Below are 71,092 nucleotides of genomic sequence, written 5' to 3'. Positions count from 1 at the left end.
CCATTCTCATCCCTGTGTGTAGCTGGAGCTGGGAGGCGAGTAGCTTAATTTAGCATAGCATAAAGATTCTTAACTTAAGTTCAACAATACACACCCCTGAATCCTGTGATTAATAAATTAATTAATAAAAAATTGTGATTTGAAGCTTGAAAAACAGACAGTATCTTCTATTTGTACTTCTTCTATTTGAACTTCAGGCATAAAATCAAGCTGCAGAATAATTAAAAGGAATAAAATGCCCCCTTTTTTTATTGCAACTGTCAATACTGCTAAAAATGAACTGTGTTGACAGAGCAAGTCTAAACCTCTGCCTCCCTCTAGTGGTCTACTGGTCACTTGACTGCAGAGAGAGATTACAAACACCACTGGACAATTTACTGTTGTGAATTTATTGTTTTGATAATGAAGCTGTTGTGAAGCTCTTTGAGACTGTAGCAGAAGCTGAGAGGTTCGCATTGTGAATCAACTTACTGATGGTGTAAAAGAAAGTTAATTGTGACCGACAGGCAACTTCATAACATCCGATTTAAAAGGACGCACCACTACAAGTGGAAATGATCAGTAATTTACGATCTTTTACAGAGTTTTCAAACCTGTGTTTATTGATCCACGGATGTGTCTGCTCATGGTTTCAAAAAGCAACTCCAATACAACACAGCCAGCATTTTAATACAGAATAAAAATCTGTAAAAACACACAAAATATGCAAAAAACACACACACACACACACACACAAAACTTCGTCAACAAGCACACACACACACCTTAAATAGCAGCTTTTGTACAGCAGAGACAAAACAATAAATGATAAATTAATTACAGAAACACAAAACACTGACATTTGAAAAAGGTACCTCATGTTGTATTTATACTCATTAAAGGGGGGTTTCGCTGAAGCTGAGACTTTAGGGAAATGCAATAATCTGGTCTGCATCACATCAGATGGTTAAAAGGTCAGCTTCCTCTACTGATGGAATGGACATTTGACAACATAAAAAACATTAAAAAGGAAAAGCAATTCTCTATCAGGATCGATGTATGTTTGATGTACAGGTAGAGAGTTGACTGGTGCGTTAACCTTCTCAGGCAACACAATCAGAGCATTTCAAAACAAAGTAACTCAACACTAATTACATAAAAAGGACCAGTTTTCAGATGGAATGAATATTTCAGTGAATACAAGACGTTTAACAACAGCAGAAATGTGAACAAACGTACAAATTCACATTAGGAGGAGACACAGTGTGAAAGCTCCACCGCAATTCTACATTCAACTGAGAGAAAGAAAACTAAATCCACTTGGAGGTCTGGAGCTCCGAGGGTCAAGATCTCCAAAATACTCACACAGGTTCCAACCGCTGCAACTACTGAGGCAATTCACGGTTCTCCAATTCATTGATAAGTGATTTAGTTGATAAATAGCGGAAAGTTCCCAGAGCTCAAGGTGACGTCCTCAGAAGGTTTCCATTTACAATTACATAAACCGCAGAAATACAAAAAAATCATCACATCTGAGGAGATGGCAACAGATAATAACAACATTGTGAACAATTAATCTACTATCCACGCTGCTGATTCATTTTATTGATCAAATGATTGACAGATGGTTTCAGCAATATGTTTGTTTGTTTATTTTTGAGTTGATTAACAGCCAGATTTGAACCAAAAGTCTGTTTACAACCCGTCTGACTGCTTGTGTTTCTTTCCCTGTGGACAGCAGCGACCACCTGCAACATGTTTCAGACAGAAACTGAAATAAAGACTTTAAAAACGGTGTGTGATAGTACAAGATCTGATTTAGAAAATGCAAGGATTTGAACCTCCACTTTGACAACAGTTGAAGACGTTTAAAGAAGCTGCAGACTGCTTTTACTAAGAGTTTACTTTTGTCTCGGAGAGCCGATCCAGGTCCAGACCGGAACCAGGGCTCACAGCTCCGTCTTCTGCCCAGACAGAGGCATCTGTGGCTGGATCTCCTCGTCCGACGACATCCCTCCATCCGTCTTCTCCACTGGAGCTTTGCTCTTTTTCTTCTTCTTCACCTTCTTCTCCTTCTTCTTCTTGGTCGCCTTCTCTCCGTCCGAGCTGCCGTCCCCTCGCTTTTCTCCTTCCTCATTCTTTCCCTTTCCCTTCTTCTTTTTCTTCTTCTTCTTGTCCTCCGCAATGGCTGCCTGGTCTCCCTTCTTCTTCTTTGTCCAATCCTCCTTCAGGCAGTCTGGGCGGAAAGAGAAAGGGAAAAACAAATAGTGCAATAGGTGATAGAATAGAAAGGAGGAAGGAAGGATGAAGGGTAGAAAGACGGCAAGGGATAAAGACAGGAGGAGTAAGGAGGGAATGATGGGGAGAGAAAGCAGATAGGAAAAAAATATATATATATATTGTGTGTGTGTGTGTGTGTGTGTGTGTGTGTGTGTGTGTGTGTTACCTTTGTCTTGTCCTTTGAGAACGTGTTTCTCACACAAATAAGTGGTCAGGTCCTCCTCCTGGCTTCCTTTGTACCAGTCCTCAATCACGTCCTCATACTTCTCTACCAACACATCACACTGAGAGACACACACACACACACACACACACACACACACACATATAAACTTAACATAAATGCACAAAATGAAGATGTGAAATAGATGTTTACATGTAGAAATAAAAGCTTAGATTTGAGTTTTTAGGTTCTTCTGTTGAAATCTTCTATATTTGTTTTGCCCAGTTTTTCTTTGTAATCGTGTGTTTTTAATTTCAAGGGATGCGAAACGGCACAAAATCTGATTTCATTTAAGTCTAAAGATTTTACCAGACGTGGATGTGTTATTTCGGTGAATTCAGTGAATGTGAAAGCACCTGTTTTTTAAGTTCGGCCACTTCCGCTGAAGTCTCGTTCCACAGCTCAAAGGGAATATCCATCACCACGTTCACTCCTTTATTCACCAAACCATGAAGGGTGGAGAAGGTCTCCGACATGCCCTGCAGACGGACAGAGGGACGTAACAGTGCTGTCAAATACAGAACTAACTAAAAGTGAATCATTTCCAAACTGATGTTCACGCGGTGTAACATTCATGCTTCAGTTAGCCACCTAACTAACCTGCATGCATCACGAATGGCCAAAATGTGGCAAAAATGTGAATTCAAATTGTTTAAACTGACAAAAAAAAAAGAAGAAGTGCTACAAAAGCTGAGTGCAGGTGTACTGTACATCCATGACATGGTGGTTTGCAGGTGTCATGTGTTTAGAGACTTTACATGATCACTTCCTGAATCTAAATGTGGATATTAACAACTTCTGTCAGTCGGAAACATTACAGGGGAGGAACACGCTTAAATACAACCAGGACCAGAAATACATCACATTAATCTCAAGTGATCAGCGTCTAGTTATTAAAATAACTTTGTCCAACACTTAACATCAAACTGCAGCAACACAACATGAAAGTAAAATAAGAGCAGCAAATCTCTGTAGACGACACACACACACACACACACACACACACACACACACACACACACACACACACACACACACACACACACACACACACACACACACACACACACACACACACACACACACACACACACACACACACACACTGACCTTGGCAAAGCGGTTACTGCCACTTCTTTCTTTGTGCAGATTGTACTCCAACAACCTCTGACACACATTTTCTACAACCTCGATGAATCTGAGGTCTCTGTGGGGGGAGAGACAGAGAGACAGAGAGAGAGAGAGACAGAGAGAGAGACAGAGACACAGAGACACAGAGAGAGACAGAGAGAGACAGAGAGAGAGACAGAGACACAGAGAGACAGAGAGAGACAGAGAGAGAGAGAGAGAGACAGAGACAGAGACACAGAGAGAGACAGAGAGAGAGAGACAGAGACACAGAGAGAGACAGAGAGAGAGACAGAGACACAGAGACACAGAGAGAGACAGAGAGAGAGAGAGAGACAGAGAGAGAGACAGAGACACAGAGAGACAGAGAGAGACAGAGACACAGAGAGACAGAGAGAGAGACAGAGAGAGAGAGAGAGAGACAGAGACAGAGACACAGAGAGAGACAGAGAGAGAGAGACAGAGAGAGAGAGACAGAGACACAGAGAGAGACAGAGAGAGAGACAGAGACACAGAGACACAGAGAGAGACAGAGAGAGAGAGAGAGACAGAGAGAGAGAGAGACAGAGACACAGAGAGACACAGAGAGACAGAGAGAGACAGAGAGAGAGACAGAGACACAGAGACACAGAGAGAGACAGAGAGAGAGAGAGAGACAGAGACAGAGAGAGACAGAGACACAGAGAGACAGAGAGAGAGGTAGAATTAGTTTTATTTCAGAGCTGCTTCTGGTCACTTTGAGGATAGTATGTTATTTTCTTCCAGCCGTCTGCTCCTCAGTGCTTCATCTGTCCAACAGTTTGGGTCTGTGATGACCTTGTGGACTTCTCAGTCTCTGTCTGCGTCTCATCAGGCTGAATCAGGTGCGTCCACACCTCTAAAACACTGAATGTCTCACCGTTTCATCAGTTTTGGGAGGCGAGTAATTCTACAGAAAAAGCTGAAGGTTGACTGTTTGTATCATTCACTTCTTAATGAAAGGACTTTATGACCAATTTAAACACTGAGACAAAATGACAGACAAAGTCACATCATTACTACCTGGACATGACTGTTAAACTCATGAAGGACACCAGCAGTTTAGTAAAGCATGTTAGACCGCCGCAGGGTGAAAATAAATACTAGTAACTAAATTTGATCTAATTTAATCAATTTAAAAGTCCTGAATTTGGAAGAATTTAAGACGTTTTCAGACAACTTCCAACGGGTCCAGGCTGAGCTCTGTTATCACACATCCACCACCAACACCAGTTCAGCGCAGTCCCTGTTCTATAATAAGTTCCTCCACAGGAACTGAGACCTGACCAAGTTCCTGTCCCCTGCTGCCTCTGTGTGTGTGTGTGTGTGTGTGTGTGTGTGTGTGTGTGTGTGTGTGTGTGTGAGACAGCGAAAGATCCAGAATCATCTCAACTCTGTCCTTCCGCAGACAGCAGGGCGGGAGGTTTAGTTTCTACTGTGAAACTAAGCCAAACTATTTTCTGTCTTGTTATACTGTGACATTTCATGTAAAATCACCACAAACTGAAAAGACTTAACATAAAACACGACACACACACACACACACACACACACACACTTACGACTTGACGTATTTGATTGGCGGTGCCCCCTTGCTGTCGATGAAGCGGTAGTTCCTGTCGATGACCTCCTTGGTCTTCCCGGTCTCCTCGAACGCCGACTTCATTTCGATACTGACAAACTTACACACTGGAGAGGGAGGCGGGGAGAGCGTGTTTACTCAAGAAACTTCTGACCTGAACATAAATGTTCCCTCCCCGACTCTTTCTCAAGTTGTCTTGAACATTCAGAGACACTGCTGGTTCCTATTAGTTACACATATATACTATATATATTCTATAATCTGATTTTTTTGGCCCATGTTATTACTGCTAGTGTTTATACTGTAAGTTACTATCATCGTGTTTGTTACAATTTGCATTCATCACATACACATCATAATTTTAACATTTTAATCATCAAATTAATCACTTAATCAAATAATAAGGCCAAACCTTCACAAACTGAGTTACTGGCCTTTTTGTGTTGTATATAACTTAATAAAGAGCAAACCTAGCAGGCTGATCGAAGACATAATCAAAATGAATGATTCATCCCTGCTCAAAACAAAGAAATACGACATTAATAACATTAAGAGGCTGTTGTTAACGTGTGTGATTAGCCTAAGCCGATTGTAAACAGTGCTTTTAGTTGTTAACAGCCATCTTGCGACAAACCTCAGGCTTTTTCTGGTGAGCCACCAGATAGTGACATTACAGGGATATTTCTCATTGTGCTGTGGTCCCCTGGAGGCCCTCGGACCCTGTTCAGGGAGCCACACGCTGCTAACAGCCACACTTACCTTCACATTTGTTAGGAAGATGAACCCACTCATCGTCCCCTCCATTCTTAGCTGCTCCCACCGACGAAATTACCAAGAAAAACGACAAATATGGCGCTAAAATCATATCGTCGGCTCTGTCTGACTGTTTATCTACCTATAAAAGTCGTTTTGTACTCAAAAAGCCGACAAAGGACCGTTATATTTCGGTTTCCACATCCTTCTCTGGTTCTTCACAGCTGCAAAATCTGAGAGGAATTACTTCCTCTTTGGACGCGACGCACGCTGAGCTCCGGGCCAATCAGATGGGAAGAAGTGGCAGAGGCTTGACCAATGAGAGGCAGAGGAGGGCCAGAAGGTTGGACAAATATAAGAGGTATCACTCCGCGGCTATTTTATGATACTGCCAAACAGGAAGTGAACCTCTCATTCATTTTACAACGTCCTTATCATATAAAATGTTTTACACCAGCTAAATCATTTGATTATAACAATATAAATAATAATACTAATAACAACGAATTGTCTTATTAGTCAGTAATGATGTTACTATAGTACTAAAATTATTACCGTGTTTGTGGGGGATGGAAAAGTGAGGGTTACGTATTCTTTTTTAAAATTTTTGCCAGGGGGAGGGTAGCATATTTTTGGTCAAATTAGGGTCTTTCAACTTCTTCTCATCCCAGATATTTATATATTACTTCAGCCTTCCCTTGAGCAATGCATTAATAATATTGTTTGGACATTGGGACAGGACAACAAACGTGTATGTGGGCTTAAACACCTTAATGTGAAAGGTTAAAGATGAATTAACTGTAACAACTCAATACTGTTATATTATTGTGAAACAAGTGAAACATATGGATCAGTCCACCTCCCCACCCCAGTTATTTCCCTTGAGGTATTTGTAGTTTTTTTGTACTGTAAACAAAAGAGCAGAAACTCTTGGTGTAGAGCATTTATTCATTCCTCAGGGCCAGCACACATTAATTGATGTCAATACCAGATTTAGCCAAAAGCAGACCAGAAGGAGCCAAGTCCTTTAACTAAAGAGTGGCTCCTCTTGGCAGTAGACTATCTTTGGCTTCAGTTGTTTTGTATTTTCAATTTCATCCGACAGAGGGGGCCATGCACACACCTGAGGAACAGTAGGTTATCACTGGTTATGCAACACTGAACTGAAATCAAACCGTGTGTGTGTGTGTGTGTGTGTGTGTGTGTGTGTGTGTGTGTGTGTGCTGCTGCTGTGTCAGCATGACCATCCCTTCAGTAGAAGCACATACGGTTATCAGAGCTCTGAGATGTTGTTGCCAACGGTGACGTGTCTGCTGACATTTGATGGGTTTGGGGTCACTGGACATGATTATTTAGCCAATAGCCTTCAACCAGCTGCACGCCAGATTCAATCAGGTGTGTGTGTGTGTGCAAGTGTTTATATGTGTGGACAAAAGCCTACCACATAGATTGTATAAAATACAAGAGAGTTGATACGTTCAACGATGACTAATACTTAATAAATTAGTCATGTAGAGTTCACACTGCACACAGCGATGAAACCCTCCAGTGATTCTTTCCCTAAAAGAACATCAAAATAAACAGTAATGAAATTAGAAAGTGTCCAGTCAGATGTTTAATCTTCTTTAAGTGGTACTCACGGCAGTCTCGCCTATGTTAGACTGCCAGTAACCATAGCAACAATGCTAATTCAGTCATCTTGATACCTAAAATAAGTTTTTTTTTTAACTGTTGTTTTTGTTTTGATCATGTTCTAAACACATAAATGAATGTTACTGTCTTTTATGTCGAACCTGATCCTGAATGACCTCTTAGAAGCAGACCTAAATGACTCTCGGATATTATCCAGTGAGTTCTCTGGGATCTGTTGTCCGATTTCCCTGTAGACCAATGATCATCCCTCGATGATGGAATCTGTTTTGTCTCTCTGCTGTCGTTGCAGCCTTTACCGCTTTGTTCACCACCCCTCCCCCGCCAGTGTCAAGACCCAATATCTGATCTCTGATTGGCTGCCACTTAATGATTTCTACTCCATAAAGCATTCTTTTTAAGTTGGTGGTATCTTTCCTAGTCTGACTCACCAGATGTAGGCTGCTGGGATAAATCTCTGTTCCCCTTATCTCCACCGCTATCTGTGTGTTACCGTTTTGCATCCTGGGCTTAGCGCCGCCCAAGACATACAAAAGAGCCAGAGCTTTTTTCCCCCCAATCCCAGAGTGATCCAGCACAACGTTAAAACAAAGTGTGGCGATAGATCTGGAACTGCGAGACTATATCTTTCCTGATTGGACGCAGTTCAGATGTGTTAACACAAATCTCTGCTTTAATAATCCAACTCATGACTACAAAGTGTTCTGCAAAAGTCAAAAGCATCAGAGGATTATTTACAGTTGTTTGAAAACCTCAGAGGACCTCAGTTTGTTCCCTGAGGAACTCCTTCACTCACAGCTCACGAAGTCTTCTGAACTCCTCAACTCTTTCACAGATTATTCTCTGTATGTGTGAACATACATCCTAGAATATATTGTGATTCTCTGTGACTGTGTTTGACTGCATTCATGTGTGTGTGTGTGAGAGAGAGAGAGAGAGAGAGAGAGAGAGAGAGAGAGAGAGAGGGGGAAAGCAATGTGTTTCACTCAGTAAGATGAGAGTGTTTCTCAGTAGTTCAATAATAGTCCAGTTTCTCTGAGAGGTGCTTCAGTATACTGCTGCCTGCCAAAAGGACAGCCAGCTTCTCATTCCACAGCACACACACACACACACACACACACAGATCAGTGTGTGTCTCATAGCAGAACTTGACACTGAGTTGGTGGAGGGGAGGTTGATGTAGAGAGAGAGAAAGAGAGAGAGAGAGAGAGATGAAAGCCGGTTTTTATTCAGCAGTGCAGCCCACACAACGGGCGAGCGAGGGCTTTGTTAAAAAACCCTCATCTCTCCATCGCTCTGCCTTGCTCTCCTTTTTAGCTGTTCCTTGAATAAAATAATAATACATTCAGATTATATAGCAGGTTGTTGAAAAGCTCTCTCGCTCTCAACACATACAGTACACAAAGAGGCAACCTTTGACGGTTTAAGCCCATATGCACTCAAACACAGGTACACAAACACCGAGCGGAGACAGTGACACCAACCTGATCGCTAAAAGCGTCCCGGGCATGAGAGGTGATGCGGGGAACAGGGATTAGAGGCTTTGTGTTTAAACAAAACATGTTTTCATTAAAAAACCTGCATTGAAAATAGGTGTGATCCTCTTCTTCACAGTTGTGCTCCCAAAAAAGTCTGGTCGTCAATAATTTACTGCACATTTTCTTATATTTATATAAAATAAAAGGTGGTTTGGTTTTGGGAAAATGTAAGTAGAAAATGGCCGTTCGATAAGCCCCACCCCCCTTAGCTACCGTCGCTACGCCTGTCAAGCTTTCCATGTAGTTTCCAAATGTAGTGCGAATTTTAACAGAATATTCAGAACATTGGCAAAAGAAAATGTGAATTAGTTCGCGTGTCCATCCACTAACTGTTCGAATATTAGGTGCATCAAGATGAACAGTTGGTGGCGCTAATCCCCCAGTCAGGTGCCTTTATAACCACTGCAGAAGACGAAGAAGAAGAATCAAATGATAGAAAACCATGTGGGGAAACGTGATGGAAACATGTTTTAGTTTGAGGAACATTAGTCGCTCCACACAGATCGGATGTTTTCACCTGCATGTTGAAAGTGGAAACTTTTTGAGTGTTTCCTCAAATTCCTCAAGTTTCTTTATGCACAAATTGTAAAAGCACATAAAAACAGTTGGACTGAAACGCATTTCAAAATCAGGCTTCTTATTTATAGCTGGTCGCTGTCGATTTTGTTGTCTTAAATGACGACTGTCTCTATATTTTATCAGTTGCAGCTAACTAGCTAGCTAACTTGGTTGGACTTGGTTGAAATGGCGTCTCCTGCTGACTTTAAATGTGTCCAGCTCATTCTGAAACAAGATTCTTATGAAAGGGGTCTTAAATACAATATAATATATATAATACCAGGCTAACACTATTGTCTAAAATACCACTGTGTGCTGTAACATTGAGATTTACATTAATTGGAACTAAGGGGGGTCCAGCCTGAACGACAGACAGCAGCCCCGGCCTTAGACGTGGTTGTCTGCGTGGTGTAACGTAATAAACATACCAAGTCACATAAATAAGAATCAGTTTCACATGTAAACCTCCACTGCTTACATAAGGAGATTCACTGCATCTGACCTGGTTTACATGGATCTGGTCTATATCTGGCGTCAGAAACCACATCCTCACAGTTTTATGGTGAGCTGGTTTCTTACAAGTTGCTGCACTCGCTCCGTCAGACAGAGCAGCAGAGTCCTCGTCTCGAAACGTGTCTAAAAATAACCGGCGCTGCAGAGCTGCAGCAGACAAACCGAGCGTTCCCGTTAAAAGTGACTTTTTGTCACCGGCAAATTTAAATTTATAGCAGGTGGGGTGCTGGGAGGATTCCTGTAAACGATGGGGGGCACTGCGGGTAACAGTTCACCTCTGAATCTAAAGATATAACGACAAAGCAACTGTTCCATCTCTGATTAGCTCGATTTCTCCTCTCTAATGTGAAAATGTCCAAATAAAATATCCAAATCTACTTAGTTTTTGAGAGTTTTTCTCATTTTTGTTTTCTTACTGTCTCTTTCCAAATACATCCGAAGACGAGACAGTAACAGAGTAACTGGGAGACTGTGGAGCAGTAACTGTAAAACACCACGTCGTAGATCTAAATTAGGACAATCAGCTTTCTCCATAAAGGGCCGTCAACTGTGGAACGCACGAACTGAAATCAAATTAATTCCAGAAATAAAATGTTTTACAACAAATGTTAAGTGCTGGCTAAAAGCAAACCAGAGCTCTACCCTTTTTTAGCTAATTGTACTCTTGTGGTATTTTATTGTATTTATATATGATACTGAAAGCCGTATATGTTAATGACACTGAGTTTCATGCTTTGTATCGGATCTACGTTGAATGGCATCGTCCCTATCAAATCAATTAAAGTCAATTTAAAGACAGAAAAGGACGGAAGTCAAATAAACAGGTCCGACCACAGCCCAGTTTTCTAAGGATGCCTTTATTAAAGAGTCAACAACGTGCGCTAGCCGTCCGCTTCTAGAAAAATAACACAGTCATACATTCATCCATGTGGAAATCCCAAAAAAAACAAAGAAAAACAAGGACAGGTTTTATTCTTAAAGCTCAAAATCCCTTTAGGAGGTGAGAGGGGAACCTGAATGATGCCATATATATGTAGTCTACTGTGTGTGTGTGTGTGTGTGTGTGATGAGTAGCTGAGCCAAATTATTTTCCCCGTAGCAACAAAATGACACTCGATATATCAATGACTCCAGCAGCTGTCCTGACTTTAAAGCTCTTGATTTGGGATTTCTGCCTTTTTAACTTCAGTACGTTGTTTAAAACGAATGATTCAGTAGCTTCAGATCAGAGTGAACTGTCGTGCAGCAGCGTGTGTGTTGTGATCCACACATTTTAATATGATTCATTGACTGGACAGAATCTGTGGCGTCTGATCCGGACGAACGTCACGTCTCAACCTCCTGAAAAATGACATTTAATGTCCTTTACTTTGGTTACAGGTGAACGTTCAACAGGAGCTCTTCAGCGTTGTTCATGTGTTATAACTGCATTTCAAACAAACCTTTGAGTGCTAATAATGTACAGAACATGTGTGTGTGTGTTGCAGTCTGTTCCAGTGTATTCAGCGTCATGTGATCACACACACACACTTCTAAGATCTATAACAGTGGACATGCCTGCTGTCCTTGGTTGCCTGGGAGGCAGAGTGAAGCTACACAGGACTATTAGCTGTGTGTGTGTGTGTGTGTGTGTGTGTGTGTGTGTGTGTGTGTGGTCCCATGTGTCCCGTTAAAGTCGTCTTCAATGATGCTCAATTTGTTTCTCTATTGCATAGTTCCTCTTTGTAACACACACACACACACACACACACTCCTTCATTTTTATTTCCAAAACACTCAAATCATCTCTTCAGATGGAACGTTAATTAATCTTCTAACACACACACACACACACACACACACACACACACACACACACACACACACACACACACACATTGTTGTGTACAAGTCTTATCTTTATAAATACATATCAATAAAAGGCTCAACCCCGTTTAATCATGGATTCTGGCTGGATCAATAATCACACACACATACACACACACACACAGGACACACGAGACAATCAATCAAACTATCGTTACAATTGATCAATTGATCAACACTCTTCTGTCTGCATCCCCGTCTCCACTTCCTGTATTTCAAAATAAAACTCTCCTCGTGTTAATTCGGTGTCATGACAATTGATGGAAGTGCGATTGATGATCAAACCCATCTGGTTCGCTGCATGTGTGGCACTGCGTGGCCCTGATTAAGGGGCGGTGACACGCAGGCCGGTTGCCGTGGTAACCAATAAAAATCCAGGTTCTTCTCTCCTTCGTCCTTTCCCCCCCCCCCCCCCCTCCGGTTTGTCTGCAGTCTTATTGAGCTGAAGTGGATCTGCCGGGGAACCGTAGCTTTGTTTCCAAATGTGAGACGTTTTTGCTGCCTGAACATTAGCTGTTTAATCCTCATCTAAAATCTAAAGCTCGCTGTTTAATTCCTCTTCACTTACAATTAGTCGAGGACGCCGATTACATGTGATTTCTCTTCAACAACCAGTTTCCAGAAATCAATAAACTCCCAAAACATCAGCTGCCGAGACTGAGCGAGCAGATCAAACCTCATGATTTATGAAATGTGTGGAGCCTCGCAGAGAATCACAAGCTAATATCAAGATAACGTCTAATATCCCAAAGAATTCAAACTAGATTGATTCATATATTGTTGTGGAAAAGTCCAGAAGACTCTTTTGAATAGATTTTGTCCAATATTCTCTTCTGCTCTGGTCTTCAGAGAGAAGCCTGTTCCTTTAGCTGCTAGCTTTTTGTTCACCAGCTAACCGCTAACTGTCTGCTGTTTGGTGCTGGGCAGGCAGCATTCACTGACTTTATTAGAGCTTCTTTTTTGATGAAGACAAACAAGGTTGAGCTGGCCTGTCCCTCTGCATACAGTTATTTGATCCATTGTTAAAGCATCTTTCTGTGCGACATGAAATATTCATGACTAAATGGGCAACAATGAAAGTTACAAAAACTGCACTGGTTCTAACTTTGGTCTAAAATCTAAAATACCCACCATGTGTTGTCGACAATAATGCTGTTAATTATGTGACAACAGTGTTAAATGGACTCTCAAATGTTTGGTTTCGGGCCGGCTAGTCTTTACATTTAGGAAAGTAAAACAGCTTGAACAACAGGTGATCTGCCACCTGTAGTTCGGCTCAAAAACTGCTTGGTTAGAAAAAGACGGTGGTCTCGAAACTGTCGGCAAGAAATGGAAATTGAAGTTGACGCACTTTGCGGCGTGACCTGCTCCCTGAGAGGTTTAACAGATCTGTAACACAGAAGTCAGAATCAACACAAGCTGCTCGTCAGGTAACGTGTCGGGTCATTTTATGCTTCTGTTGCCGTTCTTTCTTCTCAAGTTAAAGTCAGATGTTACACACTTCTCAAGTCTGTGTTGTTGGTGGGATGTAAAATGACATAAAATTGATGGTTTTTTAAATACAAAAGAGACGGGTGTCATCACTACCCACTTAGCTGCACCCCCGCTGCCAGCGCCAGGATGCCCGGCAGCGTCGGAGCTTTCTGGCTCTGGACGTGACATTATGATTACAGGATGTTGAGCGGGTAATCGGGTCTCCATGGTTACACCGTGACATTTTGGGACGTTGATTCATCGGCGGGTTGAGGCTTTTTTTTTGCCGCCGTCGCTGCCAAGGCAGCTGGTGGGGAGGTCACAGCGTCTGCCAGAGGGAAGAGTGTGTGTGTTTCTGTAAGTGTGTCTGGTGGAGGTTAGGAGAAGACAGAAAGGTAAAACAATCAAGAGAAAGAAAGGATGTAAACGGCTGATATCCTGCTGAAGAGAGGATGAAACATTTGGCCAGGAGCTACTCGTCACACAAGCTGAGTGTGTGTGTGTGTGTGTGTGTGTGTGTGTGTGTGTTGCAGGTAAAGGTGTGTGTTTTTTTTTTTTATCAAACATGCATAATTTCTCTACTTCATCGCTGACTGTCGTATATTAACCAGAGTAAAATTCAGCAGCCTCTGCTCATGCCAACCTTTTGAAGTCGCCGCACTGAGCGACTTCAGGAAAGAAACAATAAAAATCATGATGAAATTCTGGTGAAATTTCCCTTTAAAATTAATTTCCCAGATAGAAAGGCAACCTCGTCTCTACTTTCTCCATCTGTCCATCAATCTTTCCCTCATTCCCCTTCTTTCCTTCCCCCCATTATTCCTTCCCTTTTCATCCACAAGACATTCTCCGTTCATTTCCACGTGTCCTTCCCTGCCTCCTTTCCACCCATTCATCCGTCCATCATCCCTCCTCCTCACAATAAATATCACCACATAGTTTTATTCATCAGGTTAAAGTGTACTTATTAAGGAAGAGCTGAATGAGAAGCCAGGATATCATAGGCAACTCAAAGAGAAGCAAAGACAGTCTTTAGAAACCAGAATAGTCCTCATTACTATTATTAGAAGTCTCTTATTATTATTCTTATTATTATAATTGTTATTACTAGTATAACTGTTATTAGGATAAAATAAAGTTCCTTGGCCCTTGTTGATGCAGAGAGAGAGGGGGCGGGCTATCGACAGCAGAGCAATGGTTCCATGCCGTTCCCTTTCATCCCAGTGATTCGGTCGGAGTTAAAATTCCAGAGTTAAAGGGGAAGTTATTCCATTGTTCCCGTTAAACTTTTGCAATTTTCAGTCACATTTCATTTGGAGGTGGGACTCCATTTCATATTTGAAGGTAAAATGAAAATGAGTTTCAGGGTAGTTCCATTCCAATTCCAGTGGTTTTAAGAGGATTTGATTCCATTTTTAATCCGTTTTTAAGGTCGGTTAAAGGGAAAGAAAACCAAACGGGGACTTTTAATGATATTTCCCTTCTGAAAAGTCACTTTGGCTGCTTGTAATTCCATAATAGTCATGCGTGTTTGAATCTCCCCGAGGAAAGAAGAAAACGGTGTACTCCTTTCTTCTCTTGTGGCATGCGTGGAAAATGGCAGACGTTTATAAAGACAGTTTGGTGGAATTTCGTGAAAAGATGCGCGTTGGCCTCGACCTGACGATGAAGACGACGTGCTGAGAGAGCTGCATGGAAACAGCATGTTGAGTCAAACTTGCTGCCGACTGCAAAACAAATCCTCAGCAGCTCCGGATCGCTTTCCCCACAGACCACGATTAAAAAGGAGACCCACAAAACTGCTGACGAGTCCATTATTACTCTTTGTGATGAACTTTTAAACTGTGAGAGTTTAATGAGTGTAAAATATTCCCAGAGACTAGAAAAGCTATTTCTATGCATGTGATGCTATCGCCATGTAAAGTCTAAAGCGAGAAAGGCTCAAGGAAAGCGACTGTCAGGAGAATGTGCAGTGGGCCACACAACAGTCCTAAATCCTAAAATACATCCATGCAATTTAGGGATGTCATGAAGACAGACAGTCTCGCACTGAAATCCACTCGCTCTCTAGCTAGTTAGCCAACTGGTACCTCGCTCGCTAGGTATTTAGCTCGCTGGCTAACGTGTGTAGGACCTGGCATTCTTTGTGAGTGGACAAGAGTGGACAAGGATGTGTCTGCGCCATATTCCCAGACGACCAGAGGACGCCAAACTGTCTTTATGAACTATCTGCCATTTTAAAACCATCACTGAACTGCTCCGTTCTTGGAAACGTTGCATTCTAGAATTCCACCGTCGGATTCCGGAACTCTGCAGGGTTCCGGAATCCGCAGATTCCGTTGGGTTCTCGCCCCCCCGCCTCTCTCTCCGTCTCTCTCCCTCTGAATGCGTCCAGCCATTTGCAAACAAAGGAAAACAGTTTGGTTGTCCCTCTCTCTCTCCTATAGCTGTGTGGTGACAGAGTCCTCTATGACCTCACAGCTGTCCTCTATGACATCGTCGCATGGTCCCACCCACCCGCCCATCACCATCACCCTTCCTCTTCCCCCTCCTCCATCCACGCCGCCCTCGCCCGCTCCTCCCACGCCTCCTCCCTGGAAAACGTCCTCGCTGGAGTCCAGGAGGCGCGAGCTGGACTCGGACATGTTGGAAGCACAGTGCAGGGATTGGCAGGGGCACGGGGGCGGGAGGGGCAGCGTCAGGAGCGAGTCCCGCCCGTTCGTTCTCCGCGGGGAGAACGAGGGGTTATTGATGTCGACTGAGCGGCCCACCTCGTTCAGGTGAGTCTCGCTTCTGGTCACGTCACTGAGAACGAAGTCGGAGTGGCTGTGGCCCCCCAGGGGGCGGAGCAACCCGTCGGAGATAGTATAGGAGGGCGGGGACTGGAGGGGGAGGGGCATGGGTGGGGCTCTGCGTTTGGAGCGTGAGAACAGGTAGGAGAGGCGCTTGAAAGAGTCCGTCTTTGCGCTCGGAGCTGAGAGGCGCTGCAGGCAGCTCCTCGTACGAGCGAATGATGAAGAAAACGATAAGGAGAACGATGAAGACGGGGAGGGGAGGACGGTGGTGGAGGACGGAGGGATGACGGTTGTCTTCAGCCCGTTGCTCTTTGGTTTCCCCTCCTCTTCCTCCTCCTCTTCCCCCCATCCAATGCCCTCCTCCAGCCCCCCCCCCTCACCCTCTCCCCCCTTTTCTATCTGGGTCATTCCAGAAATGGAGCGCACCAAGGCGGACACGCCGAGCGCCGGCGCCGGCCCCACGTCGTCCTCCAGCGGGGTCATGAAGGTCACGCCCTTTGACTTCTGGCCGCCGCCTCCACAGCCATCACCTGATTCGCTGTCGTCCTCCGAGGCGATGGCGCCATCATCTCTCGCCGTCTCGCTGGAGGAGGAGTAATGTCGCCGGGGAGGACGCCGGTTGCCGAGGAGATCCAGGACCTCGTAGCGGAAACTGGAGATGTCTTGCTTCAACTCCTGGAGAGAGACAGAGACAGAACTGTCGTGAATGTAAAGTAGTTATTGGTAATATTCAAAATATTCACGTGAGCGAGAAGAGAAATCTGTCATTTAAAAGTATTTTTAACTTCAAGAATAAAAGAGGAGAAATCAAGAGAGGCCAAGAAGAAGAAAATAAAATATAAAAAGGAAAAAATATCTGATATTTAGGGAAAAACATGAGAGAGAAAAAAACAGAGAAGAAGAAGAAGAGGGGAAGAGATGAGACTGGTGACTGAATGAAAGAGGGAGGTGAAACATCAATTTGTACAGGCAGAGGGTGAAGAGGAGGGTGAAGAGGAGGGTAGGGACTCAGGGGGACGGTGGAGACGAGAGGGAGATCGAGGTCAAGAGAGGAAGAGAAAGTGACAGAAATGAGTTGATTTGCGGTGATTTGTGAAGTCACATGACTCCTGGATGAACTACATGCATATAAAGAAAGTTTCCATCCTGATGAAGGTGAGATCCCTGAAACAGTCAGCCTGTTCATCGATTCGTCTTTATTCTAATTGATCAACTAGAAATTGACAAACGTTCTCTGATGTGAGGATTTACGGAGGATTTTCTGTTGTGAATTGAATACATTTGGATTTTGGACAAAAAAAGCTGTAACAAGAAACAGAACTACAGAAACGTAAAAGATACTGAGGTAGTTTGAGGCTACATTAGCCGCTGCTAGCATAACACACCTGAATCTTTGACTGAACTGTTGGAGGTCGAGTTGCATTGTGGGTAACGTAGGCGCCTTTTTTATTCTTTTATTTGAGAATAAAAAAGACAATATCTCTGGTTCTTTTTTTATTCATTGTCCGTGAAAGCTTCTTTGTTCTTTCTTCTTTTGGTGGCAAATATCTTACCACCGATATTATGCGGGCATTTTTCCCTATTCTCTGACATTTTCTAAGCTAAAACAATCACTTAATAAATCTAAAAGAGGAGGAACTCATGTATTAGAAGATCATTTTTAATGCAGTGTGTTCAGTTTGTTGCTCGGTGCTTTTGATTTTGATTCAGTTCAGTTCACAACTTGAATTCATCCTGTCGCTTTAACGGAAAGTTAACAGAAACGCCTCATAAACATTCACTCTGCTGACTTCTACAGTAACTCTGAGCTTCTTCCTCTTCCTCACAGAGACCCACGAGCTGCGAGCCAAATACAAAAACGCAGTAGGCTTGAATCCTTTAAAGTATGATCACAGATACTCCATCTTTCTTTCTGTTTCACTCGCCATATGGGATCCAAATGCTGCACACGTGGCTTCACTCCTCAGAGGATAAAACACTGATTTACTTCAACGTGCACCTGATGTTAGGTACACATTTAAACACACACACACAAACACACACACAGGGTGTGAAAGTGCTTCAGCTCGCTGTGCACCTGATGTTGTTTTTGCATTGAAAAGCCCAAAGGAACTTTCCACTTCAAAGCCCAGGCTGGGCTCCAGGGGCATCATGGGAAACAGGCGCGGGAGCTAAAACAGCCCAGAATAAATTACGGCTCAGAAGATTTGGAGAAAGCAAAGAAAACTCTCCTCAAGGATTATCGACAGTGAACTGTTGGTGTCGATGAGAGCTGAAGATGTTGAGCAGCAGGAGAAGAAGAAGTGATCGATGGTCGGCAGGCGACAGTTATTAAAACTTAGTTTTAATCTTTTAATGAATATTTGTAGTGATGACGCGCAGCTCCGACTGAGCTCTGCAGGGCATCCAGCTACACACTGATATTCATGTTATATCCCGGCCCCCACCTTAAAGTTCTCCTCCGTCAGTCCCTCGTCCGTCTTGGCGCTGCGTATCATGGCCGCCACGTACCTCTTCACCAGGCTCCGGATCACTTCCTGTTGGAGACAAGTCACCGTGGTTACTGAACACGCTCAGCTGCCCTTTTTATTTTATTGTTTTATTCAAAGTATTTCACTGTTTGAAGACCTCTGATCTGCAGGGATACTTTGTGTTGTGTGTTCACTCCATTACAAGGAGCCAAAACGACGGACTATTCTGGATATTCTGGTGTCCAGACTGCACTATTTCACTCGTATTCACTCAGTGAGTTATGAATTTTGTTGTGCACACGAAGGTCTGAAAATCTAATTGTGAAAATTATTCAAATAGGTTTTATTTATTTACTTTTTTGGGACTTTTGATGGTTTGAAACTGTATTTGCAGCTGGCTTTTATGAATCTGTGGTGTCTTGTAAGCCCGTGCAGGGTGGACACAGTTGTATGAATACAATTCCCATTCATCGTTCATCGGTGTTATTTAATAGTAATGAATAAAACCATTTTAAACGCGTTCACTTGCAGATTAATTCATCCTGACTGATGAATTTAAATGTTATTGTCTCATTAAGTAATCAGCCAATGAGGCGGGCGACCTTTATTGATTTAAAGACCAAAGACAAATTTCACCAGCATTTGGTGCTCAGTGGGTGGCAATTCAAACCCTCACACACACACACACACACACACACACACATTAACGCACTGCATCCTCCCACAGTCAACACCTGTGACTGCCAAACGGGACGGTCTGGCATGCTGTCACTCTCCGCCTCTGCCAGAACACACCACACACTCGGTTACAGTGAAGGGCAGATTCCTACAACAATCCTTAAAAACATGGACGCTGATCAAAGAAACAATCAGCGCTGCCAAATACAAAGTACTGGCGTTCCTGCGTTCGCAGTCGCTGCCAGAGCTGAGGTGTCGAAACACAAGAGCTCCGTCTCGGTTGATTTGCCGTACAAATACTTATCCCCAAAAAACTGGACATCAGCGTTACTGTCGTGGCTGCCAAGAACAGTCTACTGTGTTTCTGAAGAGTTTAAAAAAAGGCGCTCAGGCTGACTTCAACTTGCATTAGAGACACAACTAAAAATACAAATACATGTCGCTCTCAACGCTTCACCTTCATCGCTCAAGTGCGAGACTCAGGTTTTATGTTGGGTAATAAAAGTGTGTGTTTGCTGCTGTCAGCGGGTCCCCGCTTTGTTTGTATCGTGTACGAGGACGCACATCCACACGCAAGTGATGCAACGCGTGAAAAAGTGTAGTAATGCGTTGTTACAAACAAGACAAACAACACACAATTTAAAGAGTAACTTAAAGGACTTTTGGACCTCCATTAGTTTTTATTGCGCACTTGGACGCGTGTAGTACTGCACTTAAGTACAAATTTGAGGTGCCTGCCACATTAAACCTTTACTGTTGTACTTTTGACTTCACTACATTTGTCTGGCAGCTTTAGTTACTTTACAAATTAAGATATTTGCACCCAAAATACATGAAGAGCTTGTAAAATATGATGTTTTGTTATAGATGAAACACTTTATACAAGTACAGCTGAAACGACTGGTTTAATTAATAGGCAACTGTTTTGATAATCGTTTTTCTTTTAGCTATTTTAATTTGTTCTTGGTAATGTTGAGGTGCCTTGTGAGGGAGTCACTTTGTCCCCCCCCCCCCCCCGTAAAACCACAACTTGCCATTTTAACACTTTGTTTTTTGCACTAATAAATAAATCAGATATAATGTGTTTATCAGGGAGCTTCAGACGGACTGGTGGGTGGAGTTTGTTACCTTTCGACCGAGCCAAGCTAGCCGTTTCCCCCTGTTTCCAGTCTTCATGCTAAGCTAAGCTAACAGGCTGCAGGCTACAGCGACATGAAAGTGGTCTCATCTAACTCTTGGCAAGACAACAAACCTTGCCTTTAACATGTCTTTAAGTTGGACCCAGCAGCCCGCTGGAGACTTTAGACTCTGGACAGTTCAGGTTGGATCAGGTACTGGACTCTTGAGGGGGGTCGTGTTCTTCTTCAGACCTCGAACGCACAGTAAACAAACAGACATGAGGCTGTGACGAGTGCACTGACCTGGTAATGCTGATTCTGTATCAGACTGTCGGCGTGGCGTTCCTGCAAAGAGAAAAGAGAAAACAACACATGATGTCTTCCTCCACCTCCATCCTTTCATTCCTCCCAGACAACCTGATATTACATTACATTTCTTAAAATAGTGACTCCTTCTCCTGAAAAATGATTAATAGCACCAAACTCAAACAGAAGAGAACAGGTAGCACGTTGCTTCTGGCTGACAGAGCGACACTTTTACAGTCTGGATCCTCCATATCTGGAGAGCTGCTGACTAATGAACTCCACTAACAAAACGGACATTTTGGAGAGAGGACTTCTGCTCCTCGTTTACATTTCGCTCTCATCCAGAATCACAATCATCTAAGTGACAGATGTGAGCAGAAATGTGAGTATGTGCTCTTTAACGCGCTCTCTTCACCTCATCAAATGATGGAACCAATTGAATCGAGTGCATTGAGAGCGTTCAGGTTATTTTTAGAGAGCTCCAGCGTCAGGCCGTACCTATATAATTCATAGTGTTCTCACTCTGCAGACGGAGCACAATAAACTGTTTTCGTGCAGCTTTTTGTTACTAAACGCATATAAAGTGAAAGAAAAAGTCCCTCATCAGAGCGCCGCCAGACTGACATCTTCCTCCTTTGATAGAATATGTTTTGATTCATAAGTGATTGTTATGTAGGACCTTTAGATGTTGATTAACAACCCATCATGCTATAAAATCACTATTATAAATCACTATTACTGTTGCAGCCACTGTTTTGACAGGAATTATCCACTCCACAGCTTTTCCATGTACATGTACCTCCCGGCAAAAGCAGAAGTACCTCCAGGGGTACACGTACTCTGGGCATCACTGGATGAAAGTATCTGTTACTGGAGTCACTGTGGAAGTTTTCCTTTTCTCTATAAAATGTTTTGTTGCTCTGATGAAGGCTGATCAGGAAAAGAAATGAAAGCACAAACAGAGATTTTTGAGTGCTGCTAAAGAAGTGTTTAAAGACACCTTTTAATAATAATAATAATGATAATAATAATGATAATAATCAAGACCGAATTGTTTTCTGAGATGGAGGTAAATTGTCTCTCTTCATCAAGTTACTTGACCGTGTTGCGTTCAGGTGCTGCTGCAATCACAGGTGAATCCAAACATGGACTAAAAACAGGGCTGATTATGTTCATCCAGGATTTTATTTGTGTTTATTTTGAATATAAATAATTCTTTCAACAACGCAGCAGAGTTTTAGTGTAAATATTGTCTGTATAAGTAAAATAAAAGCAGAAGAGGACCGTTTACTGTCAGTTTAGATGGTTAATATCTTCTTTGGGTGCAGAGCTTTTACACTCAGAGAACTGGTTCACCGATCTGCTCCTTTAATACATGAAAATACATCGTGAAGAGAAATGATGAGCCTCCGACAATCAGAAGCCTGAAAGTGGGTTTGGAGGCAGGTTTATTCATCAGATATGAAACTGTGTGAGCTGAAAGGGGACTACAGACGATCCTTCAGTCTCTACAATAACCACGCACTACATTTTCTTCTGTCACACACACACACACACACACGTCCATCATCCCCCGATCTTCCTCTGTTTTTTGTTTTTTTTGCTGTTGTTGTTTTGTTTCATATCCTCTCTCACACATTTCCATTTTATTCTCTATTTCAGCTCCATATTCAGCGTTTCACCTCTCGGTCTTTCCACTTCACACTCGTCTAACTCATCCACGCTCCCAGTTTGTCTTTCACTCTCTCGCCTGCTGTCCGCTAACACACACACACACGTTTGTACGTGTATACTTGTGAGGACCCTCATTGACATAATGCATTCTCTTACCGTAACCTTAACCATCACAACAAAGCGCCTGCTGTGACCTCAACCCTTACCTAACCCCAACTAGGCTGCTTACATGGTGTTCGGGTAAACACAGATAACACACCGTTTACATTACTTGCCCACTGACCCATTTTTAAAAATTGAAATAACCCATTTGGTTCATTTTCGTGTATTTGTAAAATACTAAGCTGTTATCAAAACTCAGTCGACAACTGAAAGTGTCTGGGGCATTTTATTAATAAGATATATTATCAATAGAGGAGTTTTGTATTGAATTACTTGTATTACTTAAGCTCATGCACCTGACCCTCTCTTAACTCCACCTAAACCTGAACCCTCAAACGGCCCTTTGAAGGTCCGTCTCAAAGTGAGGACCGGCCAGAATGTCCTCACTCTCCAAAAACGTCCTCACTCCACATAAATGAGTCCTCACAAAGACATATGTACGTGTACTCAAGCAAACACACACACACACACCCATCCTCCCCACATCTTTCTCCAACAAAATATCTCTCCCCCTCTTCAGAGCTATCATTGCCTTCCATATCTCATGCTGTTCTTCTGCATACACTGTCAATACACACACACACACACACACACACACACACACACACACACACACACTGGCTCTCTCCCTTGATCAGATCTCTGCAGTGCTGTGTGAACCTACTGTATGTGGGCTGGTGGGCTTATATAACTCAGCTGACTTCAGCTGAGGTGAACATGCCAGCTGCACTCTGAGTGTGTGTGTGTGTGTGTGTGTGTGTGTGTGTGTGTGTGTGTTATCATCCTTGCTCACAGTCTCTCTCTCCAGATGACTGGACTGTTAAATGTGTTTATCAGGACGTGTTTATCCGCTGATGTTCCTTCTGTGCTTGCAGACACACAGCTGCTGCCTGATCGTATATCTGTGAAACCAGATCCACTTCAGTCCTCTTTCACTCTGAGCGGGTCGGTCGATGAGTCCTTCTGCTCGGATTGATTGAGGGCCGTGAATTTATTCATTTTTTATGCCGCTTTATACTGCACTACATACATGTCTTTAAAAGCTACAGCTGTCAGGACGGCGGCCTCGCTTGTTCAAGCCTTCTGTCCCCATCTACAGCCACTTCTCTCAGGGCCCGGTCATTGCAGTTCTTCACCTGTCCACCAGATGCCCCCAGACTTTCCCACCTGTCCCCGTCACCTGACTCCCACATCCACCTGTTCCTCATTTTCAGTATTTATACCACCTGCTTTTCCCCACTCAGCTGCCAGATTGTCAACAGGTACATCCCAAGTCTCTTATCTGATATCTCCTCGATTGAACCGGAAGTCGTTCTGGTCCGCCGTCTTGCGTTCTGTCCCAAAGCTCTTAGTTCTGCTCCGAGGAGGGATCTTTGATCCAGCAGACCCAGCTGTGCCGGCGTAATCAAAAAACGGACGTTGCTTCATTAAATGAGTGGTCTATCTACATTTGTATTTTAGTTTATATGTTTTGTATGTGAACTCTGTGTCGGTGCTTGTGTGCTGGGAGGATAAATCTTCAACAAGACTAACGGGAGAGTTTATCTTTAAGCGTACAAACCGACTGAGAATAACTGGGATCTGCAGTTGTGAGCCGACAGGGGATGTCGGCTGCTCCTCAACAAAACTGTCAACATGAAAACAGCCCCCTTATTTGAAAGATGCAAGATCACATAGATATCGTGAGAACTGAGAACATGATTTCAAACAGCATGTTTGATCCAGACTGCAGGTCTTCACTTACCGTGAACTCTCGGAGGTTTTCACATTTGTGCGAGTCCTCCCCGGGCGGCTGGCCTCTCCTGCACAGTTTGTTGTGGAGCCACATGAGCAGGTACCAGATGGACTTGGGACTGGGGATGATGTTGAACGGAGGCGGCAGCGTGCCACCTTCATCAAAGTAACTCATCCACAGCTTGGTGCGAGCAAACTTCCACTCGATGTCGGCGTGATCCTGCAGGATTCAAATTCAGTTTAAAACAGAGATGAAGCTTCATAGCTGTTTGTCATCGGTTCATTTAGAGCTACTGTAACTACAAGACTTGAAAATAAGGTGTACTTCCTGGTGTTTCTTCACTTTAAAATCCTACCTACAAAGGGACAGCTGCAACGCTTTTAATGTGAAAATTCTGGAGGAAGTGGGGAATCAGATATCAAGGCCAGGGCTAACTTGAGAATCTATGTGCCTAAAACATCTCTGATCCCGTGTTGTGATGAAACCTTGAAGATTTTTATCTCAGAGCTCAAACAACGTGTCTGGGACCAGCAGGTCATGGCGGGGCTTCTTGTCTTATAAATACATCTGAAGCAACCAAGAAAGGAATGTGACTTTATTTTCCAACAGAAAACGATTAATCGAGAAACTCGATTTGAAAATAGAAGAAAACATTCCTAACAAACCAAAGAACAGTCAGCGTTTTGTGTGTTTTAGTTGAGATGATTCAATTTAAAAACACCTGCTCATGTTTAATGAGTAGCTCTCTATCGGTCAGCTGTGTTTAATGTCGTGGCGTACCGCGATGAGCTGGTAGGAGTTGTTCATCATGGCGATGAGCATGTTGAGCAGAACCACCAGCGAGATGACGTTGTACGTCCCGAACATGGTCGCCCCGATGAACTCCGTGAACTCGTGCCGGGCCTTCACGTTGGTGACGTACAGGTTCAGCAGCCCGAATATCGACCAGAAGAGAGACTGAAGAGTCTCGAATAACCTGAGGACAAGAGGACAAGGAGACACTTTCACTTTGTAAAGGGCCATAAAAGGACAACAAAGCCAGACATTAGTTATAAATCAGACCTCAGAGGAATAAGACACATAATAAAGAACATTTATCCTCAGAAAGTACAATCTGTCTAATTTTTCTTCATAAGCAAACAAGAAGCACAACACAAGTGGATTAACCATTTCAGAGACATTCAAATGGGTTGGCCAGTCTCTCTAACTGGTCTGAACACCAGAGGAGGTAAATGACAGCAGATAAGACGGGAAACCAGCTGCTTTAGTAAATGTGTGTGTTATAGTCAGAGTGCCGCAGAGAGGAACAGCTCAGATCCTTCGTGGTATGAATTAAGTATCAAACAGGCAGAGCTGATGCTCAGAGCTGTAAAACCAAACAGTGAAATCTAAAAATCCATTTGTTGCTTGATTTCTACTCAAACAACCGCTGACGGTTTGACAGATCAGTTCAGGAGACAGCCAGCAAAATGTAAAAGAGCAGGAACTGTTAACAGATCAGTTAGTAAAATCAGCCTTAATGGTGCTGAACTGAAACAACACGCTCACATGCTGCAGCAGCAACTACAGAAAAAACTACATCGACATGTTTTAATATCTGAAATCACAAAAACGTAAAAGGCATTCAGTCATTATTATTTATTTGGCTGCAGAGATCCGCCGTTAGCATAGTTAGCGCGCATTAGCTCGGAGGGCTAACTCGGCTTGTTTACTATATTACTGAGCATAGCGGTCACCCTGAATGTCCCACCAAACCCTGTTCAAAAATCTGGCAGTTAAAAAAAAAGGCCAAATCCGAGTCGGGTACGGCCCTGATGCTGACGAAGACGCTGTGGTTAATGTGGACTGTATGAACCCGACGCTGCATCACAAGAGAGGGAGGTTTCATCTGCAGGGTGTTACATTTGTGCTGCATCAAATATTCAACACTCCTACATTTATTGTCATTGCAGTGTGTGTGTGTGTGTGTGTGTGAATGATCACTGTATCAATCAGCATACCGAGTGTGTGTGTGTCATACACAGCATGTGAGTGACGGTGTAAATGTACATGTGTATGGAGGTGAAGTTGTGTTTATGTGTGTGTGTTGCTGTGTGTATTCGGAGGGCGAGAGACTGAGGCGAGTGTGTAAATGAACAGAGAGAGAGAGAGGACTTAATCAACAATGAATGAAGCAGCCGAGCGTGATATTGCGTCGGAGTTATGAAACTAGAAAGAGGACGAAGATGAAGAGGACGGAGAAATGAACAGAATGAAGACAAATACACCTCTCTCTCTCTCTCTCTCTCTCTAAACTTTCCTCATCAAGCACTATTTAATTAATCTCTAGTATCCATTAATTAATCATTCTTTTATCTCTCCTCTCCCTGTTGTTTTGGTTTTTTAGTAAATGTAAATATTTTCACTTAACGAGAGAAAATTTGCATTTTAAAGGTAAAATTCTTTCCGTCTCCTCTAATCTCCCTCCTCTCCTTGTTTCCTCTCCTCGTCTCCTTATCTCCTCTCCTCTCATCTTCCTCTCCACTAAGTCATAAACGGCAGCAGCTGATCCACTCAGTCATTTCACTGTTATACTTCTACAGCTGTGTGGGAGGCAGCCTGAGAGAGTGTGTGTGTGTTAGTGTGTTTAAACTGGCAGCCGGACAGCGTGCAATTAAATCACTCCTATAGTGCTTATCTTGCTTTTGAATATGTTAGATTTTCTGTGTTAGTGTGTGTGTGTTGGCACTGGTGTGCAGTTAAATCACTGCAGCCTGCTGTGATTGTGACCGACTGCAGACACTTTATCGTACGCAGTAACAGCCACGTCGTCCGGCTGCACTCCGGCCACTGGAAACAGAGGATGTAATGTAGTTTTAAAAGCATAAATACACATTTGCAGCTGATCCAGATGTGTTGAATGTGAAAAGTTTGCTTCCACACTTTCTCTGTGATCGCTCACTTTAAACGCCAGTGTCGTCGCTCTCTCTGCAGAGCTGCCGCCATTGACCGGTGTTCATTCTGTCTGACGATGTCATTTTATCTGCAGCTCAGCAGCATTGACTGCAGGTCAACACGTATGAAACTACACTGTAAATTCAGCTGCTTTAAAACACGATAAATTCACAATCCAAAGCAGAGAGACAACCAAAATAAAACATGCAGCAGACTATGATGCAACTACACGGTCATTGTTTGACCTGTTGCTGGTCTAACCGTCCACAGACTTATTTGAGTCCCTAAGACTATTTGAAAAGAGGCAGATTTTGGGTGAAAAGGTCTCGTCTGGTGAATCAGAATCCCAGGAACACTCATGCTGAGGGTGAGAGACATAGAGAAGGTGTGCAAATCCCAGAGAGAGAGAGAGAGAGAGAGAATTGAAAATAGACTGGGGTTTGTAGAGTGTGAAAGAGAGGGAAGGAGTATTTACAGCGGGAGAGTGAGACACACACACACACACACACACACACACACACTCAGGCTGCATGGTGTAAAGCGATCTAACACATTAACGGTGATAAGTGTGTGTGAAGTACAGATGAGCGGGAAGAGGAGGGAGGAGACACCTGAGCAGAAACAGGAAATGATCTCGCGAAATAACTCAGAAATGTTGATAAGTGTGTGTGAATTACAGAGCTCACACACACACACACACACAGAGGAAACAATCCTTGCGTTGTGAACTCATGAATGTTGATGCGGGCTGCGATCGCTCCGTTTGCATAATGAATCATCGCAGCCGTCACCGCGGCGACCTGCTCGCTCATTCAGCTTCAGCATGAGGCTGATTTCTTTCAGCAACGCGTCCGACGCACCAGAGAGCGCGACAGCAGCGCCGGTCAACGCGCTGTTTCTTCTCGTTTCTTCATCTTAGCGAGGAGGTCAGCATCTCACCCTTCAAATCAGCGCTGAACGTTCAACATTTAACCAAAACTGTGAGTTAATATTATGTGTTCAATAAAAACATTTTGCACAAACAGCAGTAAAAAGATGCCTTTGATCACAATGACACATATTAGACAAATGAGGAGTAAATATATATATATATATATATACATATACTGTATGTGTTGTATGCATAGACTGTATATAAAGATGGCCGACGCGTCTCCACTTCCTCCCACTGAAGACAAACTCTCCCAGCGTTAAAGCCACAGACACATTTCACCTGCATGTACATCTGTTGATGATCATATTTGTCTAAAAAATTTATCTCTTTACTTTTAGTAGAAACAGACGCAGTTAAAAGTTGGAAGTGTCATCTGTTGTTTGGGCGTCCGCTCTCCTCGCACTGTTATTGCCGGAGTGCTTTACTGTAATGGAATCGATCACAAATCAATACAGCTATTATCTAAAACAATCCACACGCCTCATCAATATTCGGCCCACTGACTCGGCTTTGGCTCTGGCTCTGCCTCCCTCAGCAGACACTGGATCTGCGCTCTGTGTGTGTTGCAGAGTGAAACCCGGCCTCTCGGTAAGATAAACCACCGGCTGGCTTCGTTCGACCGCCTCGCGCTGAAAGAAACAGCACATTAATATTCTTCACGTCGACGGAGCCTGAGCTCCTCCTCGACGCCGAACATCGTTTCATTATCTGGAGCAACAACGCGTGAGAGCGGGGTCTGATTTTAATATTCAGCCATCGATCCAGACGACATTTAAACGAATGTTTGCATCACTTCTGGTTGTTATTAGCAAACATGGCATCACCAGAAACAAAACTTTCTTTCTCCCAAACATCAGGGTTTATTTACCATCTGCAGTCCAAACTGGACAAAAGTTTTATGTTGTATACAGACCCGACGATACGCTGCCGACACGGCACCTTAGTTTTCTTTTTCTGAGCGAATAAATAAATAAAAATAATCCAGGAATGTGTGACCATATATAGCATTTCAAATATGGAAAAATACACGTGAAATTCAGATTTAAGAAATAATGACTCTGCAGCCATGCTTGCAGCTCCGAGGCTGTACACTGGTGGTTTGAGCTGAATGCTAACATCATCATGCTAACATGCTGATGCTAAGCAGGTATAATGTTCGCTATATTCACCATCTTAGCTTAGCGTGTTAGCATGCTAACATTTGCTAATGAAACACAAAGTACAGCTGAGAGTGAATGTCATTAGTTTTAGTCATGAAACAAAATAATATTTTGACCTGGTGATGGCGCTAGAGGAGATGTCAGGGAATCACTAAAGTCAGTAGGATTCATCCTCTGAGGATCATGAATGTCTGGACCACCTTTCATGGTAACCCATGCTGTCGTGTCAGAGATATTTCAGTCCTGCAGCTGCTCGCACATTAAACCTGAAACACACACTTCTTTTTCAAGAGTAAGATGAGGATCACAGCTACAGCAGAGTTATTTAGTACACAAATAAAGCTATTTAGAGATATAAAATTATAAAATATAAAGACTGAACAAAAGGTACAAACACATACGTGACCATTTGAACAGCTTGTTTGTTCAAAAACAAATATTTTAGGGATCAGCAGGAGTCATAGAAATGACTGGACTGCAAAAGGCTGAGAGATAAAACACAGATATGACCAATGACCTCAACATTAATGAGCAGCACTGTAAAGTAACATGAGCTGCTTATCTTATAAGTCTTCCCAATTGTCTAGTTTACTCACTCAGAGCACATTTGTGCAGTTTCACCTTCATGTTTGTGTTTCAGTCCTTTACAGGCCGTTAAAGACACACAGTCTGCGTTATGGACGGCACTCACGTTGAGAAGGCGTTGTTCTGCCTCTCACAGCGGATGCCCTTGCAGTTGTTGTGCTCTTCTGAGGCCTTGGTCTCATAGTAGAAGTACAGCTGGTTCAGGCCGTTAGCAAACGCCAGCAGGACCTACAGCAGGATGGACATCATTTCATTTAGCCCTTCATGGTGAACATTAAATATCACAGGACAATCTATCTCAGGAAACAAATCTTCAATACTCGTGAACTGAATATTATTGTTGCAGCGATCGCACCCCCCCCCCCCCCCTGCATTTTAAAACAGGGCTTTCTTCTCAAAAAGGACACTGTGGTGTTACGTAAAGGCTCCTGTGCCTCGGGCTCTCTGGGATTGATTTTAGGACTTCAGGGAGCTGAACAGGTCTCATGTGGATTGTGTTGTAGGTTAGGAGTTCCCCTGAGAAGGAATTAATGAGTTCTGGGTGTAATGAAATAGGCCTGTAATGTCCTTCTACCATCAATGAAGGATACAATGAGCTGAGGATTTTCTCGCTCTCATCATGAACATTTGAAAATAGATATGAAGTTCTAATAGAAAAGCAGCAGATGGACAATATCTTTACAATTATTTGATGGATTGTCGCAGGAAGGAGTCCTAAAACCTGGAAATGAGTTAGCATTTTGTCACTTCTGGTTCCCTCGTCTCGAAGTCAGTTTTTTTTTTTTTAAATGGGTTTTCGGTTCAATGCCTGAAATAAGTTTTGTGGTTAACACGAGTTTAAGAGATTTTCGTGTTTTGTTCTACGACATAAAATACATCAGTAGATACCCCCACTCCCTCAAGCTTTTACGTGTCTTAAAAAAGGCGGCTGCTAACAAGTGGCAGTAAATGAGACTACAGAGGTTGTTTCCGGACATTAGCGCCTTCAAGCTGAACATGGAAAGTCATGTACTCACCGTCTTTACAGCCTTGTTGTGTTTATACTCTATCTATATATCTATCAGATATATCTATATCTATATTCTCTTACAAGTGGTGTAGTCCGTTTATAGCCTAACGTTAGCTTTTTACTTCTGGCGATTCCATTTACGCTAAAAGTGGTGTTCATTAGTGAAGATTATCTTGCAGAACAAAACGTGTAAGTATCATAAACTTTTGCCACAGAACTTATTTTCTGCAATAATCCAAATCCAATGGAAGAATCTCATCTGCTTTTTTGTCGAGGGCGATGCTAACTTCCGAGTTGGCCTCCATCCAACTCCAGTTAGATGCTAACATGTTAGCATGCCAAAATTCAAAATGTTAGCATGCTACATTGAATATACTAGATATTAGAAAAAAATAGGAACACATTAAAGGTCAGCACACTAACATCCCTAAGTTTAACATGGATGTTAACATGCTAACAGAAAGGTTAACTGTTAGCATGCATTGAGCCTGACAAGCTGAATCTGAGATGTCCTAAAATGGCCACTGCACAGGCTAAACCTCACATTCTGCCTCACTAATTGTACAACTCGAAGAATTGCAAAGTTATTCCTTCACTTTTACACTGCCGCTAGCATCGCTAAATAGCACAAGAAGTAGAGAATACAAAGCAACAAAGTTACAAACAAAAAGAAGCAACAACACATAAAAAAAACATCTCACCAGACAGTAAATGAAGAGGAACTTGAGGATGTCCAGCAGCATCCTCCCCAGAGAGATCTGCAGGGGCCCGAGGTGGGAGTTGGCGGTGAAGAGGGAGATGAGTCTGAGGGAGCTGAAGATGTTGGCGATGGCGAACAGAGCCTCGGCTATCAGCGTCGGGTGCCACATCTCCCACTCCTCCCTGGGACGAGAGGAGTTATACTGAAGGAAGGAGGGGGGAGGCAAGGGAAGCAGGAAAGGAGGAGGTCTCATCAGGACTTAGATGAGAACATTGGTGTACAGTTTATTTCTATGCACTCAGTACAGGTTAGTCTATGGCGTGTTTTAGCCTAGCTTAGCACAAACAATGGAAGCAGGGGGAAACTGCTAGCCTCTGCCAGAAGAGGGAAAATGCATCTCTCCACAGCTAAGATAAGATACAATGTGTATATTTAATGGAGCTAGCTGTTTCCATATGCCTCCAGTCTTTGTGCTAAGCTAGGCTAAATGCTTCCCGGACCAATATGAACACACAGAGATAAAACCAGCAATTCACCAGAAGAATTATAGTATTTGTTTTCCATCCAAATTTAGCGCATATTTTAAACTAATTTCCACTAATTTCCATCCTTTATTATTATGTGAATATTAGATAAACAGCTGGTGGCGCTAATTATGAGTTAGGTGCCATTAGACCATTGCAGAAGAAGAGGGTGCAATAAGATGACATAATAAGAAGAGCTAGTGAGTTTCAGCCCTCACGGCTCTCATAGCATCGCTTTTGTCCACAGCCGGCAGCTGTTTTCAGAGAAAAAGCTTTTAAAACTCAGTGTACACTTGAATATTCGGCTCCAAATGAATGCTAATGCTGCTCTGCTCTCTAACTGCTGGATGTAAAATGTATAAATACCAGCTTAAAAAGGTGATATAGTTGCTCTTTAAGCTTCAGGGAAAACAAGCAGTGGTGCTACATCACACAGCAGAGGCCCTGTTTTTAAAGAAACCATCATATATTAACTCAGCATGTTTATTCAACCTGACAAGGACCTTTGCTGATACTAACCCTGACCTAGCTGCTACCATAGCAGATGTTGTTCCTATCATTTACCCCCCCGACATGTATTATTTATGGAGTATTCCTTGAAAGATAAACTTCCTGAATCCCATAAATCCCCCTCAAGCTCACTGCTGATCTTTTGAAACTCAACAGTTGTTTCATATTTTTTCTGTCTTTCTGACCTCCATCATCCTCTTCTTCTACTCTCAATCCTGTTTTAGCCCACATGCATACACATCGTGTTTCTCTGACTCTTGTCTTTCAAGCTCTTGTTTTTATATGAACCCACCACCCTCTTTTTTTTTTACCCCCCAGCTTTCTCTGTTTCTGTATCTGCCCCCCCCCCTCCCTGTCTGTTTCTCCGTTGTCTCATGCTTGGCTTCCTCCTCATTCTAAATTTGGCCATTAGACTTCCACAGGACGTCTGTCTTGTTAACTCTGCTTCTATTAGCATTCACCGTCACACACACAACCTTGCACTTCTATACTTGTGAGGACCTTCATTGACACAATGCAGCCCCTGGCCCCTTACCTTAACCTTAACCATCTCAACTAAATGCCTAAAATGTCCTCACTTTGCAAAAAATGTCCTCACTTCAAAGGTCTAAAACTCAAATTGGTTCTCACAAAGATAGCTGTACAAACACACACACACACACACACACACACACCAGGGGACATCCAGAAACATGCACACAGATGCACACTCATTAATTTATAGACTCTCTCGCACCTCCTCTCAGATGCACTCGCTCTGTCTGTCTGTCTGTCTGTCTGTCTGTCTCTCACACACACACACACACAGACACACACACACACACACAGACACACACACACACACACACACACACAATGACAGAGCAGAATTTTTCAGCCCTCCAGAGGACTTTAAATGTTGATAAATATTTAAAGGTAAAAAGACAAAAAAGTAAAATATATTGCGACAACAGCTGCATTCGTGTGTGTGTGTGTGTGTGTGTGTGTGTCCTTATCCGTGGACTTGTGTGTGAGTGTGTATATGTAAGCATGCAGTTGTGTGTATGTGCACATGTTATATCTATATGTGTGTGCTTATAAAATTGTGTGTGTGTGTGTGGGACCTGTGTAGGAGGGCCACCCGCCACCATCAGTGACTCACAGCTGCTGCAGATGGCCTGGCCGTCTGGTGTGTGTGTGTGTGTGTGTGTGTGTGTGATTACACTATTCGCTCTTAATAAATAGGACCTTGTGTGCATGCAGAGTGTGTTTAAGTCCTCTTAAAGCTGGAAGCTGAGCTGTGAAAGTGAGAAAATGATTCCATCAAAGTGAAACTCGGCGTCCCTCAAACACTCACGGCTGATGTTTACAGCTCACATTAACAACAATAATGCTAATAATAATGCTAATAATACAGCTACTGATGTCACTGCTCTGTGCAGGGCAGTGTTCAGCTCATGTGGTCAGAAATATTATCGCAGTGTTAAACAGATTTAATTAAAGGAACAACAGGTGTTTCATTTAAAATGTCTGACTGTGGAACATGTAAAGGACGTGGACGTGTCTGCATATGTTTTGTTCACGTATGTAACGTCTGCCTGGTCGTACATTTTTGGGCTGAAGGACATTTGCGCAGAATAGAGCCGCAGCGATTAAATGTTTGCTGCTTCCAGCTTCTACAGTAAACGAAGAGTCTCTGAGTCTTTCGGACAGTTGGTTGGACAAAAGAAGCAATTTGAAGGCGTCACTTTGGGCTGGATGAGCATTTTTCACAATTCTTCTGACATTTTATAGACGAAACGACTAATCGGCAACACTGAGGAGCTGTGATAGTGAAGCTAACGGACGAGGAAACACACCGTCACTTAATAACAATTAAGTTAGATGTTTGGTGCAGATTTCTTAAAAAACACAATCTTAAAAACTCTCTTTTTTTTATCAAAAAGCAAAGGTCGAAAGCCTGTTTGACAGACAGCATCTTTCTGTATTGTTTCCCCACAATGACTTTGTTTTAAGCAATAATTACCACACACACACACACACACACACACACAGACCTGCCCTCTTTACCTTAACGTAGGCCACTATCTTCAGCGATATGGTGGCCAGGTAGAGAGAGTTCATGGCGAAGTCCATCAGGTTCCACCAGTCGTGGATGTACTCTGTGAATCCCCCGTCCCACATCTCCTTAATCTCTGCCCAGATGAAGCCTGAAACACACACACACACACACACACACACACACAGATAGTTACTGACACGCACACACACGGTCATCCATCAGTGGTTTCTGTTTGCTTGCAGAGAGCCGACACGTTTGTTCTGTTGGACTGACTTTAGACAAACTCAGGTTTTGACGTTGGAACACTAATAAACACTAACACAGGATTACTGAATGAAAAGCAGCAGCACACAAACATTTATGAATTAGAATACAACGAAACAACGAAACAGAACAAAGTATGAAGCTAAGGAAAAAAGAAATGAATTTGATTTGAACTTTGATCTGGAACAACTGCACATGGAGGAGGAGCAGAGGCTCTAATTGTTGCCACGAACCAGCGAACGGCCGATTCTTTTAATCCGAAGCGCTTCGAGTGTTTCAGAGAGACGGCGGAGGAGAACAGATGGTTTTGTTATTTTTCCAAGTGATTATGGTTCTGATTTGGAAATGATTGGTGTCAGCTCGGAGAGAGAATATGGAGATGTAATCACTCATTTTCACACCCACCCACCCTCGCACACACACACACACACACACACAACCACCTCCTCCACACACTCGCAAGCATCCGACCACACACACACACCCACACACACACACACACACACACACACACACACACTCCGAGTCCTCTTGATGAACAGCAAAAAAAAAAACAGATAAGAAGTTTTTTTTTCACTTTATTTTTGAATCTGGTTGTTTTTTTTTTGTGTGAAGACTTATTCACGTCTTCAGCGCACGTAAATATGAGACATGAGTCATTTATCAAAGAAAGGAAAAAGGAAATAAATGAGCAAATTAAACTGTGACGTGATACAGATCAGGCTTGTTTGTTCGTCTCGGGCGGCGCCGAGGCCAGGATGCAGCGACGGTGCCGCTGTAAGATAATGTCTTGTTTTAATGTCAGACCAGGTGAGCCGGACCAGATGAGCCAGACCAGGTGAGCCGGACCAGGTTCAACGTCGGCTAAAGAAAACCAGCATTGTATATCAGAAGTAAACGAGTAAACGAGACGATGGTTTCTACGCTCAAATTTCACTCCACCATCTAACCTTTCCTCGTCCCCATGCAACACTGTCTGACCCCCCAGGACTAAGTGCCCCCAAACTATGGACTTTCTGACGCCTAAGCAGCTGATTGTTGCCTCTCTGGTCTTATTGATTTATCTCCTCTGTTGAAAACGTCTGTACTTCCTGGTTTGATGCTGAAACTGAACTGAAACAAAACTTCACTTTATAAGCTGTCATCCATCTTCATAGTGATTCTCCTGATTCCTCGGATGTCGATCAGCGAGGAAAGACAAAAACACAACAGACTGCAGCAGCTGACTTCACGTCCGTCCACACAGAGGACGTCTGTCCTTTGGAAGAAGCAGCTCAAAATAAGGTTCAGACTTCTGTCTTTGGGGCGCGGTGTGACTGAGTCATGGTCCGACCCCAGAGTGACGTCTTTAGACTATTTTAACACAAAGCAATTAACTGATTCATTGAAATAAATGAATAGACAATGAAAACAGCCATCAGTTGTAACTTTCCAGATATTCATACACTCATAAGTCTGTCCGTGATGGAAAGCAACAACTTAAAGCCCTGTTTCTGTTTCCAAGGCATTCTGGGAACTGTAGGAAGCAGAAACAGACCAAAAACAACAAAAACAACTCTTGATTTAAAGTAGTTTCTTGGCTGTTAATGAAACATACCCAGCACCCACGGGAGAATCATCCACTCCACGATGGTGGGCGGGGGTCCCTGCATGTGCAGGTTGGTCCGGGCGATGTGCTGCGAGGCCAGCAGCAGGAGGAAGAGGAAGGTCAGGTAGGACGCCGTGTGACAGATGAACTTGATGAAGGGCTTCTTGATGAAGCTTCCCAGAGCGCTCTTAGGAGCCAACAGGTAGATCTGAAGAGGAGGAGGAAGAGGAGTTAAAGCAGGAGACGCAGACAGAAGGACAAAGGAGGGGAGAGACGAAGGAGGTGAACTGGTTTGTCCTTAAATGGTCCATATTGACGTCGCTTTAAGGGACAAAAGGAGACAAGGTGAGCGAGGACGAAGCCAAGACTTGTGATATTATGTAACTGAAAATGAACAATAAAGTTAGTTGAAATGAGACGGACAGCCACGGCGAGTTAAGACGATTAGTTACATCATCTTTATTTAACTTCTGTTCAAAGAGAGAGAGAGAGAGAGACGGCACATAAGCTGATTGTGTTGGTGCTCGGTCGCCCGACGCCTCGTCCTGTCGCAGCTTCGTCTATCGGAGCTGTTATTGCTGTTATGATGCTTGTTTACTTGTTCTGCTCATCTACTCGCTGCTGGCAACCTCAACCTACTCTGAGTCACGCCAGTGAGGCTTTAAATGGGACTGAATAACTCAGGAAGAGAGCGAGAGAGGCTCAGAAACAATGAGGAAGAGAGAGAGAGAGTTTCTGTGCATCATTAAAACATTAATAATCACATTAAAGCAGCACTCTTTACGTGAGTTATCTTACATTAACAATAAAGTCGGAGCAAACTAACTCTTAACACCTGTTCACTTTGTCTTGTCTTGTTTTCTTGTCCTTGAACACACCACAAAGGTCACCAAGATCACTGACAACAAACCTGAACCTGAGTTTTTCTTTGTGCAAACTTTATATTTTGTTAGTGAGTCTGTTTATCCTGGAAGTTTTAGACTTCGTTCATCTCGACGCTGTAAATGAACAAGGAGGTGCCGTTAGCACAATGACACTATGATGTATGAAAGGATTTCACTTAACTGCTTTTTTCCCAAAACATTAGTCCACGAGATCATAGAACCAAAACTAAAGTCATCAAATGCCATAAAAATGAAGGTTATAACCTAAAGCCCAGCTGCTGATCCTGCTGCTGCATTACAAAACACTTATTTAGCTTTTATCCAAACTTACAATAAGTTCATTCAACCTCAACGCTGCAAGAATCATTCCAGCCAATAACTTTAAACAACTGACTTACATATGAACCCTCTGTGAGTGTTTTCTGTTTCATCAGTCTCGAACAATATATCTTCGTTTTCTGAGCCGTAGATTGACTCAGTTAGATTTTCTTGCCGTGTTTCTGTTTGACAACAGAGAGTAAAGTCCTCAAACGCCTCTTCAGCCTCCTGCCTCTCACTTTTCTAAATTCCACTTTTACAGCGTTTCAGATCATAAGCGTCACGTTTTCTTTCTGGTGTCAGAAGCGACTGAATAACTGCAGGTTAACTCCATGTTTCTTCCTCTCTGGTCACTTCCTGTTTCACGTTGCGTTCACAGCCGCGGTGACGGTCTGTGTTTGTGGTACCTAAAGGTTCAGCTTCCTGCACACTGGAGTGTATTCGTGCTCAGATAGATGCATTTTATTCTTCTACTTCTGTTTCCTCGTCCAAACGTTCTCGTCGGCTTCTTAAACATTTCTAACAACAGTTCCTCCGTTTGTTTTTAGGTCGAGTGTTGTTGTCGTGCTGACGTTTCCTAGCAACAGCTCCTCCAGGAGCCGTCCTCTTCCTCCATCCCTCCCTCATTACTGTCTGTTCTTCTCTTCCTCTCTCCTCTCTCTCTGTTTCCCTCCTTTCCTTTAGCCTTTATTCTTCTACTCATTCGCTGTTTTATCTTTTCTTTTTTCCCTTACCTCCATCCGACCCTTGTTCCGTCTTTTTCTCGTTGCTTTCTCTTCTTCTCAAACTCTTTTCATTCATTCCTCCCTCAACTCCTTTCCTCTCCAGTATTTGTGCTCCTCTCCTTATACTTTCTATTTCTTTATCCCTCCTCCCTCCTTACCAGTGAGAAGAAAGGAAACAGGAGTCCGATGATGAAGCAGGTGACCAGTTTGACGGCCCAGTGTCGCCTCCTCCAGCCCGGGAAGCCGTCGTACCACAACGTGGCCAGCAGCTGCTGGCAGTTCGGCTGAGCCACAAACTGAAGAGAGAGACAGAGAGTGTTGAAATGAATGAGGGTAACATCGTTATCAAAAACAGAGCGACCTTCAAGACACAAACAAGTAGCTTCTTTCTTTCTTCACTGTGAACAACCTCCAGGCCTGTTCAGGTTGAACATTAAACTCATCCAGGCAGCTGAAGGGTTCATGAGAACCTGACTGGTCGCTGGTGTTCGACTCACAGCTCAAACCTTTTCACATTAAAAGCCAGTTGTTATTACAGGAACCTCTGCGTCTCTCAGGATCAAACGAAGCCGCCGAACTTTGGAACAGTTTCGTCAATTAACATTAAAAACTAAAAACTAAACTACATGTTCTCGCTCCTGTTACTATCCCACCTGACAAATACTTTTACTGCGAAGCACTTTGTAACTGTTCAAACAGGACATTACATTTCTTTATAACTTAGACATTTTGATCTGTATCTGGATCCAGATCTGACTTAAGTGTTGTTAAATGTTTAAAAATGTCACAAAATCACTTGTTTCAGTAAATTAATAAAACATTTAGTGACTTTCAATTAGTGATCTGATATGAAAAGCATGTGTCATATATATACACTTCATACTCGTGATATGAACATCTTTTCATACAGTGACCTCCATCATCCTGCAGGATGAAGAGTTCAGGTTCCAGAGGGACGTTTGCTGCTGATGGAAGTTTACAACAAAATGATTAATGAAGACAGAGGAAGACTTTTCTTCTGTTTGTGTTGAGAGGAAACGTAAAGTTCTTTGTGCTCTGAAGCATACGTCAAGCTTCATAAACGCAGACGAGGAAATCCTTTCACAGTGACGAAGCCGAGGTCACTTCCTGCGCCGACAGAACTGTAGCTGCTCTCATTGCAGCTCATGCACTAACACTGCTGGCATCTCACCAGGGGCAGTTTGTCCCCGTCAGCCCTTCAGCCGCCCTCTGAGTCACCAAGAACCAGCTGACTCTTCCCTCTCCTCCCATTGTGTCCCTCCACGTCTTCTCCCTTTCTTTTCTCTCTCGCCGTCTTTCTTTGTCTTTCCTTCCCTTTGGTTTCTTTCTTCGGGGATCAGTCAGTCATCATCAGTTGGTAGAAACCTCAGGACTGTAGAGGAGTCTCATACTCTAAAGAGACAGCAGGTTATCCATCACATCAGCTGTGTGTGTGTGTGAGAGAGAGAATATAAAAAGTGTGTTTTCCTATGAAATAAACATCCAGCACGTCCACCTTCACACAAGGACGCACGACTGTAATCAAGCAAACATTTAGCTAAAAGCTTAAAAAAAGGCAAACTGCCAAAAAAAAAAAAAAAATGTTCAGGTCAGCAACTGAAGCTGTCAATCAAAGACGATGCTCGGCTTCTCTTGGCGGCGGCTGCAGAGAGTGTGGGCTTGTTTCATGCAGCATTGATCCTGGCACATTTCGTTTGGACGGCCTGGAACTGATTCTCAGCGCTCTGTGTGGGACTGCTCGTCTAACTTTGCAGCATCATGATGTCTGAAGAAGAGCCGTTTATGCTGGGAGTCGTGAACGCACAACATCTGGAACTGTGGTTTGGTTCATCACGGGGGGGGCAGAGGATGGACACAGGCGGCCTGACGTGATGTCTGTCCTGTAGACTTCGTTTTAGCCGCTAGCCTCGGCTACAGAGGGTCGAGAGCTCGCGTCTTTCTAAAGCTGGCGTGTACGTAGCTCATCAGACATCACTCTGCTCCATCTGCAGCCACAAGAGGCTCTATTCAACTTCACACATGCAGTAGTCCTCCCCAACACCTGTAAACACACTCTGATGGACCCCCTTTTAAAGTGGGGTCAGGGTTAGACCGGGACAGCGTTAGTTAAAGGTTCCCTCTCACTGCTGCCTGCTCAGCGTTAACACTGGATGTAAATCATGAGGTGAAGAAGTGACATATATGGATTCATCATGTGAAGACACACACACACACACACACACACACACACACACACACACACACACACACACTGATAAACCTGTCATGTTTTACTCCGTCAGTTGCAGAGCAAGTTGTTCAACCTCTTATCTGGTTATGTGTTGTGTGTACATGTATTACTGTGTGTGTGTGTTTGTATGTAATAATGTGTGTGTGTGTGTGTGTGTGTGTGTGTGTGTGTGTGTTTGTATGTAATAATGTGTGTGTGTGTGTGTGTGTGTGTGTGTGTGTGTGTGTGTGTGAGGATATTGGATAACGAGAGGATTTAATTATATAGATGAAACGATAGAAGCTGAAAAAATGAGGAGAGAGGAGGAGAGCGATGAAGTGTTAGAAGTCAAACCAAGGAGGCTGCTCCTCTTCCTCCTCCTCTTCCTCTTTCCCCTCTTCTATCTCTCCTGTCACTAATCCTCTTCATCCTCAGTGCTCCTCCTCTTCTTTTTGCCCTTTCTCCTTCCTCTCCTCTTCTTCTCTCCGGTCTCCTCCTCCTCTTTTTTTTCTCGCTTCTTCATCATCCTATTTTTGTCTCTTCCTCTCCTCTGTCCTCCTCTCGTCTTATTCTCTCCCTCCTCTGAACCATTTCATTTTGGGCTCGTCTTCTCTCCTCCTTTTTTCTCCTCAACTCTCCTTTTTTCCTCCTTTTGCTTTCGCACTCTCTCCTCCTTTGCAACTCTCCTGCTTTCTTGCATTTCTTCTCCTCCATCTGTCCTCTTCACCTCCTCTTTCCCCAGTCTTCCTCTTCCTCTCCTCCATCCCTCGCTCAGCTCCAGTTTGGTTTCCTGTTGCTATGGCAGCAGTATGCTAATGAGGGAGTCGATCTCTGGGCTCCACTAAACTACAGCAGCTCCTTCCTCTCCTCCTTCTGCTTCAGTCGTCATACTTTACTATTCGGACAAAAACACTTGATGTTGACGTAGCGGCTCTGTTCAAAACAGCTCCCCGACCAGCCAGAGAGCCAGATGGGACTGGGGAGGAGGGAACAAAAGCCCCACTGGGACCAGAGTCAACTGATAGAACACCGTTTTTTGGGTTTCAACAACATGAATCAGCTTAAATTACACAAACACACGTTTACATCACCATGAACTCTGCGGTCAGCTGATCTGAGTGTCACATGATTGACGTCACTTTTCTGTCTGAACTTGAGCTCTGCGTTTTATCTGCATTAAAGTTTGCAATGATTAAGACATCACAGCCTTCATAGTCACCATATCTCATCAGCATGTTAGCATTGACGCTGTGAGCCTTTTAGCATGCTGACGTTAGCATTTACCTAAGTACAGCCTCACAGAGCTGCTAGCTTGGCCTGTTACTTTTATTCGTCGGCCATCTGCATGTGATCACATTCACATGCTTCATGTCACGTGGAGGAGCCATTTTAAATGGTTTAAAGGCTGCTAGCCTTGTAATCATATTAGCTATCTTCGTCATGTTATAATGGCCTGTACCAAGGATGCGCTATCGTCTACGTTTGTCATTATGGTCCTATTACAGATTGTGTTCTGCAGCTGCATCCAGCTCTGAATTAATAGACAATCGCAGTATAAGCACCATACAGTACATACAAACACTACAGCCATATCTCACTTTACCACAAAATGGTAAAAATACAAAAGTACACAATCGTATGTGGACAGGAAAGGTTGTTGCTAATGAATAGTTGTCCTTCCTGTGTTTATTTGTATGTGCATGTGTGTTTGTCCTCCATTCAGATCTTCTTTCTCTCTCTTCATCCTCGTTTGCCCCCCCGAACACTGGAAAAGTGCCACTGAACCAGCAAGATAACTTTCCAGTCCGCCTTAAATTGATTACCACGGTCTGTCTCTCCCTCCCAACAGACCAGGTCAGTGATGTGAAAACTGCAGAGGATAAAGTCTCAACTTAATCTCAGAGCGCCCTGCAGCACAGAAACCACGCTCACTTTCATGCTAATCCAGCAGCAGCTTTATATAACACACGCGCTACTTTTACTGCTGTCTGGAAACGCCTCGGAGGGGGGGCCAACAGGGCGTTCCTTGTCAAGTAACACAAACTCAGATCCAGGATCTGAACATCTGAAGAGCTTCACTTCAAAATGACAAATAAGGACTTTTATTGTTGATGTATTTGCAGGGCTAGCTTTTCCCCCTGCCTCCTGTCTTTATGCTAAGCTAGGCTAACCACGACATGAAAGCGGTATCGATTCTCTCACCTTACTCTCGAAAAGAAAGCAGAGGAGCATTATTTCAAGAGTCTAAACTATATCTAATCTTTAACTGTCACTAAATCAAAGCTAAACTGTAAATGTTAAAGGAGACGGTAGACGAAAATGTAAAAGCTTCTTAAAAATTAACTTTTAATTATCAAGTCATAAGTTAAAGACAGAAAACGTAAACAAGTATTATAACATTTAAGAAAATATATTAATTAAATTAAAACATAATTAAAGTTTTCTTCTGTAGATAAACACCAAAAAAGCCACAGTTAATACTACTTTGATTGAATGTTTTAAAACAACAAAAGCGTGAATACTATTTAGACTGTTTTAGATTTTATAGCGTCTTTAAATGTGTAATTTAACAGTTTTTAAAATAGCGTCCATGTGTCGATGTTTTATTTTATTATATAAGTCAAGACTTCACTGTTCTTTCATGAAACAGTACAGGTAGCATGAAACTAAACTGACGTACACCCACAACAACAACACCTGGAACCAGATACAGCAGCCCACCGAGTCAGCGATCGGACCAATCAGAGAGGACGAGTGTCAGCTGACGGGAAGCAGCTGCTCGAGGCTCACTCACGTTTCGGCCCTCTTTATTAACTGAACTATTTTTAAATCACTAATAAATGCACACAGTCATCCGACTGACACTCGGAGGAGCTGACTCAGACCAGGAAGTGAGCCGAGCAGAAAACCTGACTCTCCTCTTTGACTCTCCTCCTCACTGAGACGACTTCTGATGACTCACGTCAACCTCCTGAATGAAACAGCAGAAAAATTTCGGCCGTCCAGGCAGCTCCAACTAATCAGAACCCTTCTCCCTATAAAGCTGTAGGTTTTCCCTCTTACCTAGAGCTGCAACGATTAGTCGATAGAAAGAAATTGCCAACTAGTTTCCGTCACTTTTCAAGCAAAGACGTCAAACATCTGCTGGTTGCAGCTTCTTAAATGTGAGGATTTGCTGCTTTTCTTTGTCGTTTATGACAGTAAATGAAGAGTCTTTGGGTCTTGGACAGTTGGTTGGACAAACAAACATTTTATAGACTAAACGATGGGTTGCAGCTCTGTTCTTATGACTGTGGGGAAGAGAGGGAGGGTTTCTGCCCGTCAGTGTGACATGAAGAGGGCGACACTGTGGGTGCGTTTGTGACCACTAACTTTTGCATTCTCGGTTTCAGTTGTTGTCTTTTTCTGTCCAGGTCTTTATGTTTTGTCTCTATCTCTTTTCTTTCATTCCTTTCTCTACACCTCCTCTGTCTCCCTCTGTAAATAAACAAGTAAAGCTTCATTTAAATATCTGAGTTTAGGGCTTTCTGGCAACTACAGCTGATGTCTGCCTCCTTAAAAATGTAACAGCACGGGCTGCTTGTGTTTGTGACGCTGCCGGTAGAGATTGTTTAAGGCTCGCTTAGTGTCTCCTTTTCAGTAACACACACTTATCAACGGGGGAAAGCTGATGTAAAACTATAAATCAAAACCAGCACCATTCAGTAACTACAGGAGGACTCCTGTTAACCCCTGGTCGACCATAAATCCACCTTAAGACATCAGTGATCTGATCCCTGTGCAGTCGGAGAAGAGGACTCCTTCCTGTAGTCCCGATGGAGAATCCTGCTGTATATCCTGTGCACCCTTTTTATCATGGCTGTGTACTTAAGCCGGCTCAAATAGCATATTGTGCACCAGCGCTACACACACTGATCTGGTAACCTGCCTGGTGCATGCTGGGATCAGAGCGTCCTGTAGTGATCCAGTGAACCAGTCCAGCGTCACATGCTCGGGGGTCACCACAATCTCCCGGAGTGACTATCCGGTTAATTCAATTTCCTCTCTGCGCTCTGCTTTGACCACCAAACCAAGACATATGCTAACCGCGGCTACGCTACGCAGCGCCAGTTAACTCAATTTATCCGCGGCCTGATGTAATCTGCCCTCGCAGCTAAACAAAGCCATGTGCTAACCCAAAGCTATGCTAACACTAATCCAATCTGGCTGCTTGTGATTTATATGCAAATATGGAGAGTGCTCATTCACTCTCTGACTTATTCATATTTCATCTCTTTCTCCTGTTAATCCTTTTTATATATATATATATCTGTAAACACACTTCTCTGTCTCTGTCCAGCTCTTTATCTCTTGTCTCCATCCATTTCTTTCTTTACTTTCTCCACATGTCCTTACTTTCTTCCATTCCTGTCCCTCTCTCCTCCCCCTCCATTCAACTTCATTCAACTGAATTAAGAAATGGAGCGAATCAGCATTTTGTTTTATATCATATATAAATATTACGCAAACAGCAAACACCATGAATGCACAAGAAATATTATAGCAGTGGTGGAAAGTAACTTTACTTCTGCAGGTGCTTGTACTTCTACTTTCCATTTTATGTTACTTTATAGTTCTACTCCACAACACTTCAGAGGGAAATCTCCTGTATGAAGTACATCAACTAAAACAGCTGCAACAGTAAAAACTGGTTTCATGTTGTTGCATTAGTATAAAAAACCTAATAATTGCAGAATTAATTAATTTCCTGGTAATACTTTTTAAAGGTAGGATTTTGAATGCAGTACTTGAATGCAGTACTTCAAGGAGTAAAGGATCTACGATTACAAATAATAAAGTAGAGATGAGGAGAAGTACTCTGATTCAAAGAGGAAAAGTACTACAACTTGTATGTGCGTGTACGAAACGAGAGTACGGCAGAGTATTTGAGGAAAAGTGACCGAGGATGACTGCAGATGGTGTGTGTGTGTGTGTGTGTGTGTGTGTGTGTGTGTGTGTGTGTCTCTAATTGAGAACACGAGCTAATACATTAATTAAAGCAATAATTCATTTGGATGTGGTGAATAAAACATGAATGAAGGTAAACGAACACACAGAAATGCAAACAAATATGGTCACACACTTGAGTAGACACACATCAGCGAACACACACACACACACACACACACACACACACACACACACACACACACGATCCATTTATTATTGAGACTACTGTGGATGTATAATTCAGCAGGACTGCAGGTATCAGAGGCCCAAAGGCAAAAAAAAGACATTTAAATGATTCAAACACACAAACACACACACACACACACACACTCACACACACACACACACACACACACACACACACACATTAAAGTTTCAGGGGTTGTATTGTTGGTTAAATGGAGGTTAAATGGTGAAAACGAGTGAGATCCTCTTTTGCTCAAACGCCCACTTTAATCTGCAGGTCAACGAGGGACGAACAACAGGAGGAGAGAGTGAAAACGCAGGAAGCAGAAGAAGAAAGAATCGAACCATAAATGTTCTTTATTCCGTTTTTCAGAGCTGGATGACTCAGAGGGAGCAAAGAAACGTGATTGGCTGCAAGACAGCATGTGCACTTGTAGGTTCAGGTCACCCGAAATCACACGGACAACAGATTTACAAACTTTAGCTTGGAAGGATTTCCACAAAATGACATTTAAATACCACAAACAACGTGGTTACTTTGCAAAAAACGCTTAAACCTCAAATTACATTTTTGTGGGGGTCCTTCAGACAGAGCCAGGCTAGCTGTTTCCCTCTGCTTCCAGTCTTTGTGCTAAGCTAAGCTAAGCGGCTATAGCTTCATATTTAGCGTACAGACATGAGAGGTATTGATCTTCTCCTCTGACTCTCGGCAACAAAGCGATTAAATAAATAAGCGTGTTTTATTTCTTTATTTTGCTCGTCTTCACCGTTTTCTTTGACTTTTGGAAGGAAACCCTCCCCGGACTTTTTTCCTCCTGCTATCTATTCTGCATGCACGCATCCTCCATCTTTCTGTGTGCAGATAACTAACGGAGAGGCAGATAAACTAGAGGAAAGATATATTCCACCGCCCCGCTGTGTGTGACTCACTCGTTCTTTCGCTGACTCTATTTCGGAGTCGGTTTCCTCTGTTCCACCTCTCCACCTCGCTCTGGTTTTGTTTCTTCTCTTCCCTCCACCTGCCATGTCAGCTCCATGACTGCCAGTCTGTCTATCGCTCCATCCCTCTCTCATCCTCACCTCCTGCTCTCTCCCACAGCTTCCATCAGCTGCTCTCCGCTTCCTGTCGCCTTCCGTCAAACGAAGCCGTGTAAACATTTCAAGTGTTTTAGCTGAGTTTCCGTCGGCTTGGCTGCAGCGGAGAGAGCCACTTCAACACATCAGCAAGGAAAGCAGAGTACTGGGGAAGCTGTTTGTTCTCTAATGTTCTTTAGCGTCGTCATAGATTAAAGAAAAAACAACATAAAGTACGTTTACTGTTCGAAACACTGATCCCAGAACTTTTAATGTGTGATTTATGTGTTTTTATGTCTTTGAGTACCATGAAAAGCACTCTATAAATAAAATATATTATTCTTATCATCTAACCTTCAGAACAGAGCGGAGACTTAAACCATAGTGGCATCGCTTTATCTAGAAATGAGACACAACGCTGCTTAATATTTGTGGTTTTTTACGTATTTTTTATGTTGGCTTCCAGTCATTTCTGCATGATACTGAATTGGCAGACTCTTGCTTTAATCATTGAGAGAGATGCTTCTGAACTGTGTGAAAAATATCTACGTGATGAAATGAAGTTATTGGCTACACTAACTGAACCAGTGTGCACGTTCAGTGTGTTCCTGCCGCGTAGCCCGGTGGCTAAAGCTAGCTCGCTGCGGATATTAGGCTCATGAAACTGTAAGAAGTGACCTGCATTATTACTGTAAATATGCACATACAAGTGTTTTATCCTTCTTGCACATGAAGACCTTAAAATATGAAATTTTCTGCGTTTAGCAGGAAAAGAAATCATTAAAATCGAGAAGTGATGCAGACCTGTCGCCCAGTGTGATGGATTAAACATCTCATGAGAGTTTCCAGAGTCTGCTCATTGATTCTCAAACCGCACATGAATGAACAGAAGCCTGAAAGGTCAGAAAACAAGACAGCGCGAGCGCTTTGTAGTGGTTTTTAAAATGTTTGCATTTAAACCAAATTATTTTGTCCGATCAAGATCAAACAATGTTCTCCAGACAAATCTGTTTCCATCTGTGTTGAAGCCTCGTTCTCTAATTCACTAGCTCTTCCTCTCTCCTCTTCCTCTCCCCTTATTCCCTCGCTCATGTTTCTCTGCAGCAGCAAAAGAGGGACGTGAATTCGGACGTGATTGGATCGGGATCAGGTGGGACCGGGATGGAGAAAGGATTGGATCGGGATCAGGTGGGACCGGGATGGAGAAAGGGTTGGATCAGGTGGGACCGGGATGGAGAAAGGGTTGGATCAGGTGGGACCGGGATGGAGAAAGGGTTGGATCAGGATCAGGTGGGACCGGGATGGAGAAAGGGTTGGATCAGGTGGGACCGGGATGGAGAAAGGGTTGGATCAGGATCAGGTGGGACCGGGATGGAGAAAGGATTGGATCAGGATCAGGTGGGACCGGGATGGAGAAAGGATTGGATCAGGATCAGGTGGGACCGGGATGGAGAAAGGGTTGGATCGGGATCAGGTGGGACCGGGATGGAGAAAGGGTTGGATCAGGATCAGGTGGGACCGGGATGGAGAAAGGGTTGGATCAGGATCAGGTGGGACCGGGATGGAGAAAGGGTTGGATCAGGTTAACTTTTCAGGCTGGTGCAGTTCGGATGCGTCTGACTTTTTTTATTCCCCCTGAAAAAGGTGTCGAAATCTTCTTCCTTACATCTCTGACATTACATTAATGTCATCACTCCTCTCTCACCTCTGACCTTTGCTGCCCCCCCCCCTCCTCCTCCTCCCCCTCCCTCATGAGGGGGTCTCCACATGTTTTGATGCAGCGGATCATTACAGCATCAGGCCTGGGGGCAGTTTTACTGCAGCATGTTTGTGTTTCACTTTCACTCAATAAAACTACATTCAGTGTTTATATGTATATCTGCTCGTGTGTGTGTGTGTGTGTGTGTGTGTGTGTGTGTTTATCTTGTCACGCCAATGATCCGTGTGGACAGAATTCCCACTTAAATGGCGACCTTAATTATTAAAGGTGTTTGAAGCGGGTGGCAGGCGTTAAAGGCTCAGAAGGCATCATCTCAGCATGAATAAAACAGCGTGGTCTAAACACGGCGCTGGGCTTGATCTCTCACTCAAAAACACAGACCCGAGACCCGAACCCAAACCGCATTGATGAGACCGGACTGAGCCAAACTGGTACATTTGAGACCTGAACCTGAACCTGACTCGCTGGTTCTTCCTTCTTCAAAGTGAAGGAGATCTTTTCTTTGGACGCACAGAAGTAGAAAAAAATAACAAACAACAAGCAAACAGCAAAGAACACCGCGACATCATTTACAGCCAACTATCAGCACTAATCATCTCCTGATGCTGTTTTTGTTTCTCACTCTCCTCTCTCCTCTTCCCTCCTCACTCGGTCCACACCTCTTCTGCTTCTCCTCGTCCGCCCGTTCACACTTTCCTCCTGTTACGCTTATTTGTCAGAACTACCCAGAATGCACTGCAGAGGTGTCGCGAAGGGTATCCGCCACTTTCCCCGCACCTCTCTGCCAGCCAGCTGGACAGAGTTAATTACTTCCTGTGTGTGTCAAACAGCCAATCGGAGAGTTTATTTCGGGTTTAAAAAAGGACCTCGGCATGATGGGTAGTCCGTGGTCCGTGTGTGTGTGTGTGTGTGTGTGTGTGTGTGTGTGTGTAATTTACCCATTAACTTGGAACCACTGAGCTGAAACCCAAAGTTACTTCAGTGTTATGTAATAGGGGGGAGGAAAGGGGGGAGGAAAGGGGGGAGGAAAGGGGAGGAGGGGAGGAGAGGAGAGGAGGGGGAGGAGAGGAGGGGAGAGGGGAGGAGAGGAGGGGAGAGGGGAGGAGAGGAGGGGAGAGGAGGGGGAGGAGATGAGAGGAGGGAGAGGAGGGAAGGGGAGAGGAGAGGAGAGGAGGGGAGAGGAGGGGGAGGAGAGGAGGGGAGAGGAGATGAGAGGAGGGGGAGGAGGGAAGGGGAGAGGAGAGGAGAGGAGAGGAGAGGAGGGGAGAGGGGAGAGGAGATGAGAGGAGGGGGAGGAGGGAAGGGGAGAGGAGAGGAGAGAAGAGGAGAAAAGAGGAGACGAGGGGAGGGGGAGGGGAGGAGGGGAGGAGAGGAGAGGAGGGGGAGGAGATGAGAGGAGGGGGAGGAGGGAAGGGGAGAGGAGAGGAGAGGAGAGGAGGGGAGAGGGGAGAGGAGATGAGAGGAGGGGGAGGAGAGGAGGGGAGAAAAGAGGAGATGAGAGGAGGGGGAGGAGGGAAGGGGAGAGGAGAGGAGAGGAGAGGAGAGGAGGGGAGAGGGGAGAGGAGATGAGAGGAGGGGGAGGAGGGAAGGGGAGAGGAGAGGAGAGGAGAAAAGAGGAGACGAGGGGAGGGGGAGGAGGGAAGGGGAGAGGAGAGGAGAGGAGAAAAGAGGAGACGAGGGGAGGGGGAGGAGGGAAGGGGAGGAGGGAAGGGGAGAGGAGAGGAGAGGAGGGGGAGGAGGGAAGGGGAGAGGAGAGGAGAGGAGGGGAGAGGAGGGGAGAGGAGAGGGGGGATGAGAGGAGAGGAGAAAAGAGGAGAAAAGAGGAGATGAGAGGAGGGGGAGGAGGGAAGGGGAGAGGAGAGGAGAGGAGGGGAGAGGAGAGGAGAGGAGGGGAGAGGAGAGGAGAGGAGGGGAGAGGAGAGGAGAGAAGAGAAGAGGAGAAAAGAGGAGATGAGGGGAGGGGGAGGAGGGAAGGGGAGAGGAGAGGAGAGGAGAAAAGAGGAGTGGACAAGAAAGGAGAACAGGAAACAAGAAAGAGGATGAGGAGAAGAGAGGAAACAAAACAAGGAGAGAAGAGGAGTCAAGGGGAGAGGAGGAAGGTGGGTTAGGAGGACACAAGAAGAGGGAGGAGGATGAGGAGAAATAATTAGGAGCTGGAGGAGTTAAAGAACGTCGAATGGATGACCGGGTTTCCCAGGAGACAGAGACACAAGGTGAAGAAGGCAAAGGATGAGGATGATGAAGGAGAAGACAGAGAGCGAGAGGAGTGTGAGGAATGCTGAGATGGACTGTCAGAGTGTGCGTGTGTGTGTGTGTGTGTGTGTGTGTGTGTGTGTGTGTGTGTGTGTGTGTGTGTGTGTGTGTGTGTGTTCGGCAGCATGTATTGATCCCAGAGTGTATCAGAGATGTAATTTGCATTGAGCGCATTGGAGAAAGCTGACGAGGATGTACTTACTCACACACACACACACACACACACACACACACACACACACACATATTAAACCCGAGCGTGCTCACAGGCAGTTTGTACAACAGAAGATTTTCAGGTAACGTAACAGCCCTCTGGCGGCCATGTTGGAGTCCCCCAGCCCTCAAGTGTCCGTCTGGTTGTATTTAGCCTTCGTTAGCAGAGAGCTAACACAAAATGGGGCTAACAACGCTGAGAGTCTCCAGTCATGCCAGCAGCTCTGTGAGGCTTTAACGTCCCAGTGAAGATGCTAACACGCGTGTGTTCAGCAGGAGTACCACGGTCCTGTCGTGTACTCAAAACTAGACAGGGCCGATGATGAATGAGTGCTGTGGATGCACGCTGTTCTCCCACAATGCAGTGCACAAAGGAGATGGAGGAGCTACTCTCTGCTGGAAACAGCTGAAATGAATAGTGGGCGGTGAGCAGTGCAGTCCCAGAAACATCTCACAACTTTCTGTTGAACTGGCAGCGACATTCGACACCTGACGCCTCACATAATGTACAATTTATATAAGTTTGTATATGTTTTAGATATGTTGATGACCATTAGTGTGTTTTATATACTGCACAGAATCATTTTAGCGGTATGGATTTGGGACACGGCTTTAGTTTTGCATCTTAGCATGCTAACATTTGTGCTAACAAGTACAGCTGAGGCTGACGGGAACCTGATTTAGTCAGAAATCCAAAGTTAATGTTAGTTTTTTACTGCTGAACTACCAGAAATATGCAAAATCTGTGATTCACAGTTTGACGGTAAAATTAACTTTTCCAACGTCAAATAGTTGGATAGAGTTTAAGTAGAAAAAATAATAAAAAAACGTGTGTGTGTGTATGTATGTGTGTGTGTGTGTGTGTGTGTGAACAATAAAGAGAACAAAAGGAGATGCAGGTCTCGGTTTCTCATCACAAACACAAACAGCCTGGTGTCGGTTTGCTGCTTCCAGCTTCTTAAACGTGAGGATTTGCTGCTTTTCTTTGTCATTTCTGAAGTAAATGAAGAGTTTTGGACTGTTGGTTGGACAAAAGAAGCAGTTTGAAGACGTCACTTTGGACACATCTTATAGATTAATCGATAAATCACGCAAATAATCGATAATGAAAATAATAGAGTCAGTTAGTGGCAGCCCTAACTCCGACTCACTGAATAAAACATGAACACACACACATCACAGACGACAAATAAAGGAACAAAGCAGAGAGCTAAAAGTAGGTTATCCAGAGTGACAAGAGAGAGACGTGAAAAGGGTGAAAACACAATGAACGAGTCAGCAAGAAAAAGAAGAAGAAGAGAAGAAGAAGAGAGAGGAGGAGGAAGATAAAAAGGAAAGAGACGCAAGATGGAGAGGGAGAAAGGGTGGGAGGAGGAGGGGGAGAGGTAATATAAAGTAATGGAGAGAAGGGGGGAGGGAGAAGGAAAGATGGAGGGGGGAGAGAGAGAGAGAGAGAGAGGGTGACAGCGAAGGTAACGGATGTGACAGTAAAAGAGGAGGGAAAGAGGTTGCAGTACGTGGAAGGCTTACATAAGTGTCCTGACAGCGTTCGTCTACGTCTCCTGAGACCGCCACACACACACACACACACACACACAGAGAAAGGGCATCTGGAGAGGCTGTTTGTTTGTCAACATCTGTCGTTGTCATGGCGCCCAGGGGCCAATGATCCGGCCTGCATCCTCCACGACCGCACGTCTCGCACATGGCACACAAACTCAAACGTAACTCAAAGGTAAGACGCCTGCATCTTCGTCTTCATCACACCGTTTCCTTCCTCCCTCTCAAGTCGCTGCCTACACAACCTCAGATAAAAGCTTATGTAAGTCAATGAAAAGGACTGAAATCGTGTCATAAATAAAGAAAATACAAACATCTGGCAACACCTGTCTCTCTCTCTCTCTCTCCTGCAGTCCATTGACTCCTCTCTCCTCTTGTGTCTCTCACTTGAACAAACACTTCAGAACATGGCTGATCTCTGCGCGCGAGTCCTGATTCATCTCATCTTCCACTGTTTTTCCTCCGAGCGTCTGTTTCTGTCGCTGACTTTTATTGGCACGAAGCGCTTATGTGAGACAATGCCGCCAAACAAGATTCACATTTGTCGGAGCATCTGCAGTCTGCAGACTTTAAGACGGCGTGAGAGTTTTTAATGCAAGCGAGATTTGGATGTGTACAACTACTCCGCGACTGAATATCACCAAAGATATGGAGACAAAAATATCAGGATTTACAAGGACTGCCTTTCTGTCCCTCCCTTCAGTGTCCTCTCTCTCACCCCCCATGTCCATGCATTTCCTCACCATCGCTGCCATTCTCCTTCCATCCACCAGCTGCCCTCGGACTTTTCCACCCGTCCCAGGCACCGGACTTGCATGTGGGAGAGGCTTTCTACCAGAAAGCCTTTCTAACACGTGGTTTTGTTGCCTGAACCCGACTGAATACTGAAAATAATAAGGCACATTTGGCCTCACATAGAAATTGAACCTGAATCTCCTGGATGAAAGTCCGGTATCTGACCCATTCATCCACCATGCTGCTTTTTATACTACGTCACCTCACTTCCTGAGCGCTTTCTGGCAGAAAGCCTTGAAGGCAAACTTCTCCCATGTGCGTCTGACTCTCAAACTTGTTACCTGCTGGTGTTGAACCTCTGCCTCATCTTTTGGGACTTCCTTTGGATCTGTTTGGACTGCCTTCCTGGTTTTGACCCTTGCACCTCCAGTTTTTACAATAAATCCCTGAACCGTGTCAGTCTGCCTGCATTGTTTGTCCCGCTCACACCAGCCGTGACAGGCTACAGGCTATGTATTATACATAGTTCTGTGTATTAAACCGCAGTACTTTCTGAGTACTGATGGAATTGTGTCTGTAGCAGCCAGTAATGAAAACTGTCGAGTACGAAACAACAACTTCTTTGACCAGATTTAGCTAAATAAAGTTTGTGTACAGCTACTTCAGTTTAAACGATGGCTGCTTTATTTTGTAAAATGTAAAAGTTGTTAACAGATAGTAATACTCCTGGTACTGTGTAAGTACAGAAGTTGGTACTGCACCTTGTTGGCAGTGGTGGCAGAATATTCAGACAATAACTGGATTGTCCTGTAATAACATAAAAAATGTAAATTATCTATAACATGTAGTGTCTCAGCCCCCACTGTCTGTCCCTCCCACCCATTCACTTAGTGGCAGATACACATTCTTCCTCTTCATCTTCCTCGTCAACAATTTGAGAATGTCTTATTAACCGCTGACAGCTCCCTCTTCCTCCCTGCTTCCCTTCCAGTTGCTCTCGAACGCCTCACATCTTACTTTCCCTCCTTCTCCGCTCGGTCTAAATTTGAGGATATGTTTTATTTTAGGGCTGAGAGAGTCGCTCCTGCAGTACGTTCCTCCTGAACGCCACGGGATGTTTTGAAAAATAAGACTTTCTACTTTCTACGCACGAGTCTCGCTCAAAGGACGACTCTGCTCGAGCTGCAGCCAATTATACCTCCCAGCGAGGTGGAGTAGACGGCAGACAGCAGAGATTCTCCTGAGTTTCTGTGAGTCACATTGCAAGAAGCATGACGGGTATTTAATTAGTGTTTTACTGTCTAAGGTGCAAAATAGTGAAGAAGGAAATATGAAGTCGTTATATGAAAATATGAATATGAATTTTAGAAGATTTATTTGGATCAAAGCATTTTTCCAACATATTGCAAAGCGGTCTCCTACAAATTACGTTAATTTACGACAAATTTGTTTTGCCAATTTGCCGTTAGGTTTGCGTCACTGCTGGCTGGAGGAAGTGCAGAAGGTGGTAGAAGGTAGATTATGATGTTATGGAAAAGCAGGATTATACATTTGATTTGTAGTTGATTGAGGTGGAGCTAACTTTGAACTATTTTGTGTTGGACTAAACATTATTACCAATAAATTAAGATTATTCAAATAGTTAGAAGGAAAATGACCCATCAGAATAAGTTCAGTTGTACTTTCAATCCTAATTTGTAAAGTAACAAAGTAATTTAAACTGTCAGAGAAATGTAGTGAAGTTAAAAGTACAACATTTCCGTCTGAAATGAAGTGAATTAGAAGCAGATGAGGTTAAAGTGTATAAAGTAAAGTACAAGTGTCTCAAATCTTAAGTACATGTTAAAACATATTTAAAGACAATCATGAGATCAAGAATGGGGTATTATACAGGTACAAACATACTGTGTATATCTATGTAAATTACACACATAGATAAATAAAATGTACTTAAGTAACTGGAAAATTAGGTTATTAAATGAAGTTATAAGGAGTTGATGCACATTGAATTATCTATTTATAGCTTCAGTCACCTCTCCCTCTTTACTGCGCCTTCATTACGTATTAAATCATCACCTCTGTCACTATGACACAAGGTCAAGAAGCAGTTTCCATCCTTGTCTTCATCTCGTTCTCATTCCCCTCAGTCTTCTTCACCACAGCCACTCAGGAAAGACGTCCTCTTTGTCCATCACACCAGGGACATAAAGCTCCTCCGAAATCTCTCTGTCACCACTCCATCCATCCCTCCATCCTCCTAAATCCTTTGGCCTGGAAAAGCACTCCCCCCCCCCCCCCCCCCGCCCCCCATCTTTCCTTTCATCCATCCCTCCATCATCGCTAATCTTTTCTCGCATCACCATCACCTTCATGGTGAAAAAGTAATTTACTCCACCCGTTCTCTGAGTTTATTAATACGCCTGAGTCCCTCCATCCTCTGAAAGTCAGTTTATACACCAACCTACATACAACTAGCGTGTTAACCTGCCAACTTATGTGTGCATGTAGCATGTGAACAAATACACATTTACCATGAAAACATGACCAGAGTTAACATTTTAACATGCTAATATTGGCTTTGGTATTTGGCTTGTTAGCATCTAATGTAATGAGAATATAGCCTATGTTAACATGTTTACAGTTAGCTTAGAATGTTAGCTTGTTAGCATGTAATGTTACGCATATCATCCGGTGAGTATAGCCTATGTTAACATGTTTACAGTTAGCTTAGAATGTTAGCTTGTTAGCATGTAATGTTATGCATATCATCAGGTGAGTATAGCCTATGTTAACATGTTTACAGTTAGCTTAGAATGTTAGCTTGTTAGCATAATTCATCCGGCTGCTTTTTAGACAACAATCAGCGTTTGAGAGTTGACTTCTTTTCTCAAATCTTAAAAAAAGTGTTTTGTAGTAAAACAGTTTTATATTCCTTAAAGCAACGTATTTAAGAGAATACCAATTTGGTTTCATACCGAAACTGAGTTTTTGCGTCTGTGCTATGGAAACTTTTCATCAGCGGATGTTAAAACTTGTCGAGCGCTTTTCAAAGATAATTTTAACATTATTTTGCCCCGAGACGATGCAGCGTAGCCTCGTGTGTGTGCATCTTTGTGTAGCTTGTGTCTATTTCATTTTGTAATTTTTGCTTGCAAAAAATGCTTAACTGTAAAAAAATTTAAAAAAAAGCTTTTGTGTGTAAAATCCGACTTGGTGCAAACCCCTTAAATCTGTATCCCTGTGATCTTCTCTACCTGGGGAGAGAAAACATGTCACCGGCCCGTCTGGCGCTCCTCTTATCTATCTCCCGTCCTCAGGTTTCTACCTGTGCCGCCTCTCCTCCTCAAGAGAGAGAGGAAGCACTTCACTTCCTGCTCTTATCTCTCCCCCGTCTACCTCAGTCCATCTACCTATCATCCCGTGGCTGCTGTCATCCCTCCCCTCCTCCCCCTCGCTCTGTCCTTTCACGTCCGTCTGGCAGCATCCCTCTGTTGCAGAAAGCTGGAAACAGCAGACAGGCGGACGGACGGAGGGAGAGAGACGGAGATCGCCTCGGGGGTTTTCTACCTCTTTTCTTTCTCCAACTCCATCCCATCAAATCTCCGTCTCTTTCTCGCTCCTGCGCTTGTTTGATCCCTCCAGCTTCTCTCTTTCTGTCCCATTAAATCTCTCTTTCGTGTTTGCTCACCTTGTTTCCGCTCACAGTTTCTCCAGCTCATTATCTCAATCAGTCCTGGATGTCCAATCAGTATAGGATGATTTATGTATAAACACATTCATGTTGCCTATATATGTGTTATATGAATGAAAGTACCATAATAAATCTTTCATGTTTATAAATGTGTCCACATAATGGTGATAGACACACATTTATTTCAAAACTATATATTTCCTTTAAATCAGTGTTGGTACATGAAAATATCATAAATGTTTATATTTCGGTGCAGCACATAGATGAAGCATATACTGAATGGAAATCACCTTAGCGTGCAAACCTTGAGCATATTAGCATTTGAACAAATGTTAGCACATTAACATGCCGACAATAAGTATGTCATGTTTTTAGAAAACTAAATAAAAATGTGGGTATTTAACTGAATGATATAAATATCCAAAAGTTGCTGTAAAGTCCAAAGTCCTTGTAATGCCACACATACGTGCATAAATAACATAGACTAGATATGCAAGCACACACTGACAGCCTGCTATCCTCTTGAGTTTCTCCGCTGTTATCAGGTGTCAGGTGAACGAGCTCCTTCAGAGCGTCACATTCTCAGTAACCAGGGACGACGCTGTTGTTTCAGCAGGATGATTGGGTGTTTTTAATCTCATCTAAGGGATTTCAGAGACTTTTAAGAGCCCAAAGGTAAAAAAAAAAAGAAAAACAAACCTATTAAATCGCGCTCTCCATGATCCCATGACTAGAGGTCACTATCCAGGTGGAGTCCCTACCTCCTTTTGGTGGTATTTGATGGCCAGTTTGAGCTTGGCCAGGTCGTGGCACTGTCTGGGGTCCAGTTCCTCACTCTGGTCGTTGTCTCTGTGGTTCAGGATGGTTTCCAGCTCTCTAGAACTCCTGGCCTGGTCCAGAAGGTCTTTGGCGAACCTTTTGCACTGCTGCGACAGCTCCTCGTACTCCTGACGAAACTCATTCTCCACCTGAGAAGAGGAAGACGGAGAAGAGGAAGATAGTACGGGCTATGAGAGCGGCGGGAAGCCTTTCAGAGGTATTTATGACGGGTCCATAACTTTGACTGTCATGGTTCAATACAGTCCCCAGCTCTCCAGAACTGCTGGTCAGGTCAAGTACTATTAAACAAAAAGATATTATAGGCTATCAATGACACCAAAATGCTATAAAACCTTTTATTGCGGTGTCTTTGCATTGGAAGAGGAGGATTTCTGCTCTTGTCACCCAAGATAAAACATTAGTTTAAGATGGAGCATCCCTCCAGTCAAGTTCACTTGGAGAATCGATGCCAAGGAGGACTGAAGCTGCTCTGGAGGCTCCTGGTGGACCAGTTTTTTTATTGTGACACCTTATATTGGTGTCTCATTTAATCTGACAGTAAGCTGTATATTGTGGGAATAAAAACCTGCACAGATCATGAGGCCAATCCACCAAGAAGAGTTGGTGCACCTGTAACAACAATCGAAAGGCATCCACATCCATACCTTGCTGAGCTCTTTGAGTTCCCAGCCCAGTCTGAAGGCAGTGAGGATGGGGTCTTCGCTGGACAGGGCGATGAGGGAGGGCGAGGCCAGAGCCTTGTAGATGTTGAGCCGAGACCGTGAATGCCGAAGACTGTCGACCTGCAGGAGGAGAAAGAACTGGCAGTGGTGGAAGAAGCACTCCGATTCTTTACCAAGTAAAAGTACCAAAACCACAAATGTAAAAGTCCTGCAGTTAAAATTATGAACAAAAATCAGCTGAATTTCAAAGTAAAAGTACTCGTTTTGCAGGTGTTATGAAATGCTCCTCGGGGGACAAATAAAGTGTTTTCAATTTTAATTCAATTTTTCAATCAAAGTATTTCATTTGTGTTTTATACTGTTACAGGTTTTATAATGTTACAGTATTTGTACTCTGTGTTACTGTACATTTGTGTTTTGGTGAGCTGAGGACCATTTTCCACTCTGATGGACAATAAGTCTTTTTTCCTCATTTACAGTAAAGTCAGATTGAGTTTTGTTTGATATTTCTTTAGTATAATTACACAACAAGAAGGAAACTGAGTGATTAAAGTATTTCACAGAACAGAAGAAAGATTTATTATTCAGTAGATGAGTATGTATGTAAGGAATCTAATCGTTTAAGCAAACCCAGACCCAACTGACAGAATCACTTACCTCTGAACTGGACACACACTCGACACAGTCACATCGTATCTGGTGTGGTCTGGGAATGGTGACCTACACAACAACAACAACAACAACAGAATAAAAGATAAATACTGAAATACCTTTCTGATTCCTGATTCAATGTTCAGCTACTCAAACACAAACTGTGAGGTGTGATCACCTTCCGCTGGACGAGCAGCTTGATGATCTCGTAGTTGTTTGTGTGAGCGGCGAGCATGATGGGAGTTATGTCCGGGGTGAACTCTGAAAACTGGCTGTCCATCATCAGCGAGGGAACCTGAAGAAACAAAAGAAAGTCCGCCATCACGTGACAGGCTGATCTCTAATATCAAATAATCCCGCGGCAGTTTGATACTCTGGATAAACTCGTCTTGTTAAACCGGCAGAGAAAAAACACAAAACCCCAAACTCTAATGAGCTTTTATTGTGCAATTAAAAAGCCATGATTCAGCACTGGTACGTTAAGGGAAACAACTCACAGCAAATGATTAATCAAATTAAACTCACTTGAATCAGATTAAAACTAATGAAATGAGTGTAATGCATTCGACAAAAGAAGAACACTGCAGAGGTGTTTATTTAAAGTCACATCCTCTCCAGAACTCATTATATCTCTGTACACCTGCTGCATCTGAGAGAAGCAGCGAGCGAGCGTTTCCAGGTGGAGGATAATGGATCTGTTAAAGTAAGGAAGTTTACTTTTCCTGTCAACACGAGAGCTGACCTTTCTCCAAAGCATGTTGTTGTGTTTCACATATTTGGAGTCATTTTCCGTCCTTCCCAAGCAGCCATTCGTTTCCATCCAATACAGAAATCTATTAGCGTACTCTTGAGACTTCCTACAGTCTGTAATCCATCTTCCACTGAATGGAAACCAATGGCTGTCTGGACCGGAAGGAATAACAATAAAAGTAAAGTGTAAATGATTTGTAGTTAAGAGGCTAAAACTCCAGTAAAGTCCAGTAAACAAACAGATATAAAAGTTAAAAGCAGCAGAGGAAGCCAGTGTTTTTCACTGCATGTGTCTGCGAGCTGTGAACATTTCACTACACAAACAATACAGACAATTAATGAAAAAAGATGCATTATTTAGTGTATTAAAAATGTGTTTTTTTCTCTTTTGTGAGCCTCACGTGTGTCTTACGACCTTAGACGGGTCCTAAACTCCAGGTTGGGAATCAGTGATATGATGTTTGAAGCTGAACAAATAATTCTTTGATATTGTGGGAAATCTGCTTATTCGTTTTCTTGCCCAGATGTTATATGTTATATATATATATATTATATTGACGCTTCAGCCAGCAGCCAGTTAGCTTAGCTTAGCACAAAGACTGTAAACTGAGGGAAACAGCTAGCCTGGCTCTGTCCGAAGGTGACACAATCCATCTATTAGCATCTCTAAAGCTCATCAACAACCTGAAGTGTAAAAAGGACAATTTGTGGTTTTATGGAGGCTTATGTCCCAGGCTACTTCTTGGCCTGGTGCAGTAACTTCCTGAGGTCTCTGCTGGTTGCCTGGCAACCTCACAGTGGCGACAAGACTGCCAGCCACGTGTAATGGATTGTGGAAGTCTGTCTCGGAGGAGGAGGAGATAATTTCTGTCCCAGTTGTCGACATTTTTCTAATTATCGGTGGATAAACTCAAAACGTGAACAGCTGCCGTCGATTATCCAATTCAACAAAACAGAATACAAACTTAATATTTGCTTCACAACCTCCTGAGCACGTAAATAAGACTGCAGCAACTGAAACAAAACACTTTGCTTGAACCCCCCCATTTAGTGAAAAATAATTGTTTTTACAGCTGAGTTTTACTTCATTCATCATGTGTTGATACGGCAGCCATCACATACAGATACAACCACAGGAGGAATCTGCATACAACGACATTATACACACACACACACACACACACACACACAAACACACACACACACACACACACTGCCAGACTTCAGAGGAAGCAGACTTGAGGAAGAGGAGGGGATGAAGGAGGAGCGCAGCATGTGGACTCTCTTTCATCCCTCAGAGGGAGAACGAAGCCGAGTGCTTCTCTCTCTATCTCCTCCTCACCTCCTCACACCTTCCTCCCTTCTCTCCCTCATCCTCTCCTCCTGACCTCCTGCCATCTTTGTTTTTCTGCCTGCTTCCTCTCCTCATACCTCTCTCCCTCCTCTCTGCTGCCAAAACCTGTTTTCATTATCTGACCCCCCCCCCTCTTCCTCCCCTGGCGTGATGAAGAGTGTGAGGAACAGGGCCATGGGCTGGACATCACACTGATGAAAGAGACAGGAGAGAACACACTCACACAGGTAAATATAAAGAAACTTATCGAGGTGCTTTCAAGGGAGTAGATGTGTTTTCTTTTCATGCATTCAAATCTTTCATTCATTCATGAATTAATGCCTTGAAAGGACAGTTCAACATTTAAGGAAGTTATTGGCTTCTGGGCAGAGATGAGCAGTAACTTCCTGGAGTTCTTCCGCTGGTTGCCCGGCAACTGCTCCCAGCCAAGAAATAGTCCAGCACATAAGTGCATTAGTCCTTCATTGAAAGTTAGTAACTAAATGCCGGCTAATTATTATCCCAGGTGATTACATCATATATCATATATAATTATATGAGAATTTTATCCAGAGCACATGTTAATTTATAATACTCATACTGAGTACTGTCTCAGTAGGACTAATACTGTCCCGGAGTACCACGGTGGTCCTAGTCTGCCTTGTAATAATGCGTCTTTTGTAATGTGCGAGACAAACAAACTGCTGATTTACTGCAGATCAACCAGAGTCCCTTAAAAAAAACAGTGAAACTACAGAAAGTTGATGCTGCAAATCAGCTGATTTTTTATTTATTTTTCTCGTTAAATATTCAGTTTGTTAGAAACAATAAATACAGAAAAACTGACTGTGAGCTGCACATAGACACACACGTTTGTATCCGCAGATGCACTGATGTGCATCCACACACACACACACACACACACACACACACACACACACTTAATCTTTTTTTTCACACACTTCACACATCAAAGGAAATGTGAGAGAAGCCTGAAAAACCTCATCTGCATCTCTGTCTGTCTGTCTGTCTCTCTGTCTGTCTCTCTCCCTGTCTGTCTGTCTCTCTGTCTGTCTGTCTGTCTGTCTGTCTCTCTCTCTCTCTGTCTGTCTGTCTCTCTCTGTCTGTCTGTCTGTCTGTCTCTCTGTCTGTCTCTCTCCCTGTCTGTCTGTCTGTCTGTCTCTCTCTCTCTCTGTCTGTCTGTCTCTCTCTGTCTGTCTGTCTGTCTGTCTGTCTCTCTCTGTCTGTCTGTCTGTCTGTCTGTCTGTCTCTCTCTCTCTCCGTCTGGATTTCTTCTCTTCATGTCCTGCACTCTTTTCCTTTTTTTAATTTGGCTTCAGATTTCATCCTCTCCATGTTTTATCACTCGCTTCCTTCCTTCCTTCCTTCCTTCCTTCCTTCCTTCTCCTCACCCTCTCTTCTTATTCCTTCCTTCATTCCTTCCTTCCTTCCTTCCTTCTCCTCACTCTCTCTTTTTACTCCTTCCTTCCTCCATTCCTTCCTTCATTCCTTCCTTCCTTCCTTCCTTCTCCTCACTCTCTCTTTTTACTCCTTCCTTCCTCCATTCCTTCATTCCTTCCTTCCTTCCTTCCTTCCTTCTCCTCACTCTCTCTTCTTACTCCTTCCTTCCTCCATTCCTTCATTCCTTCCTTCCTTACTTCTCCTCACTCTCTCTTCTCACTCCTTCCTTCCTTCCTTCCTTCCTTCTTCTCACTCTCTCTTCTTACTCCTTCCTTCCTCCATTCCTTCCTTCCTTACTTCTCCTCACTCTCTCTTCTCACTCCTTCCTTCCTTCCTTCCTTCCTTCCTTCTTCTCACTCTCTCTTCTCACTCCTTCCTCCATTCCTTCCTCCATTCCTTCCTTCCTTCCTTCTCCTCACTCTCTCTTCTTACTCCTTCCTTCCTCCATTCCTTCCTTCCTTCCTTCCTTCCTTCTTCTCACTCTCTCTTCTCACTCCTTCCTTCCTTCCTTCCTTCCTTCCTTCTTCTCACTCTCTCTTCTCACTCCTTCCTTCCTTCCTTCCTTCCTTCCTTCCTTCTTCTCACTCTCTCTTCTCACTCCTTCCTTCCTTCCTTCCTTCTTCTCACTCTCTCTTCTCACTCCTTCCTTCCTTCCTTCCTTCCTTCCTTCCTTCTTCTCACTCTCTCTTCTCACTCCTTCCTTCCTTCCTTCCTTCCTTCCTTCCTTCTTCTCACTCTCTCTTCTCACTCCTTCCTTCCTTCCTTCCTTCCTTCCTTCATTCCTTCCTTCTTCTCACTCTCTCTTCTTACTCCTTCCTTCATTCCTTCCTTCCTTCCTTCCTTCCTTCTTCTCACTCTCTCTTCTCACTCCTTCCTTCCTTCCTTCCTTCCTTCATTCCTTCCTTCCTTCCTTCCTTCCTTCCTTCTCCTCACTCTCTCTTCTTACTCCTTCCTTCCTTCCTTCCTTCCTCTCTTCCTGCAGCCTCACTCCTTCCACTCCTGGTGATGTAGAAAACTGTATTTGGTCGTAGTTAATCAGTGAGTAGGTGAGGATAGAGAGAGAGAGGGGGAGGAGAGATGAAAAGGGAGTGAGGGGGGCGAGGATGAAGGGAGGGAGAGAGGGGGAGTCAGACTGAGTCAGATGGAGAGGGACGGCAGAAAGGTCGACAGTTTTGCTCTCCAAGAGAAGATAAAAGGCATCGACTCTACCTGTCAGCAGAGAGAGCAGTTTAGAAAACACACATCCAGTTTATATATATATACATATATATATATATATATATACATATATATGTATATGTCACATTCAAACACACACACACACACACACGGACTACTTTAACTTAGACGAACATGTGTGTGTATCCAGATCGTCCGGGTTTGACTCTGGTTATAAGTAGATGTCAGAAAGGATGTTGCTGTTAATGTTGATCTGACCTCCAGTCTGTTGGAGTCTGTAGCTAGCTGGCTAACCCGGCTACGGTTAGAAACACAGCTGACTCATATTAAAGTCTTTTCAGCCTCGTAGAGGTTTAGTCAACGGCCAATCGTTCCATTTCTACAGCTTCCTTCACGTTCGGCCTTTAGATGTACAGACCAGAACACTTCCTGGTTGATGAGGTGAAAAAACGTCTGTTGAAACATATTTTCTAACATTGTTTTGACTGTTTTTGTTTCGTGTGTGTTGCTTTTGGTCTCAGTGCTTCCTGTGTTCGCGCACATGTCGCTGTATAATTCATAAATTATTTCTTAAGCCTCGTTGTTGTTAAATATCAAATATCGAAACATTTTTATTTAACTTGTGCTGTACAGCGGCTAGTTTATTAATAAAATGTTTTTATATCTCAGCGATGACAGATAGAAGATCAATGAGTGCAGAAAACAAAATGATCTAAAAAGAACAAAAACATTAAAAGAAGGACGAAACAAAAACAAAAAAAAAAACAAGAGAGAAGAAGAGAAACAAGAAACGCAGCGAGAACAGATTTGTTCCCATCCTCGTCCAACTGAGAGGCGACCAAAACCTTCCCACAATCCTCTGCTTCGGCCAAGGGGTGGTTGCCATGGCGACGCGGAACCTCACAGCCTCAGACGGGTCCAGGAATGAAGTCTCCGTTTCTGCTCTCTTATCTTTTTTTCTCTCTCTGTCTTCACTTTAAAATATCTCCTTGTTCTCTCTCTCTCTCTCTCTCTCTCTCCTGTGATCTCTGTTCTCTTCCAATGTCTCTCACCCTCCCTTATGATTTTAAATCTCTCTCTCTCTTTCACTTCCTGTCCTCCTCGATCCCCCTGAACACCTACACGTTGACTGAACTGTGCAACATGTTCTTTAACTCTCTCGCTCTCTCTCTCTCTTTCACACACACACTCACACTCACACACACACACACACACACACACACACACACACACACACACACACACACACACGGCAGGCAGACAAATATACTGTCTGTCTCTAAATCCTATTTCAGTGTGTCTATAAAACGAGCTCTTTAATTTTCCTCCTCTCAGCAGAATGTGGCATGGAGCATTACAATGAATGGAAGTACAAGTCATTATCACACACACACACACACACACACACATTTACGGATGAGTAAATGCAAACACGTGCATGCATGAATGCGTCTGGATGATTAACATACATCCATGGAGGGTTCGTCCTCCCTCTTTTGTTTAAACACACACACCTGCTTCTCGCCGCTGGGCCTCCTGTGTGACAGCAGCAGCTCCACGGCGCCCACCACCTCCTTCCTGATGGCGTAGAGGAGGGCGTCGCCGGTGTGGATGCCGTGGTCCAGCAGGAGCTCCATGATCTCCAGGTTCTCGTTCTCGATGGCGATGAGGAGCGCGCTGCGGCCCAGCGGGTCCAGGCAGTTCACGTCCATGTTGTAGTAGACCTCCGCCTCGCGGAGGGCGTGTTTGACCCCCGCATAGTCGCCTGGGGAGGCAGGGGGAGGGGGGACGAGAGTGACGGGGTTCAACAGCTTGCTGCAGTTTCTTTGCAGTGAGAAAAAACCGAAGCAGAAGGCTGAACGAGTCTGGATGAGCGACGCGGTCGACACGTCTATTCTTCAGCGAGAACCGGAGCTTTTAACATCTGTCAACTAGCAGAATGCTAGCTAACGTTAGCCTCGGGGACTAGAATGTCTACTGTTGCCTGGCAACACCGTCAGACTTGTCTACTGCTCATGTCCGCTGCGACACCTGTGAGCTGTTGGTCAGAAAGTGTCGACTCGGCATCATCAGGATGATCAGTGGCTCAGGGAACTATTATTAAAGCTGACAGAGGTGAAATAAACAGATGTGTGTACCTTTCTCCACAGCGGTGAGGTAGGCCCTCTCCTCAGCAGACAGCTCCACCTCAGCCCGGACGATCTGAAGCGGGATGCGGTCGCGGTACGGCGAGTACGTCGCCTAGACAACAAGAACAACAACAATAACAACACTTTAAAACACGGAGAATCAAGTCGAACTGCAAACTGTGTTGCCAACAAAACCTAACAAACTGCTAAAAGTCACAATTGTTGCCTCTTTGATTCTTAAAGCACAATTTGTTTATACTATATTATTTTGATTGTTTTGTCTAGAAACTTCTCAGTTAAACGTCTGAAAGAAAATAGTTTGATGTGACTTATATGACAGACGACACCTTAAATAAGTGCCACACTTTTATTAACTATTATATTAAGCTTCAGGGGAAATGAGCTGGTTCTTATCACGCTGATCAGTTTGGTCTTAATTCGTTATTTGATGCTATAAAAACTGGGTGAAACATCATGATTGACAGCTGCGATTGACTGTGGTGTGTATTGGGTCAGGCGGGTGTATGGGCGGGACCTCGGTACCCCGGCTCCAATTGACGTCACCAGCACAAGATGGCGGCGGCCGTGTCCGGAAGAGTTGGGCTTCATTTTTTTTTTTACAGTCGGAGGAAATGGAGATGCTTCGGCCATCTTTATATACAGTCTGTGGACGTCGGCCATCTTTATATACAGTCTGTGGTGGAGACGTCGGCCATCTTTATATACAGTCTGTGGTGGAGACGTCGGCCATCTTTATACACAGTCTGTGGTTTTATCCAACAGTCTGCTTCGAGTTAAAGTGAAATTAAACTTCGCATCGACCAGATGAATTTGAATCAGTGGCTCTGTGTTCTTCCAGAGCCACATGGCTGAAACTCTAAATATTTGATTCTCACTGTTTGGTTTAGGGCTTAAACTGGTTTGTAAGTCAAATAAATGTGTCTATTTGCAAAAATCGAATTCTCTGCCATATCTGAAATCCGTTACAAGTTCTTCATGCAGTTTTATTTCATGAGTTTTTATTCAGAGAATAACATCGGTGGTGGAATGTGATGGACAGACCGACAGACTGGATTTGTGTGAGTCTCCTCTCTTGTTTATCCATCTTTGTGAGGACCAGTTTTAGACCTTTTTGCCCTCACGTCGTCCGAGGGCTGTTTGAACGTTAAGGCGTTTGGATGAGCCTGCAGGGACTCAACATTGTTCTGTGTTAGTGTGTGTTTGTGTTTGACTCACCTTCTTGTAGTACAACTGTGTCATGGGATTCATCTGGCCAGTCTGGAAGACAGAAGGACAGAAGGGAGAGTTACTAGGGAAGACCAGGAAGAGGAATATCAACAGCACTGCGATGAATAGAAGCGAATGAAGGAAAAACACATGAGAAAGAAATATGTTGTTCAGTTAAACACAACAAAACATTTGCATCAGAGCTGCCACACAACTCAGTCAAATCCGAACACACAGACATGATACACATATTGTTAGATTCTGCGTGTCTTCACTTCCAGAGGACATCGTTATCTCGTCCATCTTGAATAAACGTCCATAAATCTGCTTCAAAATCACAGAAAAAAAAAGACGCTCCTTTTCACTCCAGAACTTCCCTGAGAATCATCACGATTTTAGGTTTTAGATTTTTCTTCAGTATCAAAGTAATCCAGTGATAGATGTCCGTACATCAATGGATACGCTGCAAACAGGAACTGCTAATAGCTAATTCGGCTTTACCTTAATGGTTTAATTTGCCAAAATGTAAACAAATACAGACTAAAATGACAGGGCTCAAGCTATCTGCCAACATTAGCCTTTGAAAGGCCCTCCATTAAAGTGTACACCATTGCATGTTTGTCTCGTTTATACATTTCAGAAATGAACCACTCACACTGGAACTGTCCGCATGGCAAGATATCAGGACTATCGGGTAAGAGGGAAACCTTGTTTTATTATTTGAGCGAATTGTCCCTTCAAGATTTTTCAATTTGCTATCCTTCATGACGAGGGAACAGTGGACCTCCGTATCTTTGTGGCAGTGTGATTACAAAGAGGGATGATAAACAACAGTAATGACTTTTCACCCACACAGATTTATATCTTAAAATAACATTTTCAGACTAAGTATAAGACCTAAAACTGCCCGTTTTACTTGACTGAAGACCGGTAACTTCACCTAATTCTCTCTGACATGTGGAGACGTGCAGAGGCGCAGCAGACAGCAGGAGTGCAGATAAAACCCTCCAACCTGAAAGCGAACTGACAGTGATGGACGGGCGGACAGTCGAAGCAGCGCAGATTAGTGGCTCCACATACATTGAGCACAATAAACAGCATACAGACCCAGGATAAGCCTCATCCCGCAGCCTCAGTGGCTCTAGTCTTGTTAAGACTTGTAATCCCCGTGAACCGCTGCCTCCTAGAGAACGTTTAGGGGCTCTGCTTGTTTGCACATCATTTCTATTTATTTGTGCAGGTTTTATCACGATGATGCATTTTAATTGTTTTACATTTTCCTTGCGCAGTGTGGGATTCATTCTCCAGCAGTGGGGAGGAAGAAATACTGACCACCATCTGCATGTCCGTAAGGTCCTAATTACTGAAGCTACCGACAGTAGTTAGAAGATTACACTCATGTTTGTAATGTCATGGTGCTCCTGAGATAAAGGAAAGAAAAGATGGAAACAACGATGAGAACCTGAACAGGACTGAGATGAATGTAATGAAAAACATTTCCATCTGAACGTCACTCGCACTTGGAAAGTAAAACAGGGAGGCCAGCAGCAAACTGCGGTCCGAACAGCTGAGGAGGCTGAGGAGTCCAGCATGTTTAGCTATAGATCACTTTGCATGAGGACGTGGACCTGACAGACCTGAACATTCAAGTCTCTGGTTTTTGAGCCAGAAACAAAAACCAAATCTGTGTTCTTGATTATTTAGATTACATTTTGACATTCAGACCGCACCAGCACAGACGAGTCCTTTAACCTGCCGTCGCAACAGGTTTGCACTACTCGTCTCACAGTTTATGGGACTGTTGTGACAGTTAACGCAGCCTGCTATCATCTATGTTACTCATTGACTAAAAGACCCTCTGTGCACATTGTAAAACTAAATATGACTATTTCTTAAATAACCAATTAATCATTTGGTCCATAAAATGTCAGAAAGTGGTGAAAATACGCAGATTACAATTTCCTAAAGGTGACATGAAAACAAATTGCTTCTTATGCTAATGTCACAGATGTGGGTTAGGACTGACTGACTGCTCGTGGGGACGCGGCGGGGAGTGGACTCGGGTTGCCATTTTAATTTAGCTGATTTATTTGCAGAAAACAAGTCGACGTCCAGGGTGACCTTCAAGTGACCAGAGCGGGACCATGAGAGACAACTAAGCTCTTGTTCCTGTGGCTGTAATGACAAATAAACTTGAAGCACAGGATGAGACTTTCAGTCGACGGCTGTAGGTGATTGGTTAATCGTATCTTAATATAGCTCTTGAATTAAAGAGCCAACAGCAACATGCAAACAGAAAAAGCACGAGCAAATATATAAAACAAACAAATTAAGAAACGCATTAACCAACTCGGTAAATACAGAAAACGCGAGGAGGAGACTCATACAAGTGTTCATGTACAATTAAAACTCATTAAATCAAAGTGAAGTTTAATCTCTGCTGATTTACTGAAGAATTTTACAGCCTGAAATAAACGGGAATGAATGAATGATGCACTTTCATGAGATCTAATACCATGGAATTGTATTGTTTAAGTTTGTTAAATTAAACTAAGATGCATCAGGATCTGTCTGACTGAGTCTAACCTAGAACCCACATATGTGTCCGAGTTATTTTTGTATCTGATGGGATCTAAAAACTTGAGTTTCCTGCTGCTTTCTTACAGTCAAACAGCTTTAATGACGCTGAAAAGAAGAAGAAATCTTTGGGCGCTGACTCACTGCCCCGGCTGAAGTGCTGCTGGTATTTAAAACCTCAGCTCTAGTCAAGAAGCTAAACCTTTAAAATACTCCGAGGCCGCAAACACACATCCTGTCAAGGAGTGACACATCACCGGTAGTCCTGAATCCTAAGTCTGACCATGGGGTGACCGGGTGTCGGGCCTCTGCTGGCTGTCGAGGTCTGAAATGGGACGTTTATTGGTCTGAGAGTGATGCAAATGTTTCGCTCCTCTGACATTGACAGTATCGTGTTTGTAAGAGGAGAAAGAAGATGTCTCCGCTGTCAGTGGACTCTTTATCAACAGCTGACAGATAAATGAAAGCCTCCAGTCACCAGCACTGTCAAGTGGACTGAAAACACTGACTCAACTGGCAGCGGCGGTTTCCATGGAGCTCTGAGGGCTTATTTACAGTCAGAAGTGAAAGAGTGTGAATACTTTTACTCACTGTACTTCAGGTAATATATTTCAGCAGTAATGAGCCCATTAAAGTCTATCAGCTGCAGAGGAAACACGGCGACCTCAGCATCTTGTGTGTCTGACCTTTCTGTCACGAGCTGCCATTTTAATTTAGCTGATTTATCTGCAGGAAACAAATCCACGTCCAGGGTGACCTTCAAGAGACCAGAGCAGGACTGGACTGGACTGGACCGGGACGGAAGGTTTGAGCCGAGCTGGGTTTAACTGAACTTGTTTGTTTTTTGTCAGACGGTGTGTTTCTAGCTGAGTGAGCGCTCCTCTCTTTAAAATCATCCCACCACGTCGAGTCATCCCGTCCGCTCGGTGAAAATGTCTGCGACGGGTGCAGGAAGC

General features: G+C 43.6%; 2 protein-coding genes across 2 annotated transcripts; both read right to left on the bottom strand.

Moving 5' to 3' along the window:
- Positions 1-1,281: 1,281 nt before the first annotated feature.
- cnpy3 (canopy FGF signaling regulator 3) lies at positions 1,282-6,075 on the bottom strand. The gene is made up of 6 exons (XM_070929982.1): positions 5,970-6,075; positions 5,191-5,317; positions 3,593-3,689; positions 2,839-2,961; positions 2,426-2,543; positions 1,282-2,215 (listed from the first exon to the last, which is right to left on the bottom strand). The coding sequence occupies exons 1-6, from the start codon at positions 6,073-6,075 to the stop codon at positions 1,929-1,931; spliced, it is 858 nt and encodes a 285-aa protein (XP_070786083.1). The 3' UTR covers positions 1,282-1,928.
- Positions 6,076-16,002: 9,927 nt separating this feature from the next.
- On the bottom strand, positions 16,003-67,601 carry trpc5a (transient receptor potential cation channel, subfamily C, member 5a). Its single transcript, XM_070929502.1, has 17 exons — positions 67,569-67,601; positions 66,342-66,444; positions 65,718-65,968; positions 59,659-59,775; positions 59,487-59,549; positions 58,812-58,949; positions 58,089-58,295; positions 38,835-38,972; positions 36,759-36,957; positions 34,906-35,045; positions 31,824-32,024; positions 30,220-30,341; positions 25,281-25,476; positions 24,510-24,719; positions 20,927-20,968; positions 18,804-18,893; positions 16,003-17,031 (listed from the first exon to the last, which is right to left on the bottom strand). The coding sequence occupies exons 1-17, from the start codon at positions 67,599-67,601 to the stop codon at positions 16,003-16,005; spliced, it is 3,279 nt and encodes a 1,092-aa protein (XP_070785603.1).
- Between the last annotated feature and the right edge of the window lie 3,491 nt (positions 67,602-71,092).

This window comes from Enoplosus armatus, chromosome 23 (assembly GCF_043641665.1).
Source record: "Enoplosus armatus isolate fEnoArm2 chromosome 23, fEnoArm2.hap1, whole genome shotgun sequence".
Classification (NCBI taxonomy): Eukaryota; Metazoa; Chordata; class Actinopteri; order Centrarchiformes; family Enoplosidae; genus Enoplosus; species Enoplosus armatus.
This window is presented reverse-complemented; position numbering and strand designations above follow the sequence as displayed.

Excerpts from the sequence above, each read along its gene's own strand:
- cnpy3 (XM_070929982.1), bottom strand. The coding sequence starts at position 6,075 with ATGATTTTAGCGCCATATTTGTCGTTTTTCTTGGTAATTTCGTCGGTG. Across the intron at positions 5,318-5,969 it reads TCTTCCTAACAAATGTGAAG|TGTGTAAGTTTGTCAGTATC; the intron begins GTAAGTGTGGCT and ends CTCCCTCTCCAG. Across the intron at positions 2,544-2,838 it reads TGGCCGAACTTAAAAAACAG|TGTGATGTGTTGGTAGAGAA; the intron begins GTGCTTTCACAT and ends TGTGTCTCTCAG.
- trpc5a (XM_070929502.1), bottom strand. The coding sequence starts at position 67,601 with ATGAATCCCATGACACAGTTGTACTACAAGAAG. Across the intron at positions 38,973-58,088 it reads TCAAATACCACCAAAAGGAG|TTTGTGGCTCAGCCGAACTG; the intron begins GTAGGGACTCCA and ends CTCTCTCTTCAG. Across the intron at positions 17,032-18,803 it reads TGACGGAGGAGAACTTTAAG|GAGTTGAAGCAAGACATCTC; the intron begins GTGGGGGCCGGG and ends GTCTCTCTCCAG.